Raw genomic sequence first — 72,089 nt, 5'->3', positions numbered from 1 at the left:
AAAAATGTTTGGGATACTGGTGGTATTTAAAATTAATTAAACGCGAAATATTTTATAACAACATTCATTGATCAATCATCATCATCATCATCATCAGAATCATTGTCACCATCATTTTCCATAGCGCGTGCTTTAATCTTAGCTTCGAGTTCCTTCGCCGGGTTAAAAACACCACTAGTCTGGGCGTTACAAATAAAACACCTCGTTGACTTCTTATAGTTCTGCAGCGCGCATTTCTCGCAAAAATAATGTTTACATCTACAAAAAAATAATTTACTTATTTAAAATAATAAGGAACTCACACTTAGGTACATACTGACGGGACGGAAAATGTGCCATCCGACGGTAAGTGGTCACCACCACCCATAAACATTGCCTAAGAAATATTAATCATTCCTTACCCTAAGAACTAAGATGTTATGTCCCTTATGTCTGTAGTTATACCGGCTACTCACTCTTCAAACCGAAACACAATCTATGTATTGCTATATATTATAATATTCAATAAATAAAATTGTATGTTACTTTCGACGAGCCGGTTGGCGTGTTTGGTGGATGCTTGCCTTTCACGCCGAAGGTTGTGGGTTCGATTCCTACCCAGGACAGCTATTTGTGTGCATGAACATGTCTGTTTGTCCTAAATATGGGTGTAATTAACTATATAAGTATATATTTACAGAAGAAAATTAGTATATGTAGTATATCAGTTATCTGGTTTCCATAGTACAAGCTCTGTACAAGCTTAATTTGGAATCAGATGGCCGTGTGTGAAAAATGTCCAAGGATATTATTATTATTGTATGTTTGTCTTCTAGTTACATAAACCACTCATCCGATGATGAAAATTTACATATTTATCCTAGAATATAAACATTTTATATAGGCCCTTATTATAGTAAATAGTAATAACACATAAGGCACAGACTAACCTGGTCACTATGGGATCTTTGAAGCTGTCCCTACATATAAAACATTTGAATGGTAGTTCTTCATCACTCTCTATTTCATAGTCCGATTCCCCCTCTTTATTTTTGGTTTCCTCCATCTCCAATTGCCATCCGTGCTTATAATCTGATCTGTCGTGTAAAAACTTACAGGAATCTGCAAGAAATATAAAATAAATTAAATATCGAAACTTATTATAAATTCGAAAGTAACACTGTCTGTATACTGTAAGACTGTATGCCTTTTTTTTATAGATAAGGAAGGCGGACGAGCATATGGGCCACCTGATGGTAAGTGGTCACCAAACGCCCTTAGACAATGGCATTGTAAGAAATATCAACCATCGCTTACATAGCCAATGAGCCACCAACCTTGGGAACTAAGATGTTATAACCCTTGTGCCTGTAATTACACTGGCTCACTCACCCTTTAAACCGGAACACAACAATAACAAGCACTGCTGTTTTGCGGTAGAATATCTGATGAGTGGGTGGTACCTACCCAGACGAGCTTGCACAAAGCCCTACCACCAGTATGTCTGTTACGCTTTCAAAGCTAAACTATTAAACCGATTTTGATGAAATTTGGTATGAAGCAAGTTTGAACCTCGAGGAGGGCCATAGGTTACTTTTTATACTAACACCAGCTCCTCTTCCTTAATACGTGGACGAAGCCAGTACTATTTTATAGTGGTCCTAATTATTGTGTATTTTATAAAAGTATATAGTGCATAAAATGTTATATATATAAAATGTTATATATCAGGTTTACTGGTGGTAGAGCTTTGTGTAAGCTTTGTGCAATGGTAGGTACCACCCCCTAATCAGATATTCTACCGCAAAACAGCAGTACTTGATTGTGTTCCGGTTTGAAGGGTGAGTGAGCCAGTGTAATTACAGGCACAAGGGGCATAACATCTTAGTTCCCAAGGTTGGTGGCGCATTTGTGATGTAAGCGATGGTTAACATTTCTTACAATGCTAAGTCTATGGGCGTTGGTGAGCATATGGGCCACCTGATGGTGGCCCATATGCTCGTCCGCCTTACTATTCTATAAAAAAAAAGGTTGTTAATATACCACTCGTGGTGAAGGCTCTAATTGAGAAGAGACTGGAATTTCCTAATTCTCTATTTTTTACTCATTAAAATACATAACATAGGGTTAACATTTTATTATCTGTACCAGTTGGTTAGATACAACTTGTAATAAAATTACATCTGGCCATTATAGGACAACTGTCATGGTAGCACTTTTTAAAAAATTGGAGAAATAAACAAATTAATTATATTTTTGTATTAAGATTATATCCGATAATCGGACAATAAATAATGTTACATTGACAATAGTGTCTTATTTCTGACCAGCTTAAAATAATAATTAAATAATTAATATTTATATTATTAATGCGAACGTTTATCATTTAGTTCCACAGATAATACATACCTCCAAAACCACAGTAACCAGTCTCCTTATAATCTTTGCAAATGTCAGGTTGATAGTCCCATCTGAAAGGAGCATATTAAAAGTCAATACATAAGTATTACATCGTGTATACTGTATACTTTGTTGCTATTTGTACAAAAAAATTAAACTGAAGCGTCTATCTGTGATTTTATAATAACTGCATATTTTCAATTTAACATAGTTATTAAACATAATAATGACTGCCTCATTGGTCTGGTTGATGTAAGGCCGCAGACCCGGAGGTCCTGGGTTCAATTCCCAGGTCGGGTCAGTAAAAAGTTATTGGGTTTTTCTATCAGAAAATTCTCAGTAGTAGTCCAGAGTCTGAAAGTTGGAAGTGTGTACACTCCCGTGCCTCGAAAAGCACGTAAAGCCGTTGGTGCTGCGCCTGAACTCTTTCCGGTAGTGTCGGATTGCCGTCCCATCGGATTATGAGTTAGGGAATTGAGAGTGCACCTGTGTTTGCGCACACACTTGTGCACTATAATATCCCCTGCATAGTTGGCTAATCTCTCTTGAGACTGGCCGCCGTGACCGAAATCAGTCTGGAGGCCATTATTATTATTATAGTTATTAACAAAATTTAACAAACTGGTAACAGACAAATTTAACATCGAATAACGAATATTAATAGGAGTTACTATAATATCACCTGACAGTAGATCTTAAATTGGCCGGAGCTCTGATGGGGCCTTTCCTCACAAAACCGGAACTCGCATTACCGATAGCCGTATCTTGTTTTTTATAATATCGAGCATAATTATTTATGCCTCGGTATACCTAGAACAAAAGAAAAATTATCATATAAAATATTTTTATATCTATTTATCTATCATTAGAGAGTTCGGTCCTCCTGGCTGGCCTAGGTCAGTCAAGGTACGGGCCTCGGGGTTGCCCCCTTTACCCGGGCTGCTCCTCCTCGACGGCTTTGACCGTCGCGTCATTTCATTCTGGCCCAAAGGGCCAGGGTCTCTGTGACCCAGTGGCTGTTATTTAGTCGGTTGTTGCATAATACTGTGGCTTCTCAATCCGGTGATTATTCTCGGTTATCCTATCGTTAGTCCAAATCGTCGTCGTCTTCTACATATGTATTCTATAGTTATTAAATATCTTATAAAAAAGCGAATGAATGCTACTAGATGGCGCTGTAATACATTAAATTCTATTTTTTTTTTTCATAACATAAATAAGCAATACACAATACGAAGTGTTGCTGTTTATCATAAAAAAATTTATTGGTTTTATACTCTGGGCAACATTGATTAAGTATTTTATGTCTCCAGCAGCCAACAAGGCATTGGACAAACAATCTGTGCCCTGTTAAGCTAAGAATTAAAATAATTAGCTTGATTGCCAATTATGGTTATAACTAACATATTTTTTTCAATATTATCATTGATATTTGCAATTTACTGTTTGAATTTAATTTATTATTATCGTTATCATTTTGTCATATTATTTAAATTGTTTTTTAGTATTATACCCAAGTGTTAAGTTATAATTAATCGCTAGATATTTAAAGTTTGTTTGGATTAAAGTTTGTTTGGATTTGTTTGTTTGATTTATCCGTGCAGTGACGGAGAAAGAATACATTTCACTGCCCCTCTCTTTCCCATGGGTGTCGTAAGAGGCGACTAAGGGATATCTGAGCGACCATCTGCTCACCTGGTGGTAGGATGCTAACATCCGCCTGGCTTGTTACCACCGTACGCATGGTGAAAAACTCGTGAAGTGGCTTGCAGCCGCGTTTCGAGGTCAGCCAGCGTACAGCCAGAGCCCGAGCGAGTATTGCCGCGATGGGTGTTGGTCCGGTTGGAGACGGCTGTTGAACCAATGCCGGGGGAAACTGTATTGACCTTCCGGTCAGGGAGACCCGAAGAAACGGCTGTTCCGCTGGCCGCCCGTGGCATAGTACAGGGGCCCGAGCGTGCCTAACCAGCTCGTGAGGCTGCCCCACCAGGCCACGCATAATCTCGGGGTGGACCGTCGTGCCGGTTGGTGACCGGTAGGTGGGGTCCCGGCGGCCACTTCCGGGGGGGTTCGGGGGCCCTTCCGTCCGGCGGGTCAGTGTATTTTTCCTTTTGGCAACCACTTGGGGAAACACGCCTCCACACTTTGCCCATCCCTATCGTGGCAATACATCGCTCGCTTCACGTCTCTTTTCCATTTAATTTCTCCCAAATGGCGCAACAAAAAAGAAATAACGGTCGTACAGCGGTGCTCACCCCCACCATACCCTCGCTGTTTGAGGTCGAGTTCTCTAACATCCGAGGACTCCACACTAACCTCAACGCTGTCCACCACCATCTCGAGACAGCACGGCCAGCAATGTTGTTTCTCACGGAGACACAAATACTCCGTCCTGCCGATACCAGCTACCTTAATTATCCCGGCTACACGCTTGAAGAATCCTTCAAAGCGAAAGCCGGAGTATGCTTGTTCGTCAGGACGGATGTTTGCTGTCACCGACTGCGCTGCTTGGAGGACCCCTCCTTCTCCATGTTGGTGGTACGTGTGGACCTGGTTCGTCAGAGCCGAGTCTACGTGTGCCTCTACAGATCCCACAATGGTGACTTGGAGACAAGCCGACTATTTGACCATCTTAGTCGGGTGGCAGATGCTGCGCAAGAGCAATTTCCTAACGCGGAATTGGTGTTTTTGGGGGACTTTAATGCTCACCACGAATCCTGGTTGAAATCCCTCAAAACTGACCATGCTGGAAGGACTGCTCATGCTTTTGCTCTCACACATGACTTGACCCAACTGGTTGATCAGCCCACCAGGATCCCAGACATTGATGGGCAAGCACCTTCTCTACTGGACCTTCTGCTGACTTCTCACCCGGTGGAATATCAGGTTGTGGTTCAGGCTCCTCTTGGCTCTTCGGATCACAGCCTTATTTCTACCAGAGTGCCACAGGCCAAGCTGCCGCCACTAGCGGTATGCAAACGTCGCGTTTGGCACTATAAGTCGGCGGGTTGGGACGGTATGCGCGATTACTATGCGTCGGTCCCTTGGAAGGAACGTTGCTTCAGTGGGAATGACCCGACAGCTAGTGCCGCTGCTGTTGCTGGCGAGATCATGCTGGGAATGGAATACTACATTCCTAGCTCAGATCTCGTCAGTAGGAGTACGCGTAACCGTTGGTTCACTCGTGAATGTGCCGATGCTGTATCAGCTAAGCAGGCGGCATATCGCAAGTGGATCAACGGCTGCATTAGCGGGGCATCTAACATTGACTCACTGAAAGCAAACTATAATAAAAATTCCAAGTCCTGTAGAAAGGCATACACGAGAGCGGATGCACAGCGCATTGTACAGATTGGTCATGACCTTGTTTCGCATCCTAGGGGCTCCCGTAGCTTCTGGCGTCTGACCAAGTCTGTGCAAAACAATTTCTGCCAACCTTCGCTGCCACCGCTCAGAAATCCGGACGGATCGCTAGCTCACAGTCCGCAAGAGCAAGCTGATCTCCTGGCTAAACTCTTTGCCGACAATTCCGTCATCGATGATTGTAGTGCACTGCCACCTACAATACCTGCATGTGGCCATACGATGCCTGACATTAAAATCAGGCAACGTGATGTGCGTGCGGAGCTGCAATCACTTGATGTACGGAAAGCTAGCGGTCCCGATGGAATACCAGCCATAGTGCTGAAGAAGTGCGCAGCGGAGCTGTCTCCTGTGTTAACGCGCCTGTTCCAACTTTCTCTCTCTTCGGGAAGTGTGCCGGAGGCTTGGAGAAGAGCTAATGTGCAAGCGGTTCCCAAAAAAGGGGATCGGTCTGACCCGGCAAATTATCGGCCAATAGCTATCACCTCAGTACTTTGTAAGGTGATGGAACGGATTTTAAACAACCAACTGATCCATTACCTAGAAGATCACTGTCTAATTAATGATCGTCAGTACGGTTTTCGACCAAAACGGTCCACAGGTGATCTTCTAGCGTACGTAACACACCTCTGGGGTGAAGCTATCGACAAGCATGGAGAATCGTTGGCTGTCAGCCTCGATATCTCCAAGGCTTTCGACAGGGTCTGGCACAGAAGTCTTCTCTCCAAGCTACCGGCATATGGTCTGCCTGCTCAGCTATGCACCTGGATTGCCAGCTTCCTACACAAGCGTAGCCTTCGTGTTTTAGTAGATGGTTGCGCTTCACAATTCTATGTAGTGAATGCTGGGGTCCCCCAGGGATCTGTGCTATCTCCCACACTCTTTCTTTTGCATATCAATGATATGCTCTCCCTTGGGAACATACATTGCTATGCAGATGATAGTACAGTGCATGGTGGATACCACGGACGCGCAGTGGCTGGGCGGGCGGAAACTGAGGAGAGGCGGGAGAATCTTGTCATTGAACTCGATAGGACGTTAGATCTCATCGCCAAATGGGGCTCTGATAATCTTGTTGAGTTTAATGCCAAGAAAACACAGGTATGCGCTCTCACGGCGAAAAAGTCAACATTTTCCCCTCTTCCCTCCCTCTGTGGTACTCCGCTGGTGATGCAAAGCAAAATCGCCATGCTGGGGATTGACGTTCGCTGCGACCTTAGTCCAAGGGATTACATCGAGGCTGTTATAAAAACAGCTTCACGGAAACTCGGAGTTCTGAACAAGGTGCGGCGCTTTTTCACGCCACAACAACTGTGCCTGCTGTACAAAACACAGGTACGGTCTTGCGTGGAATATTGCTCGCACCTTTGGGATGGCTCCGCTAAGTACCTACTTGAGGCCTTGGACCGGTTGCAGCGACGTGCCGTACGCATTATTGGCGACGTAAAGGTCACAAACACCCTTGAACCTTTACAATTGCGTCGTGAGATAGCAGCACTGAGCGCTTTCTATCGACTGTATCACGGCGAGTGCTCTGAGGAATTATTCTCTCTAATTCCTGCTTCCCCCTTCCTTCTTAAGTCCACGCGGGCTGGTTCTCGATGTCACCGCCTAACTGTGACATCAATTCCATCGCGAACAAAGAAATTTGGCAACTCCTTTCTTTGTCGCACTTCCAAAAAATGGAATTCCTTACCAGCTCACGTATTCCCCTCCTCTTACAACCCGGGTTCCTTCAAACGAGGCGTGAAGAGGCATCTTGCGGGCCGGCAAGGCGAAGGCGGCTAGTGCAGAACGTTTTTCCCGTCTGTACTGGCCGTCGTCGCGTTTGGACTCTACTACCACTTACCATCAGGTGGAGTAGAGTCATTTGCCCTCCCGGCGATATAAAAAAAAAAAAAAAAAAAGGAGTTACCGAGGTAGTACTACTACTTTACTGTGTTACTTGTAGAATAAAACTATATCCATTAGTTTTATTCTACTGCTGGTGGTAGGGCTTTGTGCAAGCTCGCCTGGGTAGGTGCCACCCGCTCATCAGATATTCTAACAGACCGGTATTGTTGTGTTCCGGTTTGAAGTGTGAGTGAGCCAGTGTAATTACAGGCACAAGGAACATAACATCTTAGTTCCCAACATTGGTGATAATGTAGGCAATGGTTAAAATTTCTTACAGTGCCAATGTCTATGGGTGTTGGTGACCATTAACCATCAGGTGACCCAAATGCTCGTCCAACTAGCACCTTTCAATGAAAATAAAAATTAAACTAACATTCAATATAATGTAATTTGATCTTGAACAATGTTAAACATTTTTTTAAATACAGAATAGTTTATTATAATTGATTGTTAGTGAATTGAATATATAAATCGGAGTATCAGTAGAGACATTATGTAATTCCATCTTATATTGCAATCTGTCGATGATGTCCAACCATGAGATGGCTGCCCGGTTTACTTCCCTACAGAGTGACATAACAACGAAAAGTATGCAATCACGCTCTTCTAAAATTTAATCGTCTAAATCAATGGCAGCCCTACAGTCTCACTGTCATATAAATAAAATATAAATGTTATTCTGTTATAGTTGTATTAATATGTACCTTGTCATCAGCTTGACCTTGTAATTCATCGTTTATTTTCTGTGACTTCTCAAATATAGCTTGGGCGTCTTTGTCCTTTTCAGTATCCATTTCATATGTAGCTGTTGCATTTTCTCTTTGTTGTAATACTGACAGTGTAGTTGTTGGTTTATCCTGAAATAATTGTTGATTCTGTATTCATATATCATAATATATATTTGACTGATGATGAAAAAATTCTAACAGAAGTATCCATTTAAAAGCTTTACAGCAGTGTGTTGAAAGCTTTAAGCTTATAAAGATAAATATATAATAGCCCAGCATTGGGCAATTTTCACAGGCAAGTTACTTTTAATTCTATATAAGCACATAATAAGTTCAACAATTATAATATTATAAGAATTATAGTACTGATGTTATGTATACTCACAGATATAATAAGTAATAATTGATTTTAATGATTGTATAAAAAAAATGCGAAAAAATGCTTACATTTTCCTCATCATTACTACTAGCATCGTCTAATACAACTCGCTTGTTCTTTTCCCCACCAGTTGTTTGCACATTTGGGTTCGCTTTTTGAGGTCTCTTAGTCGGTAAAACAACAGTAGGTTCATCTGAATCTGAACTGTTTTTTTCTGTAAATTTATTTAGAAACACTATTTATCTGTGTTCCATGTTTTTTTTTTCTTTTCTATCGTGTGTATTGGAGCGCAAAATATTCTGCTATGTCACGTATAAAATAAATGATTCCATGTTTTAAATTGTTAAATTACGTTTATAGAAATTTTGTCACAATTTTTTTTTACTGTACAAGATAAAAGGGCATAGGCAAAGGCGATTTATATTGTAATTTTATCAGTCAACTTTAACAATGTATGTACGTAATTGTTATTAATAGCTTTATTAAAGATTAAATTGCAATACATAGTTTACCTTCTGAACTTGACGCTTTTCTTTTTCTGCCACCTCTAGTCTTTAAGTTTCGTTTTTTGAACGTTACTACTTCAACATCTGACATATTTATACAGAATATTTATGTTATATATTGGTTTTTAATAAAAACAAAAACTATTAACTTACTATTACTGTTTGTAAATAAAATAGTTTGACTTTTAGAGGTTATATTCGGATTCACGTAATGAATTATGACATGTTCATAATTAATGTCAGTGAAAGTGATACATCGATTTTGTAACGTATCGATTTCTATTTGAAATCAGTTTATTTTACATTTCTTTTTCGTTCTATGTTGTTGAAAGCTTAGAATACAATTTTAATTAATGTCACATGAAAGCTTACAAATAAATATATTCAACAAAAATATTTTTCAATTAGTTAAATTTCAAAAACTCTTTTATATTTTTAAATTTAAAAGTATTTTTGTTTTAAAAAATGGGAATTGCTTCTAAGCAGCTATGAATAAAGACAGTCAAATTAAAAAAGACAGGGGGTATACTTGAGGTTTTTACCCTAAAACTAAATTAAAAAACATCTAATACTAATCTCCCATATCTGTTGTGTATAAATATAATAATTACGGCAATGTGATCAATTGTTCAAAAATGTTGTGTATTCATAATATAAAACATTTATTAGTTAATATTGAATATGACTCTTATTTTATTTTAAGAACTAAAGTATAAGAATAACTAAGGTATAAGAATACTTGTGAATTTATATGGGTATCTTTATCGATGATAGTTAAATTCCGTAGCGAGTATCCGAACATGACAACGCTATTAGATAGTGACAGCAAACGTCAGTAAATCTGATGTTGACGAGTTGATGTATCGTTTTCTTGGTAGGAATTTGAATTGAAATAATGTTGTTTAAGTTAAACGAAGAAATATTAATTAATAACATGACGTGTATTTTGACTTAAAAATGTATGAAAATATTTATAATATATAGAATGGTTCATAATTGTTATATTTCTACGTAAACCAGTTTTATAAATAAATATATTTGGCTTTTTTATAAATCAGATAACTTACTTTTCACTGAAATTATTATTGAGTCGAGAATGGCAATATTAATAAAAGACACGTATACTCCAAAACTGTTATAAAAGCATATTATGGGAATAGTTCTTATTTAGTGTGTAACCACAATTTTTCATACATTTACAATATTATTTCAATCAAAAAAAGTCATGACGAGTGAGCCAGACAGAAATGAGTTATGAGGAGTCTGAATAAGCTGACTCCCATTTCTCGTCTGCTTCAATAGATGCCTACAGACAGAGACGAAATAATAACATTTTTAGCTATTTTTCAGTCTCTACCCGACAAAGGAGGCTATTACAAATACCATTATGGTATACTTCCACCAAATAATTCCATACAATAGATTTATGTTATCAAAATACGATGGGTTTGACATGCCGCAAGGATAAAAAAACCCGTTAAAAATAAAGAAAAGAAAAAAAAATGTTATCAAAAACAATGTTACATTTCGTCGACAACGAAACTGCTGGTAGACAATCTAAGTTGTGGAAAACCGATCTGCAGTCTCATTATTTTAACGACAAATTCTCTAGTTTATACTATCCTTCGAAGGAGATAGTTGTTACAGAATTTTGAAGTGGCAAGGGTAAACCCCCGAAAGATTTCAGTGAAGGCTGCAGGTCGGCGTGAAAACGTATGAGTTGTGTAAGCTGGCTGTGTAGATGGAAGTACAGATTGACAACTCAAATACAGTGACATCGGCGTCGGTAATCACGCACGCAAGCACACACGCTTGGACAAACAACCACACACATGACGAAACGCGCGATCGCGTTATCACATGAACAATGGTTTTTTTTTAATATAAAGATTACATTTGTAATTCTATGTTTGTGAACCAATTTATTTTAAAGTTATATTGTAATTTCTGATTTCGTAAATAATATAATAATTGAAAATAAATTTGTATTAAATTACAGATAGTAGAACTCATTTTTGATATTATATCCCTTATGAAAAATAAAGAAAAAAAAATAATTTTAAAATAGAGTTAAAATTTAAAATATATATAATTTTATTATAAACTTGTGTAGGAACCCTTAGCAGGCGGCCATCTTGCCTCGAAGTATAGATCGGGCGAGACCGAACTGCGAAGGCCGCATCAATACAAATGACGTGAGCTTTTTTTCTTAACTTTGGAATGAAATAATTAAGTATAAACATTTTGGTATATTTAGATTGGAAATGTAATCTAGTTTATTTGAATATTGCTAAAATTTACATTAAGTTAAATGTTTTTATTGTTATTATGGAAGTATATCCTAAATCCCCATTATTTTCCAAGTGTAACCTTAATTTTTGTAGTTTATATAAAAAAAGTCTAATTTTTTCAATAAATACATGCCTTAGGTATCCAGCTCTTTATATCAATTTTTTTATTTCGATATAGCATTGCAGTTTGCAAATAGTAAGAAGCGTCCATATTTCTTAATAATAACAATATTATAGTTGCGCAAATTCTGATAAATGACGGCCATCTTGCCGCGCAAGTTTGACATTTCAGTGGTTAGGCGAAAGTTTTTATTTCAAATAGTGTTTCGTAGCATATCTACCATCGTTATTAAAGAGATAACTAACAGACAATCGTATTATACACAATTTAAATGATTCAATATAACAGTATTATTAACTTTTTTGACTCTCTCGTTTGTTTTAAAAGCCTAACTATGAGGTCGCAGATCATGATATCATGGCTTCAAATCGCGGGTCGGTTAGTTTTCTTCGAGAAGTGTCGATTGTCAGTAGTAGTCCGGAATATGAAAATGAGCAGTTTCCTTGGCCTCGGAAAGCACGGTAATCGATAAGACCGGCGCCAGCCTCTTTCAAATCGCCGTTTGACGTCCGATTGGAGTGAATGAATGGATTATACATCTGTGTGACAAAATATAATAACTATGATAAACTAGCCAATGATGATGTTGTTGTCTGATTCTAGCCAATAAGCTAGTAGCATCAATACCTAGATATGACATGCCCGTGTTACGTGTACACTGATATAGGTCATTATATCATTCTCGTGTTAGTTTGGGGGTATTTTATGGTTATTTGTCATTTCCATTTCAGACGTTGTGTATGTTCGTAGTCTTCATTTTTGTTATTAGGTAACATTGACACGTTTGACTATCAAGTATAAGAATCGTAAGATAATCTATTATCTTTTCATTACTTTTTGAGGTATTTAACACATTTCTATCAACCAGTCATCATATTACTCCTAATGATTTAAAAAAGATTGTTTAAGTACCATTTTTATTTTTCATATTGTTATCAATCAATTTTTAATTTTTATTATAACTTTGAATCAATTAGTATTTAATTTTAGTCTAATGAATCTTTTCTACTTTTTTTATGTAATGAGCGTACTTTTTTATGATCCTTTATATTGTAGCATATTATTTAAGTGTCATTCAGGAGTGGGGTATTCGATAAGCACTATATTAAGATCTTTTAAACTTTAAAGGCTTTATCTTTCTTTTCCAAAGGTATGTTTTTCGAGGTGTATATGAAACTTATTCGTTTATTTATTAATATCATCATTGACCATGAATACGAAACTTAATATTATTTACCAAAATGTACGTGGACTAAGAACAAAAACGAATTTATTTTATAAAAAAGAGATTCAGGTGGATAGTGACATAATATGTCTATCAGAGACTTGGCTACATGAGGGTATTTTTGATTTCGAAATTTTTGATTCGCGATATTCTGTAAATGGGCGGCGGTGTGTTAATTGCCATCAAATTGTTTTTTCTTCTTCCCCTATACTAATAAATAACAATGTAGCTAAGGTAATTAAGTTTCTGTGATGTTAGGATCAGTTCCTCCTACTAAATTACATATCTATTGTTGTTATTTTCCGCATTGTAACCTCAAATTTGAAGCACTTTGCGAGTTATATGAGATGGTTTCTCATGAACATATGTGTTGTCCTGGTGACAGGTTTTTGGTGCTGAGCGATTTTAACATTTCTGTGGCTGTTTGGACAAGTAACGGGAATTATATGAATATTGTAAATTGGCAAAGTGATAATCATTTGATTAATTCCTTCTGTAATTTTCTAAATTTGAGCAATACAATTCAAATATTGAATTTAAGCAATACAATTCAATTAAAAATTGTAATGGCAGGTTCCTTGACTTAATAACAGGCAACTCTGATTGTATAGTCAATCGATGTCTCTTTCCTTTGGTAGTGGAAGACGACCATCACCCTGCATTGCAGATTCAGGTCATCACGGAGACATCTCATCTCCCTTTACAATCATCGCAACGTACAATACGTTTGTTTCGACATGCTAACTATGATGCTATCAATGACGCTTTGGCTCAAGTGGGTTGGTATGATATACTTCATGAATGTGAAATTTCTCATGCAGTTGATACATTCTATAATGTCATTAATTCGATAATTTCTAATCATGTCGGCGTCAAAGTTATTAAGTATGTCGAAAACTAACTGTGTTGGTACTCGAGGGCCTTGATGAAAATCATTTCAGAAAAATTGAAATATCATCGAAAATGGAAGATATATAACAGGTTAGCTGACTACGACTCATTTAGTATATTAAGAGACCGCCAAAAATTTGAGCAAATCAGATGTTATGCTTATTATATATAAAGCTGAGTTAAAATATTATTATATAAAGCTGAGTTAAAAATACGCTGTAATAGTAATATTTTTGGTCATTTGTAAAATCTAAGAAATCATCTTGTGGTCTACCTAATAATCTATTTTTAATGAATCGTACTGCTTGCGGGGGGAGGGATGTATGCTTACTTTTTAATGATTATTTTCAATCCGTTTATGAAATGCCAGTCGCCTCTCCAACACTTAAATGTTCTTCTGGTAGCAATAGTAATTTGGATATTGGACATGTAGAACTGTCTGAAGCCACTGTTGAAAAGTATCTGCAAAGGTTGGATCTTAATAAAGAATATAGCCCTGACGAAATCCCATCTATATTTTTAAAACTTTGTTACAAATCACTTGCTTATCCAATTTTTATTCCGTTTTAAAACATCACTAGCGGTGAAATTCCGGAAATATGGAAGAGATCATACGTTGTTCCCATCTATAAATCTGGAGATAAACATAACGTTCAGAACTATATGTCACAAATAGGTACTCCTTCGCCGGCGTAGACACTCACTAAAAACGGATTTTACACAAATCCTATCCAAAATACATTTTTCTTATTATCTATCCGTGTTAAGCTGAGAAAGTCATTATAGACAGTAATTATATATATATTTTTAAATGTATAAAGAATTTGTAATCTAAAATTATATGTAAATATATTCTGTAAGTTAATCGCGTTCACCTATATTGTGATACAAAGTATGAATACATAAGCGTTCGACACCTTGTAAAAACAATCCAAGAGTGTAGCTCTATAAATATATAATTAAATAGTCAAATAGATTGTTTGTTTTGTTGAAAAGTTTAAACATTATATTCTAAGGTGTAACTAAAGACAGCCAGTGTAATTAAAGCACATGATTTTATAATTGCTGACACATGAAGCTTGATCTAGACACAATTAAAGGTTTTTTTTTGTGTATTTCAGTTAAAGTATTTTTTTAATTATATTAATTAAAAAAAACATGACAAAGAAATTAGTATCTAGACTTTACAGAGGCCGCCATGCTTCAATTCATTTTTACAAATTCTCATTAACATCTTACTGTAAAAACAATTTAAAACTTTAAAAATGATAAATTATTCAGAAACTGATCATAAATATATGTAAAAATTAAAAAAAAAACATATTATTTATTGTATACTATGATGAAGGTACAATTATTTCGATTAGCTGAACATATATATATCAATATTATAAATGCGAAATTAAGTCTGTTACGCTTTCACGGCTAAGCCCTTGGACCAATTTTGATGTAAATTAGTATGTAGTAAATAGGCTATTTTTATACATAACACCTGTGTTTTCCCCTTTAACACGGAGGAAAGCCGCGGGTGATAACTGATTTATATAACAAAAAATAATATGTCAAGAACAAAGACGCGATAAAAACCAAGCGTCAAAAAGATTTGGCACTTACGACGTTTCAAAGATTACACGTTGAAAATAGTATACTACTTTTACGAAGACAACGCTCAGTTACAAAACGTAATAAGTTATATTAAAATAAACGTAAGGATACGCCGTTTTAAATACCATTGTCACCTTGTTCTGGTTTTAAATGGTATACTACTTTTTTTTGAACAGATGAAAAACGTCGTATGTTGTATGGGAGTCTTTGCAAATATGACATTTTCACAATTTGATTAACTTTTTGAAAGTTTTTAAATAATTTGCTTTCATTTACGAGTGTTTCATTTGTAATTTAACATCCTTTTGTTACGATTTCTAAGTACTACGTTGTTTTGAAATGTTTTATATATATATTATGAGGATCTTCAACGAGGAATACACATCACAAGCTTACATTACACTATTTATATGTGTGTGTGCTCCCTAAATTATAGAAATCCACAGCATCTATCTTATATAACTAACAGCTTTTACTTTTTCATATTTTATAAAAGATAAATTATGAAAAAATAAAATAAAATTCTAAAAATACTAATGAGATAATTAGCTTTAAAATAATATATATATTTATTTACTTTGGAAACAATGGGTATCATAACTATATTAAAAAAAAACAAATATTAATAAAATTTAACCAACAATGTTCGCAATATTATTTTAAGACAAATATTAAAAAATTATTAAAATATGATGAACATTATTTAACAATTTTCTAAAATAATTCTACCATTAAGCAATGTTCGTTTTGTGTTCTGGATTGAAAGCGAAAGTGACGTTGCCAAAACCATAAATCTTTTTTTTTCTATTAGTAAGGTAATTGATATTGAATTAAATGTAAAGCGTAATACCGATTGGGAATGTAAATTTGAGAAAAACCCGGCAAGAAAGTTGTTACTTACAAATAACATACCTTACACTTTTTATTATCTATATTTATTGAGTAATAAGTATTTATTAATGTTTTTTTTTAAATGTATGTAGTCAAGGCTTAGAATCTGTGGTTGGAGTCGATTTTTTGTATTTTTTTTTTGTCAGACCTCGTGGAAAGTGACGATACAGCTTCCTTCCTCTTGAAGATATCCACATTGCAGGTGGTGTTGGCAGAATATTCCAGACCTTAGCGGTGCATATCATGACCAAGGAAGCAAAGTCCTGTGCATCAACTGTATGTTGATGCAGAGGCCTCGAGGTTCTTTTGTAAATAAGTGAAGGTTAGAACAAAGTTAATTAGTCCCTTACACTTTCCGAAATATATACTTTAGAATAGACAGATAATCGTGGAAGTGTTCTAAATTATTTATAATCCCAGTAATTATGGGTATTTTTTACCATTTATACCATCATTATCTTATGATTTTGATTTGGTTTGTTATGTTATGTTATTTTTCAAACTAAAAGTGATCTTATACATTTTATATAAATATATAATATATATATATATATTTTTAAATCCGTCGGGCGTTTTAGTTTTAAGGGCCATCTGATCCCAAATTAAGCTTGTACAGAGCTTGTACTATGGAAACCAGAAAACTGATATACTACATATACTATTTTTTTTTTATTTGTAAATGCATACTTATATAGATAATTACACCCAGACTCAGGACAAACAGACATGTTCATGCACACAAATATCTGTCCTGGGTGGGAATCGAACCCACACCTTCGGCGTGAAAGGCAAGTATCCACCAACCACGCCAACCGGCTCGTCATTTCTCGTTATTTACTATCACTTCTTCCTGAGTGTTAATTAATTTTAATTTTATAACATTTTAGATAAATAATTAAGTTGATCACGTAAACGATTACCTTTTGCATTATTAATATTTTAAAAATACATACATATACATCACTGTAGGCGTAGAGCTATTCCGTAATAAGCTCGATTCTTGGACCAGAACACGATCGTCAATTGTCAGAAAGTGATGTGCGATGAATACACTGTAATAATTATACAAATTAAAGGACACACGGATCAAAATAGCGTGTCACAGTAAGTCGGTCTTCAATATTTCACGAGTGAGATATGATGTGAGATGTATGGTATGTAAATATTTGCAACCGATAAAAAATCTAATATCTAAGGAATCCACTACACCAAAGGAAGGCCAACAGTCAATGCATGACACCAGCACTTTGTGATTAACTCCTTGCTCGGCAGCGAGTTATCTCCACCGACTATATCCAACGGGGAATGTCCCTGGGCCCGCCAGCCGGTACACTCGTAGCAGGAGACAATGTCTCCTGCTGGCTGGCTAGCTGGCTATACATATTTCAGGAATACACGACAGTGATGATAGACTTTTATTTCTAGTTTACGGTCCGACACACACACCCTTTAAAAACAAGTACAGCTTACAAAACCAAATATAACCCAAGACACGGTCATTTTGATGGAGAACTTGAAATTTCATTATAATAAAAAAAAAAAACGGGATCTCTACAGAGACAGTTAACGAACTATCAAATATATTACCTAAGTAGAATATAATAGATTTATCTTTAAAAAATAAAATAATATATATATTTTTTTTTTATATTCGCCAGGAGGGCAAATGACTCTACTCCACCTGATGGTAAGTGGTAGTAGAGTCCAAACGCGACGACGGCCAGTACAGACGGGAAAAACGAAATATACATGGAATCTTGCTTAATCTTTTGTATTATATGAAAACAATATCTAAACTATGTATATGAATACCTATATGAATTATTTTCATAAGCTCGTAACTGCAATGGAAACATTATAATATATATAAATAGTATCTCACGCAATAAATAAGCGGATTGATAGTTAAGTTTTGTTTTGATCATATGTTTTTCGTTACGAGACAAACAACAGATAACTCGTTGCTCGTTTGAGTGATATCCGATGATTATATTAATAAATATATTTTTTTATAATCTATCCTTGATAAAAATATATCTCTATTTATAATATAATAAAATTTAAGTATATATCCACTTCAAATTTACTTTCCAACGTTTCAAGTTGAAGAAAGGGCCCCAGCTGGATGACGAATGGGTGACGACGATCTTACTCAGAAAGACATTAAATTTTAGATGTTGTATATGTGTGTATATAATGCATTAGAATTCAATCATAACAAAAACTTAAATGCCACGGACACAAAATGATGTAAGGATTTTTATATATATAAAAAATAGCTTGGCAGACATGGTACCTGATCGTAAGAATCATCTCCCATATGTATTGGTGCCGTAATTAATTTAAACCAAAGATCACCAATGCGCCACTAAAAGATGGTATGTCTTGTGCGTGAATTTCAGTGGCTCACTCATCCTTCCGGAATACAATAATACTGAGTATTGTTGTGGCGATAGAATATTTAACAAGCTGGTGGTACTTATCCAGACAAGCAAAGTTGACTTAAGATAGATATATGTCACATCTCTTTACAATTAGACAGTAACAGCCTGTGAATGTCCCACTGCTGGGCTAAGGCCTCCTCTCCCTTTTTGAGGATAAGGTTTGGAACTTATTCCACCACGCTGCTCCAATGCGGGTTGGTGGAATACACATGTGGCAGAATTTCAGTGAAATTTGACACATGCAGGTTTCCTCACGATGTTTTCCTTCACCGTCAAGCACGAGATGAATTATAAACACAAATTACACTTTACACTTACCGAGATAGAAAGAGTCGACAAAGTTAAACAAAAAGACGCAAGAAATCTGCCTGAAAAAAAAAAAACTTTAAACTTAATATTAAATATTGATTACAAAGTGGTGTGACGTATATAGATAACCGCATTACATATGTACTCGTATTTATGTATACGCTAAGCTCAGGAACATTACCAGCTGTAAAGGGGAAAAGCATTTCGTGTCAGGTTACCGTTCATTAAAAAAGTTTAACGGGCATATGAGCCACCCGGTGGTCAACTCATAGACATTGGTGAATATTGACCATTCGTTACATCGCCAATGCGCGACCAGGTCATTAGGATGTTTTGTTCCTTATGTAGTTACCTTGCTGGCTTCAAGACGGAATACAACTAAGTATTACTGCTTGGCCAGGATATGTGATAATTTGGAACCTACCCAGACGGGTTTGCACAAAGCCCTTCCACCAAGTAAAGTTAAAGTAAGTCTCATCGCTGGATATGCATGCAGATTCCTTCCACAGTAAGTTTTTGCTTAATATAGTAACCTATGAAAACCCAGTGGAACTACCTCAACCACAACAAATAATCTTTAGTAATATTATAAATGCGAAATTAAATTTGTTAGGTATGCGCTAATTGAGAGATCGAACGTCAGATGACGTCAGCTTAAGATTTCGAGCGTCATATGACGTCAGCGTAAGATTTGTTATTGTAAATCCGTTAATGTGTTCGTGTAATCGGTATATGAAGTACCATTATTTTTTTGTTACGCTTTCACTTCCAAAATGAAAACCGTCACGACATTTTTTTTTGCATACATCTTACTTCCCAAGGTTGGTGGCGCATTGGCGATGTAAGCGATTGTTAACATTTCTTACAATGGCAATGTCTATGGGCGTTGGTGACCACATACTATCAGGTGGCCCATATTCTCGTCCCATCCACCTAGTCAGGAGGACAGAAAAGGAGATAGGGTACCTAATACCTTGTCACGCGGGCGATGCTGTAGGCGGATCCTAGTACAAAATAAAAAAGATTAAATGCCGATAGTTGCCATCAACTTTAAGAAGAAACTGTTTTGGTCTGTATTTAACATTGAGCATCTGCATATGATAACTGCATAGAAAATATCGTATATTTGGTAAAAGTTAATCTGGTAATAGTGACTCAGACCAATGGGTCACCATGAGCACAATTAACTTGGAAGAAATAAAAAAAAATAGTGGATTTAAAAAAAAAAACTTACATTTTTTTATTATAATATAAGATTTGTCTTGCGTGTGTTTATTAATTCTTTTGTGTTTTTTTATATTTATAAAGCGTAAGAAGGGACAAAAATATGTTTGTTTAATATATTATCGTATGTAAATAATCCTATTCTTACTAATGTTGAAACGTCATTGTAAACAAAATTCTTAGAAGCGATTGACAATATTTATTATCTGTGAAATATGCTGTGTAGAAAACGGGATAAAGGCATCAATGTGTGATTAAACGGAAGTGCCATGTGTGCAAGTCAACGGGACAAAATATATCAAACACTCTAGTATATATAGTATATATACAAGAAATAATTTGAAAGTCTTTAGATTTTTATTTGTTAAATAAAAAAAAATAGATAATAAAAAATAAATTTAAAATTTTTAGGATAAATATTGTTGTCATTTCTATCTTCTCTTATTCTATGATTGAAAAAAGTAGTTGCTATCCCTTTCTATCAACTACAGTTTACGGAAGTATCGTAAAATAAAAGTTATTGCGCGGGAAAATAACTGTCATTTGACATTTAACAGCGCGCCAAGATAGACCTTTCGTTTTTTTTTAAGTATTTCAGCAAGGATCCAAGTTTCTGTGACGATAGTTTGTGACTAAAAAGTTCTTGTATCTAAATAGTAACATATTGTTAGTGCCCGTGCTTCTACGTGTCGAGAAAGTTCGCTAGTAAGTATTCTATAGTGCAATGGATGCAAGACCTTTGGAACAGGTTTTTTAGTGTTCATATCGGCTTTCATGTTCAATTCGCGTAATAAATACATATATTAACTGCAAAGTTATAAATAAATACTTGTGCTAAAAAAATATTTATCTTTGAAATTAATTAATTCTGCAATTTATTCAGTTAAAATAAAATGAAGAAATACAAAAAAAGGCCTTTGCTTAAACAAAGTTAGACATACATTAAAAAAAATTTATTTTCGTTCAAAATTTGATGACATAACATTTTCTCATAACAATATAAAAATTATAACCTTATTATATTTTAAGACGAAAATTTATCTTTTTTTTTGTATTGCGATTTATAATCTGCAAAATATAAAAAAAAACTTAGTCCAATTTTAATATTTTCTTAGGCAATTGTGATAACATATGACCCAAGCTATCCTACTTGTATGTAAGTACATATGTGTGAATGATTCTTGCATATTCTTAAGATGAATACCATCTTTATTTGTCATATAGAGTACTAATTAATATTATAAATGTAATTCTAAAAGACCCTAAGCTTTGTATATCTCAAGTATTTATAACATATATGGTTATGAACGATAAGTCTTGAATATATATTCTTTCTATATATGAGTTGTCTTTATATATACATAATATATGAAAATTCTATTAATTCAATTATTTATCGGAATTTAGTTAAATTGTTTGTTTTATAGTAATCATATGTTTTAAAAGTTTAAATTTTATAATGTATTACTCAAGTACACTAACAGCCTTTGAATGTCCCACTGCTGGGCTAAGGACTCTTCTCCCTTTTTGAGGAGAGCGGTTGTGGAGCTTATTCCACAACGGTGCTCCAATGCGCATTAGTGGAATACATATGTGGCAGAATTTCAGTGAAATTAGACACATGCAGGTTTCCTCACGATGTTTTCTTTCACCGTCAAACACGAGATGAATTATAATCACAAATTAGGCACATGAAAAACAGTGGTGTTTGACCGGGTTTGAACTCACGATCCTCGGTTAAGATTCACGCGTTCTTACCACTGGGCCATCTCACAAGATTTTATAAATGCCGATCATATAACTTTAATTGAAACTGGTTCAAATCGCTATATAATTTTATTAATAAAAATATTAACCACATAACACGCGGACTGAAAAATATCTCTTTCAATACATGTTTGTTTTGATTTTTCTTAAGTTTTATTACTATTTAAATAAATTTTATATTTTGTTTCGTAATATGTACATACATACATATACACATATATTTGCAAAACATATTTTTGATATTAATTGTTTACTTTTTCGTAGTTGCTATGTTAATTTATTGAGTACCACTACGTAACATTTATTTTTATTTATTTAATTAATTTTAGTCATTACTTAATGTGCTCGGTGTGATCTATAATTGGAGGAGTATATTTTAAAACTTATTCCATGATGTAATGGTGGTAGAGCTTTGTGCAAGCTCGTCTGGGTAGGTACCACCCACTCATCAGATATTCTACCGCAAAACAGCAATACTTGATATTGTTGTGTTCTGGTTTTAAGGGTGAGTGAGCCAGTGTAATTACAGGCACGAGGGACATAATCGTTAACATTTCTTACAATGCCAATGTCTATGGGCGTTGGTGACCACTTTCTATCAGGTGGCCCATATGCTCGTCCGCCTTGTATAGGTATATACAATAAAAAAAGATGTATTGTGTATTGTTTGTTGGAGATGCTTAATAAATAAAAATAAATAAACAACCGCTAAGAATTACATATATGTATATATGTGTCTTTTTCTTTCCAATGTCAAATCAATAATGACAGAAAGAGAGAAATCTGTATAATTAATCAGCCGCTAGGCAACGTTTATAAGCAAGTCGTATATGAATAATAGAATCCTTACTAATATAAATGCGAAAGTGTGTTTGTCTGTTTATTTGCTTGTTACGATATCACGTCTCAACTCAATCGATCATTATTAAATTTTGTAAACCCTTTATCAGAGATACAGAATATTGGTTACCAACTTGCCTCACGCGTGGGCGAAGACGCAGGTGGAAACTAGTGTCAAATGTTGGTATATTTACGGGTTACATACTACCATTTACAGTCGGTATGTTATAATGATTCCGCAGTAATACGACATTGCGTATGACGGAAATAGCCGCATTCTATGCTATCCTTTCTAACTTTTAGGATTCCGTGGTTTTATTAAAAGATCGTGTTGGTGTTTGTTAGCTTATACGGAATCGCGGGACGAAAAAAAGGGGTTTTCCGTTAAGAAAATTCTTAGTAGAATTGAGTATTGATTCTGGCAGAACTCGTCTGCTGCAACGGCCATCGGTCCTACTACATACGTGACCAGCCCACTGCCACTTCAGCCTGCTAATGCAAGCTATGTCGGTGACTCCGGGGCAGACAAGTTTTAGAGTGGCGACCGTGTATCGGCAAACGCAGCGTAGGGCGCCGTCCAGCCAGGTGAACCGATGACCTTAAGAAGGTGGTGGGCACCGACTGGATGCGGAAGACGGAGGACAGGGAGCTTTGGCGCACATTGGGAGAGGCCTATGTTCAGCAGTGGACGATGATTGGCTGTTGATTGATTGATTGATCTGGCAGTGTTTGCCTATTATATATTCCCGCCTCGCATCTAATCATAATAAAATTTATGACATTAAAAATTGAAGAAATACCTCGAGCATCTTTTCGTAGATGAGAGATGTAGATTCTTTTAACACGCTACAAATTTAATTACTCTTTTAAATTAAATGATTATCTGTTTTAAAAAAAAAAACAAAACATACTTCAAATAAAATTCGACCTGGAAAAATAATCCATCTCGTCTGTTTTTACCCTTAGGGGTAAGTATTTCTTCTTTAAATTTAAATAGGACGAAACGGGGTACCAGTCCAAATGTATAAATAATATTTATAATTATAATAATATATATATTTTTAATTTGCACGATTCGAACATTGTTTTCATACATATATGTATGTAATACGTCATTGGAAAAGAAAAAATGCTTAAGAGTTTAAACTTGATTGCGTTTAGAATTCGAACAATCTGCATCAAAGCCATCGACCCAGCCAATCAGAGCAGAGGCCCTTTAGCATTGTGAAAAATTCAGAAATAATTCCTTCATTAATATCTAAAGTGACATTTTATCGTTAATTTCAAAACACAAGTCGTTGAAGTGTCAATTTTTTTAACAAAAACCCTTTGCGTAAGCCACATTAATAAAACGAACAGGCAGCTCATTTATATATTTTGAAAATATAGATGATAATAAAAACGCATCGCATTAAAAACTGCATGCGAATAAAACCTAATTTCCCAAAACTACCATTTTGGCGCATAAGTCCTTACTATCCTTTAAATAGTTTTTTTTTTCTCTTACGATAAAACCTACCGCAACAGTGACGTCGATTTGTCGAGATAGACGTATTTATATTAAATTATCCGGGTGATTTTGTTATCTGTGTCTTTAAACTTTAACCCCTAATGGAAGGTCCATTTGAGAGTATATTTTATTGCTGGTCAAAGGCCTTGACGATCGAGGAATCGGAAGTATGTATTTATTATATACTGACGATATATTATATATATATATATATACTGAGGTTATATTCGCACAAAGCGGGCTTGGATCTTAGGACCTTTGTAAGATTGACGCTATATACTGGATAATTTAAAAACAAAGAAGGAAATATATACATAAAGAATTACACATATGTCCTTATATCACCTTAAAATTAACATATCAATTGTGACATACAAGAAAATAAAAAGAAAATTTTATATGCAATAAAAGATAGATAAACAAGGCGGGTCTATTTCGCTAATAGGGATAACCAGACGTTTGATCTTGAAGTTTAAGACCATCAGTCGAGGTTCCAGTGGCTCACGTGGGACGGCTGACAGAAGAAGAGTAGACGGGCAATTTAGTTTATATTATATTATCATCTATAATTACAAAGACATTAAGTAAATTGGACAAATTATTTACTTGATAAGATTAAGCGCAGTACCCATTACTTGTTTTCCGTGATCTTGAAGTGTAATACATCCCCTGGGAATGAGCTAGTGGACTCGTTCCATCGAACCCATAGGTGGCTGAATACCAACCAACCATTCTTCTTATAGGCAAGCGTGCTACATCTTAGACCCTGTCGATGCTTAACATCAGGCAAGTCAACGGTCATACGCTGGCCTATTAATAGTAAAAAACCAACCTAAATATCACCATAACTCCGAGATTCTAATGAGAATTTCTTGCCAAAAGTCTTCTAACTAATTACTAACTAATTTGACGAGCTGGTTGGCGTGGTTGGTAGATACTTGTCTTTCGCGCCGCAGGTCGTAAGTTCGATTCCCATCCAGGACAGATATTTGGGTGTATAAATATGTCTATTTGTCTTGAGTCTGAGTGTAATTATCTATATAAGTATGTATTTATAAAAGAAAAGTAGTATATGTAGTATATCAGTTGTCTGGTTTCCATAGTACGAGCTCTGCTTAGTTTGGGATCAGATGGCCGTGTGTGAATAATGTTCAAGGATATTATTAAAATTATTAAAAAAGGACTAATATTATAAATGCGATAGTATCACTATCACGTCTTAACTACTTAACTGGTAGTCATGAAATTTTGCATAAATTTTATCAGGGGCCCAGAAACGGACAATCTAAAGCCACGGGAAAATCCCTCAACTTTCAGTCAATAATGAACCAACCTATGATCAATTGATAAGCAGTACTATAAGCTAGAAACTAAAAAAAAAATATAATAGCATGAATAAAACTTAAGTTACACGCACAAAAATTGTACATGTTTTTGTACAACTTTTTCTTTTCTATTTACTGACGCAATCCATGTTTCTGATGTAACGTGACACTTTCTGATGTATATGACTTTTCCTGTTTCTTATTTATATGTTTCTTATAATTATTATTGATGTAAATGTATGTAATGGTGTATCACACTGTACTAGCCTATTATCGAAATTTTTATTGCTTAATTTTGTGAATATACCGATGCTGTAAGCTATATAAGTAAATAAATATGTCTTACATTGGAAAATGACAACTATTCGTACCAACATAGGGCTTACAATTAGGTTCAATAAGAGCACTGGAGACCTCCTCTATGCCTGAAGTACTTACATTATAGGTTAAAACTAGTCAACAAGTGCAGCTACTATTGTAGATTTTCCCGGGTAATGTAGAAAATCTCAAAGTCCGTACTCAGAAGTTTAAGGCCATTAAGCATACTAATTTTTCATTAAAAATAAATATATTACACCGACAACAGTGACGCGATAGGGACACTGGTGAAGACGGCACAAATGGCGTACACCAAGAAGATATAACTATGGGGGGGGGGGGGTGTTTGACAGGTGTCACGTATGATTAAAGTAACCTATCCTTCCTTAAGGTTCAAGCTCTCTACCAAAAAATTTATTACACTCAGTTCAGTGGTTTAGCCGTAAAACGATAACGGACAGATAGACTTTCGCCTTTATAATATTAGTATAGATGTTGTTTACTTCGATACAACCAAGTGACAAACATTGTATATAATGTATACAATACATAATGTATATAAGACGAGTAAAAAATATATTTGTAAAACCAGGTTTCCGTTTCCGCAAAATCGATTCATCCTTCCTCGAAGGCGTTCGCTTTTATAATAAAATTCCTCAAATACTATCAGCTGTGCTAATAAGAAAACTTTAATTGAACTTTAAACAGCTGTGCAGAAAACTTTAATTAATAATGCGTATTACTCGATAAACGATTATATAGATGATAAAAAAGTATGGCGTTAGTATTCCTTGATTTCCATGCGGGATAAATAATAATTATGATAAAAAAGGGGTAACTACTGAGATTCTTGCCAGTTATTCTAGTAGAATCTTTATTAAGAACCGGTGTTAGTTTTAAGATCGCAAGCCCATTTGAATATAGTAATGGCTTCAAACCCGGGCAAGCACCACTGAATTTTCATGTGCTTAATTTGTGATTATAATTCATCTCGTGCTTGACGGTGAAGGAAAATATCGTGAGGAAACCTGCATGTATCTAATTTCATTGAAATGATGCCACGTGTGTATTCTACCAATCCGCATTGGAGCAGCGTGCTGGAATAAGCTCCAAACCTTCTACTCACAAGGGAGAGGAGGCCTTAGCCCACCAGTGGGACATTAACAGGCTGTTACTGTTATGTTTTTATTTGATTCATACAATTTTTTTTAAAATAAGATATATTTCATACATTGCGATTTTGATTTATATATTAATTTGTTTTAGATACAATATGGAGATTGAGAGCGCTAATTGTAAGCACCGTGTGTCCGAATGTACGGACTTAGAACAACTCTCAGTTGAACGACCTTTGAAAGTTGGAAGGTATGTAACTTTACATAAAAACAATATATGATAAGAATGGATGTATGATGATGAAAATGAGGATGGCAATTTCAATGACTGTTGCGATTCTCAATGAAAGCTTGTCAGCTGCCTAATAAGTATATAGATATTGGCACTGTAAGAAATATTTTCCATCCAACACATTGTCAATGCTACACCAACTTTGAAAACTACCTCACCCTTCAAACTGAAACGCAATAGTACTGACTATTACTGTTTGGCGGTATTATGTGACGTGTGTGTGGTAGTTACCCAGATGGGCTTACTAAAGACCTGTTAAAGTTATTTTGTGACTTAAGTTCTTTAAAACTTCAAGTTTTATTTGAAACGTTTTGATGTGTAAGGCTTAAAACGCTAATTATGTTTCATTTCTTAAATCCCGAAACAGGAGGATGTTTAATGTTTAACTTGTGTATCTATATATCGGTCTGTGATATCGTACCTCTTAAAGGCATCAACCGAGTTTGATGTAATTTACAAACAAAATAATAAACCTAAATAATGATTTTATCATTATGATTTTCTTTTACAGAGAGATCGATGGATTAGAAAATCTAGTCTCCGAGTTACACAGAGTGTTCTCGCAAGACCATGTCAATATACAGGAGGTTCAGAAATTGATGTCTGGTTATAAGTCGAATCCGAAACATTGGAGGAAGTATTCAAAGTTTGATCGTTTTCGGTAAGTTATTTATTTAACACACGGTGCTATGTTTTAAATAGATTGATTTATTTTTTTAATTTATGTCGTAGAAAAATCGTCAGGTAACCTGCATAAACACCCAACATATAAACCAAACATTTTAATATACCAACATAACCTAACTTTATCGAAAATTAACAGTTAATATTACAATTAACAATAATAATAATAATATCCTGGGACATTATTCACACGCGGCCATCTGATCCTAAACTAAGCAGAGCTTGTACTATGGAAACCAGACAACTGATATACTACATTTACTACTTTAATTTTGTAAATACATACTTATATAGATAATTACACCCAGACTCAGGACAAACAGACATGTTCATGCACACAAATGTCTATCCTGAGTGGGAATCGAACCCACAACCTTCTGCGTTTAAGGCAAGTCTCTACCAACCTCGCCAACCGGCCCGTTAATTTATTACTCGTTAATTACTTATTTAATTTCTTAATTACTTTTATCGTACCTTACGAGTCTGATTAACCTTATATATCAATTTTTATTCCAATAAAGCGTGTTTTTATAAACTTTAATGTTAATAATTTTGATAACACACTTTAATGACACTTTTGGAGTAATTGTTCGAAGACATATTGACACTCAAAAACGGTTGCTACCTCAGAAAGTGATGATTTCATCATTTTAACAATAACAATGTACATCTTAATGTTTTATTTATATTTTTAAATAAGATAATTTTATCATAAACTTTGTCATTATGATTGTTGCTAACCAGAAATCGTAACTAATGTTATGAATACGATAAATATTGTTTGCTTGTTACGCTTTCACATTAAATATTCGACCGAAAATTATTAAATTTTACGAAGACGTTATCATGGGTACATAGAGGCACCATTTTGACCGCGGAAATTAGTTGCATATGAAATTGTTTGTATGTTGTTATATCTGTTTTGTGATTAACTTGACTGCCTCGATGACCTAGTGGCTAATTATTAGGCCACTGACTTGGAGGTCCTGGGTTCAATTTCCAGGTCGGGCCGATAAAAAGTTATTGGCTTTTTCTATATGAAAATTCTCAGTAGCAGCCCGGGATCTGGAAGTTGGATGTGGGTACACTACCGTGCCTCGGAAAACACGTAAAGCCGTTGGTCCTGCGACTGAACTCTTTTCGGTCGTGTCGGATTGTCGTCCCATCGGATTATGAAAGCTAGGGAATAGAGAGTGCACCTTTGTTTGCGCACACACTTGTGCACTATAATATTTCCTGCGCAGTTGGCTAATATCTCTTGAGATTAGCCGCCGTGGCCGAAATCGGTCTGGAGGACCTTATTTGAGATTAATAGGCTTTGATATTATATCACGAAGAAGGTTTTATATACTTGTTATAACTCGCCATTAGATGGCGCTGTGGCACACGAACTTATATACCATTTAAACGCCCTGAAAATTGATACTTACCCACCCATCAGACAGGCTACCGCCTAACAGCAATATTATTTTTGTGTCCTAGTCGGAAGGGCTTGCGCAAGTTGTTGCCGATGTGAGGTCAATATTTCTTACGACGCTAATGTCTATGAGCGGTGGTGACCATTAACCATCATATGACCCATCTGCACGCGATCGTTCCTATTTTAAAATAAACAAAAATAACATTTTGTGTCTGTCAGCCTGTATTAACATGCTTATCTCCGAAACGGATTTTTCTCGCGGTTCTGATCAACGTTTCCGTTTATTTGAAATCGAATGACAGTTAGAAAAGCTATCATAGTTAAAAGATTATTTTAAATTCGTCTTCTATACACATAGTAAAGCATTAGAAACGATAACAGATCGCAAAAATGCGTTTTCTTATTATTTATTTGGTCCATAAAAATTACAATTACAATAATTATATGTGTTTTTTACAATTGCGTCTTCTCTATGTAGACATAACATATATATGTATATAGTACAAAAGAAACACGTAATAACTACAGTAATCAGATTAACTAATAATCTATATTTTTAAACACTATTTTACTCTTTAATATATCGTAATAAATGCAAGTTTAACGCGAACGAAGTTCGGTCATCGGCTAGTTTATAAAAAACATAAAGAACATTCTAGATAATTTTGTTGTTTGTTCGATTGGTAGTTGACCCTTATTGACAACAATTTACAAGCTTTTAAATCACTTCTCCTTTATTATGACCGTTTCAATATCTTATTCATTTATTTTATTTTTTGCACAAATCGATTGCGATCTGAAAATTTAGTCGTGTTCGTTCAGCGGATTAAATATGGCAATACTTTACTTTTAATTTCCATTAATTACAATTCCCGCGTTTACGTTTTAGGACTGTGGAATGGTAGGTATCACTCATAACATTCTACCGCAAAACAGCAATCCTTAGTATTATAGTGTTTCAGTTTAAAGTTTAAGTCAAAATTTCAGGCACAAAGGATATAACAATTTAGTTCCTAAGGTTGGTGGCGTATTGGTGATGTCAAGAATGTTTAATATTTCTTACATCGCCAATACTATGGGCGATGGTGACCAACTTAATACCGGCATTTGCTCATCCGCCTACCAATACCATAAAAAAAAACATTTTAGTTTCCAAGGTTGGTGGCCGCATTGGCAATGTTCCGTAACAACCTGTGAATGTCTCACTGCTGGGCTAAAGGCCTCCTCTCCTCTTTTTGAGGAGAAGGTTTGGAGCTTATTCCACCACGCCGCTCCAATGCGGGTTGGTGGAATACATGTGGCAGAATTTCAGTGAAATTAGACACATGCAGGTTTCCACGCGATGTTTTCCTTCACCGTAAAGCACAAGATGAATTATAATCACAAATTAAGCACATGAAAATTCAGTGGTGCTTGTCCGGGTTTGAACCCACGATCATCGGTTAAGATTCACACGTTCTTACCATTGGGCCATCTCGGCATTGGCAATGTATGTGATGGTAAATACCAATATGCAATATCTTTTAGAAGAGGAGGCATAAGTCCAGCAGTAATTACAGTCCGTTATTTTGTGATAGAATATCGCCATTGAAATTATTGTTTATTAATAAAACACTTCTCTGTGTTAACATCAATATCATTTTTGACCACATGTATAATATACGCAGTTCTTTGTGAGTGTGGGTTCGAATCCTGACAAGCACTGTTGATTATCATGTGATTGAATTGTGTCTATAAATCATCACTTGGTTGGCGGTGAAGGAAAACATCGTGAGGAAACCTGCATGTTGGACGAATATCTATCACATGGGTTTCCAGCAATCTCTGTTGGAGCAGCGTGGTGGAATAAGCTTCTAATGGAGAGGCCCAGCAGTGAGATATTTACAGGCACCTATTTTTTATATTTTAATAACACGTGTTAACACTTTATGAAATGAAAAACAGTCCACTTAATTTATAATAGATAGCGTAACGTGGTTCCAGGAATTCTTAAAACGAATGTGCTCCTACGGCGCGTCCTACCCACTTTGTACAAAAATAATCGGAAGTCAGTTTATGAACTAATAAATTATGGTTTACAACGTAATTTAATAATATGATGATTAACGAAATTATTAATAATGAATTATAGTTATAATAAGATATATGTGAATAAATCACCGAGATGAATATGATTGGGAGTAGTTATTATACGCCACAACAGCTGGGCGCCTATGGTACTTGTTAACAAACGCTTTAGAGCGTATCTTTTGTCATCAGATAGAAAAATAATCATTATTTATTCCAAATACTTGGAAACTAATTTTCTTAATCGACAACTTTGACGTTATTAAAGCTTACTTTCCTTATATAATATATATGTTTAAATAATAAAAAAAAATGATTATATCTGTATTAAAAAACTCAAGATACATGCGTCATACACGAACTAAATTTTTTATCTAATCTCTGTGAATTTCGCCAAAACATCTTCTTGTTATATGCAAACATTTAGCGTATGTTTATTATATGCGTAATAATTATATATAATACGTTTGAAAAATAACAAAGGGGCTAAATGATATCATACGTGTAACTTTTCCATGCTCAGCCGAATACCAGTGCTGTTATGTAAGAACTCACTTCATAACTCACCCGTGAAATGTTGACAACCGACTTATGTATGGTGATATACTAATTTGAGTGTATTCTTTGAAATGTTATAATTATAACGGCCAATGTCGCATATCACTTTCTGACATTTCACGAACGTTTTCTGCGGTGAGTTTCGAATTTGTTCTTACAGAATAACCATACAGTTTATAAGATTGCATTGATAATAAATTTGTCAATCTTTCTCGTAACATATTATGACAGAGCGAATAGAGTGCACCTGTGTTAGAGCACACACTTGTGCACTATAATATATCTTCATGTTGGCTGGTCTGCCGTGAGAATTGCAACTGGTCCTGAAATCATGATATCCGGGAAGACAGTGTGACGGTATTCAGATAGGTTGCGCGATTCTTTTATAGATTAGGAAGGCGGACGAGCATATGGGCCACCTGATGGTAAGTGGTCACCAACGCCCATAGACATTGGCATTGTAAGAAATGTTAACCATCGCTTACATCACCAATGCGCCACCAACCTTGGGAACTAAGATTTTATGTCTCTTGTGCCTGTAATTACACTGGCTCACTCACCCTTCAAAGCGGAACACAACAATACCAAGAACTGCTGTTTTGCGGTAGAATATCTGATGAGTGGGTGGTACTTACCCAGACGAGCTTGCACAAAGCCCTACCACCATTGACAAAAAAGGTATTCTTAAAACCGTTTCTAAACAATAGGATGTTAAAATAATAAAAAAAAAATGATCTTAATTTACAGTTACACTCGTAATCTAGTGGATGCTGGGAATGGAGCCTTCAATATAATGATACTGTGCTGGGGGCCAGGCCACGCGTCCGCCATACACGACCATGCGGACTCCCATTGTTTTATGAAATTGCTCAGCGGTAATTTAGAAGAAGTAAGGTACGAATAGCCATGTTTTAATTTATGAGCTCCACATTACAACTTCTATTATTAAATGAATAAAAAAAAACATGTTAGTTTGTTCACGCACTAATAAATCTTTAAAAAAAAAAAAAAATTACCACTGGTTCTAATTATAGTTAACAATATACAAAATCAACTATTATTTTTCCTAAATTTACATAATGCATTTACGCTTTTTATCATCTTTATAATCTTTACCAAGTGAAACGCTTTATTTATCAAATGTTTTCTTTATGATATAAAATTTAATATCACTATCATAAACAATTACGTGTTTTTTTAGATACGATTGGCCGAAAAACATCGAACCGGAAGTTATCAAAAGGATAAAGAAGAGACAATCAAGACGTTGCTGCTCCGAAAGTGATGATATAAATGAAAAATTAACACAATTAGATATAACCTGTGACGAGACATGTCCGAATTACCGCCAAAGTGATTGTCAAGATAAACAAAATGGCGATTTAGAAAATGGCGACTATGATCCTAAAAGTATGGAGGAAATCGGTCGAACTCGTTTAGAAGTTGACGATGTGTGTTACATAAATGGTTTGTATATAGTTTTTACATATGTACTATATGGTCTGATAATTGGAAGTACAAACAAAAACAAGTCATGTTTGAAATTTTCGTTTTGAACTCTAGAATGTTCGATTGTGTATTGTCTGTAAGTATATAAATATGTGTGTATATAATATCTATGTATGTGAGCTTGCCAATTTTCTTTTAACTTATATTTTTGAGAACTAGAAGAAAATTAGTAATCATAATGTCATCAAACACTTTTCTCATACGTATAACTGCTATTAATTTTAAAAAGGCGTTATCTTTCAGTTTTAGATATTTAATTTATATTAATTTCTAGCCTATTTACATCCTGCTATTTTTATTTCATAAGACAAATAGGAACCCAAGTGACGGTATCAAGATGACGTACCATTATATCCATTTAGTACCACTAATACATATATGTATCAAATATATTTTTTATATGTGGAACCCATAGGAGCGTTGAAAATTTAATGTGATATTTTATTCTTAATATAGGCAGACAGTTGATATTCCACCTAGCGATTGTTTTTAAGATAATCTCAATGTTTTTATAAAGAACAAGTCTATAAATGTTTTACTGTTGCACGGGACAAAAATCTTTTCCCCCTTCAGGAGGCTGGTATAATAGACCACGTTGCTCCATTTCGGATTGACGGATAAATACAGGTTTCCTTACGATGTTAACCTTTAGTAAGCACGAGATAAACACAAAATAATCTTTTTTTTTATAGAATAGGAAGGCCGACGAGCATATGGGCCACCTGATGGTAAGTGGTCACCAAACGCCCTTAGACATTGGCATTGTAAGAAATGTCAACCATCGCTTACATAGCCAATGCGCCACCAACCTCGTGAACTAAGATGTTATGTCCCTTGTGCCTGTAATTACACTGGCTTACTCACCCTTCAAACCGTTCCGGTTTGAAGGGTGAGTAAGCCAACAATAACAAGTGCTGTTGTTTTGCGGTAGAATATCTGATGAATGGGTGGTGCCTACCCAGACGAGCTTGCACAAAGCCCTACCACCAGTACAATAAAAATGACACATGAAACTGGTGCTTGCTAAATAATCGAATGTGATTATCTCTGTAACGTATTCATTCCAGATGCCCTCGGCCTCCACAGAATGGAGAACCCATCTCACGTGGATGGTGCTGTTTCTCTGCACCTGTACTGCCCTCCCTTCGACAGTTGTCGTGTTTTCGATTCCCGTACAGGAAAAGCAACAAACGTCAAAGTTACTTTCTGGTCGATGTATGGGAAGAAAATTCGAAGGGTATGTTTGCATGTTATATCTAATTTTAAGTATTGCTCTCGAATATTATTCAAGGGAAGGATTTCCTCTGACTAATTGAAATATATATCTCAAAAATACTTGGTGGTACGGCCTAATACCACTTCATTCACAACATTCCTGACTTTAATGTACTCCGCTGACTAATACGCCTTTAAAAAAAAGGCGAATTAGTCAGTGTCGTTATAAGCGCAAGGAACTTAACTTCTTAGCATCCAGGGTTGATGGAACATTGGCGATATAATAAATTGTTAATATTTCTAACAGCGTGAATGTTATATACCAGATGTATGAAAACTACACGAGATTTGACACACTAGCTTCTTCCATTATTGTCATTATGTACATATTTATATTCATGGTTCATCCTTACCAATTTTGGAGATGTCGCCCATTTTGAGGGATTGGCGAATTTCGCGGGACATATTATAGTGCAAATGTGTGCGCAAAAACAAGTACCGGAAAGAGATCAGGGTTAGGACTAACGACTTATGGAGACAGTTTTGTATACATATATTTTTTTAATTTTACAGGTCATCGAAGCAAATCCCGTTGACAGCCAAGAATGAATGAACCATTCACAATTATTTTATTTGCAATAGAATTATCTACAAAATGGGAAATTAATTAATAAAAAAAAAAAAAAAATTTGTCGTCATGTACGTGTAACGCTTCCACTGTAAGGAGTCAGTTTGTCATATTTAAAATATAAAGTAATAAATTTTCATACATTTCATCTTTTTACTATTTAACTGTAATGACTAAATCAATAGGACGTTGGTTTCTTAGAGAGCATTTTTCACATCATCAGATATTAATTAGCGTCTATTAATTTTAAATATCAAAGAATTGTTATTAGCAAACAATATTATCTTCTACTTGTCATTCAAAATATAGGGCAGGTCATTTATATAAATAAGGAAGAGAAATGAACCAAGAATAGATCCTTGTGGGACCCCGTATTTAAATCAGAAAATGATGTGTGACTTTGATTATAAGTACTAGTTAAGTTAACCGTTAGTCGTTTTTACCATATTTCACGAGTGAGAAATGAAGTGAGCTCTTACATTGCTATTTATATAGCATATAGGAAAGCGGTTTCAATATAGATTAAGTAGATTAAGATTTAAATGAGTTGTAAAATAATTCCGTATGTGTGAAAAATTTGACTACAAAAGTAGTATATTTATAACATTAAAAAAATATTATTTTATAAAATGTTTTTTTAACTTTTTCAAAATAGAATCCTTATATAAGTATATAAATGTGTTAACTAATCTATCTGAGCTAATATTATAATGCTAAAGACTTTGATTGTTTAATTCGATCACACTAGACTGTCGCCCATTTACTGAGAAAGGATATGGACTATATATCACCTACGACCCACGGGTCCGGGGAACGCTTAACGCAGGTGACGTAATATGCATCGACTTTTTTAATTAAGTTGTCTATAAATGTGTTCATATATTATTATTATATATTAAAAATATATTTTTATACAAGAATGTTTTTTTTTATATCATCATTCGTTTGCATTTTGTTATCGGTCGAATAATGAGCGATTCATAGTGAGCTTTTGGACTTTTTTACCAAGTCTTCTAATGAAAACATATTTTGCATTTTTTTTTATTTATTAATATCGAAAAATAAACAAAGCTTCAACAAATACGCCTTTTGCCATGTTAAAGAAAAAAAATGGCTAAATCCCTTAAGTGCAAAGCACATATATTGCCATAAGTATATACTTTGGTTTGATTTGGTTAATTTTGTGGCGTAATGACAAAATTATTGACTTAATTATTATATAGCATTATAATTTGAAAAAAAAAACCGCACACTTTTTTTAATGCTTTATTATTCAAGACAATTCAAAAATAAATACTATATACATAATAGGTGTCAGAAATCTTAAAAAAAGAAAATCGGGATCAAATTAAATACATTGCTTAATTAATTAAGCACTTTTGATATAAAAAAATAAATAAGTGACCGAATTATAATTAAAAGTACCCGAGATATTAAGATTCTGTCCCTTATAAGAATATTTGACTTGTTTAAAACATGTCAAACCCAATTTGCGTGATCTCCTTCCCTTTACTCATCTTGATGAGCCTGTCAACTTTTTCCCAGGGCAGGAATACCCTCAGTCCGTCTCTCTGAGCCGTGGTTTGGACAGTTTCTCTTACGCAATTAGCGTTACACATGAAGTCGCAGGTTTGAGTGCGTGCGTTAAAGTGTAAGCCTTCAGCACAAATGCCTAAGACTTGTTGATTGCCTTCGCAACGCCAGAATTTGTCGCAGTCTGTTTCATGAGCCCAGTGTGGTACGTGACATTCATCTTTGCATTTATCTGATTCTGGTTGAGTGCCTCCACCTTCACCATCACCTCCTCCGCCTCCACCACCTCCGGCTCCACCATCGCCTCCATCACCGCCATCTCCACCTCCTCCGCCACCTCCGCCTCCTCCTCCTCCGCCACCACCTCCTCCACCTCCGCCTCCTCCTCCGCCACCTCCGCCTCCCCCTCCACCTCCACTGCCAGCTTCGCATCCAGCCTCTTCTGGCCATGTGCAAGTCTAAAAGATACTTATGTTATAATATCATACAGAATACTATAATATAAAGATTAAAAAGCTCCCTTTAGAGCCTACTTAATTACAGAATGATTTGATTTGTTTTTAAAATATAAATAATAATATCATTATAATGTAATATTTAGTTTAAGCAAAGGCTTCTTCTATACACATTTTTGAAATAAACACAATTATAGCTATATGAGTGATAAAAAATATATTTAGAAATTAACGTACCTGAAGAGTTGGGCTGAAATGCGTTCCTAAAGCACATCTTGTTTCTACTTTTTCACCATGAACACAGTAGTAGAACTTGGAGCAGTCGTTTTCGTGAGGCAATAACTTATGAATATCGAAGTCAGCGGGACAACCATTTGGGAGTGTCTCACCCCCTCCGCCTCCACCGCCACCGCCTCCACCTCCACCGCCACCGCCTCCGCCTCCTCCTCCTCCACCTCCACCACCTCCAGCTCCACCATCGCCTCCATCACCGCCGTCTCCGTCTCCACTGCCTCCACCTTCACCATCACCTCCTCCACCTCCACCACCTCCGGCTCCACCATCGCCTCCATCACTGCCATCTCCACCTCCACTACCACCGCCTCCTCCTCCACCACCTCCGCCTCCGCCACCTCCGGCTCCACCATCGCCATCTCCGCTACCACCTCCTCCACCACCTCCAGCTCCACCATCTCCACCAGCGCCTCCATCACCACCATTACCGCCATCGCCTTCTCCGCTTCCACCTCCTCCACCTCCACCTCCACTTCCTTCACAACCGACATTTTCTGGCCAATCGCAAACCTGAAAAACAAAATTATTCATAGATTACGTCGTCGAGGATGAATTGTTAGTTCATTTATTTATATATTTTAATGGTTGTGTGCTCACTTAGTCAGTGCTAGCAAAATATTTAAGAATAACATTTAGTGATGAAAGTACCTGAAGAGCTGGGTTGAAATGCGTTCCTGGGGCACAGCTTGTCTCTACTTTTTGGCCATGTACGCAGTAGTAGAACTTGGCGCAGTCGTATTCATGTGGCAATAGTTGGTGAATACTGAAGTCAGCGGGACAACCATTGGGAAGTGTTTCAACGCCTTCACCTCCTCCTCCTCCACCACCTCCACCTCCGCCTCCACCTCCACCATCGCCGCCTCCACCTCCACCATCGCCACCTCCACCTCCACCTCCACCTCCTCCTCCACCACCTCCACCTCCGCCTCCACCATCACCGCCTCCGCCTCCATCACCGCCTCCTCCTCCTTCTCCTCCTCCTCCACCTCCGCCTCCACTTCCTTCACAACCGACATTTTCTGGCCAATCGCAAACCTGTAAAATAAAATTAGTAATCGATATCGTTTTCGATGATGTACATATATGCGTTCATTAATTTATTTATGTATTTCACTGTATTTGTAAGTATATGGTGATGAAGATATAAGCTTCATATAATGTAGAACAACTATCTATCATGTAGAAATTTAATTTTAATAAAATTAGGCTGTACACTTGAGTTACCACTAAGCAGACTTCAATTAGTTATTAAAAATAATATCATTTGTAAAGCCTTATCAGTAAGCTCTGTTTCTGAATATATATATGACAAAAATTCACGGATTAAATTATTGATAGATCCCGTGTAGGAACTAAATAAAAGTAATAATATTTTTATTTATTTCTTCACCAAAAGTTTACAAATTAACATATAACATTTAAATGTCAGCTAAATAATGTGTTCTACAAGACACCAGGCCTCCTCTCCCGTTTGTATGAACAAAGAACAAAAATAAAAGTATTAGCTTACGTACGTACAAATCTTGAGTTGTATCATATAATAATGTGGTTGAGTGGCGAATTGGAAATGCCATAAGTACCTTTAATACGGCTCTCTGAGCTCTTTTTAGCTTAGTTAAGTGCACTTGTGCAACACCTCCCGAAGTACATATGCAATAACTTATTAGTGATTCTCCCAGTGCTTTGTATGTTCTAATAAGTAAGGAAAAATTAGCCACTGTGCGTAGGTTTTTGAAAACAAAAAATAGTTTTCTAATACGATTAGAGATGAGAGAAATTCATCAATCATGATACCAAGATACTTGATGGTTTTGACGCGGCTTAAAGAGGGGCAGTTGCAATTAAATGGAGTGTCAGAATGAAGATTACAAGAAAATGTGTGTGTATTTAAGGTGAATGAACTGTTTGGGCTAAAAAGATCGTTTATGGAAAAACATATATTTAGTTTTATTTATATTAAGGGATAATAATGAATTTTCTAACCATGCAGTAACCTTGGATAAGCCTTTTTCAGCAGTTTTGACATTTTCTTTTGACATTTTCCCAAGATGATCCATGAAATATTAGGACGGTGTCGTCAGCAAACATCATTAATTCGCCATTATTTAAGGGGATTTTACAGAGATCATTAATATATGTTAGAAATAGCGTTGGGCCCAAGGTACTGCCCTGAGGAATTACAGGACATAGAATCACTCACTATTCCATTCACTGTAACAATCTAACTACGATTATTTAGATAATCTTTGAACCAATTAAGTGCCACTCCACGGATACCTAGCTTTTCAAGGCGACATAATAAAATGGGCACTGAAACTGTGTCGAACGCTTTCTGTAGGTCTAAGAACACCCCAATACACCTCTCTCTCGTATCAAGATGGTTAAATATTTTTGAAGTTAGTTCCAACACTGCATCCTCAGTAGAAGTTTGAGGCATAAATTCATATTGATTGCTGGCCAGCAGATTTTTTGACTCAAGATATTTTGTTAAACGCTTGTTTACTAATTTTGCAATGATTTTTGACAAGGTTGAGAGCAATGATATTGGTCTATAATTGGAGGGGGCATTAGTAACGCCTGTTTTAAAGATACAATTGCTTTTTTACACAAGTCGGGGAAAACACCATTTGTGAAGCTAATATTACATAAATGTACAATAGGCTCAGTAAAAATATCTTTCAGTTTTTTGAAATAATCATAAGTTATATATTTTTTTTTTTTTATAGAATAGGAAGGCGGACGAGCATATGGGCCACCTGATGGTAAGTGGTCACCAACGCTCTTAGACATTAGCATTGTAAGAAATGTCAACCATCGCTTACATATCCAATGCGCCACCAACCTTGGGAACTAAGATTTTATGTCCCTTGTGCCTGTAATTACACTGGCTCACTCACCCTTCAAACCGGAACACAACAATACCAAGTATTGCTGTTTTGCGGTAGAATATCTGATGAGTGGGTGGTACCTACCCAGACGAGCTTGCACAAAGCCCTACCACCAGTGAAACAAAATATTGATCATTATACATACATATTGATCCAGCCAGATAAACATCTAGACTTTTGGTCCGAAATTACTGAACTAACTTCATATACATCCGTCAAGAAAAGTGACATTGATTGGGATATTATTATCACTGTTTGTTTGAACATTAATTGCTAATTCATTCTCAGTTTTTGTTTAGTTTATTAAGTGTATTGTTTGCCAAGTTATATCCTATAGAAGTAAAATAGTTATTTACTTCATTAAGCGAGTCTGTATAATTATTCTTAATTTTAAGCAGATCAGATGATGTTTTTGTTTTAATATATGTATGTATATGTATATGTAATTGAGAGAGTATTTAAAAATAAATATTGAGGTTCTTAGCGGTTCTTGTCAGTACAATTCAGATTCTGAACTGATAGTAACGCTTGACGATTCAAAAATACTTGTCTACTTGAAAAAAAATATTTTGATTTCATTTGATTTGATTTTACTAAACCTTTTTAAGGATGACTTTGCAATAATAATGTTCGAAATGTAGATACTATCGAGAACAACGGGAAATAAATTTTACTTTAGTCTAATACTATATAACATTAATCATGAACGTACCTGAAGAGCTGGGTTGAAATGCGTTCCTGGGGCACAGCTTGTCTCTACTTTTTGGCCATGTACGCAGTAGTAGAACTTGGCGCAGTCGTATTCATGTGGCAATAGTTGGTGGATACTGAAGTCAGCGGGACAACCATTGGGAAGTGTTTCAACTCCTTCACCACCTCCACCTTCACCGCCTCCGCCTCCACCACCTCCGCCACCACCGCCTCCACCGCCACCGCCACCGCCTCCTCCGCCTCCGCCTCCTCCGCCTCCGCCTCCTCCGCCTCCGCCTCCTCCGCCTCCGCCTCCTCCGCCTCCGCCTCCTCCGCCTCCGCCTCCAGCACCTCCATCTCCACCATCTCCAACATCGCCACCTCCACCACCTCCACCGTCTCCGCCTCCTCCACCGTCACCACCACTTCCATCACCTGCGCAATCTACATTTTCTGGCCAATCGCACACCTGTGAAATAATACTTATCATATTTTTTGGTCTTGGGAAGGTCTCACCGTATTTGTACAGTAAGGATGTCTGTACAGTAACAGCCTGTTAATGTCCCACTGCTGGGCTAAGGCCATCTCTCCCTTATGAAGATAAGGTTTGGAGCTTATTCCACCCGCTGCTCTAATGCGGATTTGTAGAATACACATGTGGCATAATTTCAATGAAATTAGACACATGCCGATTTCCTCACGATGTTTTCCTTCACCGTAAAGCACGAGATGAATTATAAACTTGGGCTTGAACCCACAATCATCGCTTAAGATTCACGCCTTCTAACCACTAGGCCATCTCGGCTCTGATGTCTGTACAGTCTTCTTGAATACCAAGCCTTTATGGGAATCGGATTTAAAATAATGAATTGGCGAAAATCGAAAGTTAAAAATAAAGACTGAATAAAAACGATTGCTAATTAGAGAATAATATACGTAGATGGGCAGTTAAAAGATATATACTTGAATCTTATAATTGAAGTATGTGCCTGGCGCGCATTGCCTCAAAACTTTCTCTCCAAAGACGCAATAGTAAAACTTGTCACAGTCCGTCTCATGAGGCAACAGCTTGTGGACATCAAATTCAGCTGGACAACCATTAGGTAATGTTATTCCAGGACTTGAAGTTGTCGATGGACTTGTTGTTGTAGTTTGTGCTGCAGTCGTTGTCGTTGGTGCTGCAGTAATTGTCGTTGGTGCTGTAGTAGTTGTGGTTGGTGCTGCAGTGGTTGTGGTTGATGCAGCAGTTGATGTGGTTGGTGCTGCAGTAGTTGTGGTTGGTGCTGCAGTCGATGTCGTTGTGGTTGGTGCTGCAGTAGTTGTGGTTGGTGCTGCAGTCGATGTCGTTGTGGTTGGTGCTGCAGTAGTTGTGGTTGGTGCTGCAGTCGATGTCGTTGTGGTTGGTGCTGCAGTAGTTGTGGTTGGTGCTACAGTTGTTGTTGTTCCAACTGTTGGATTTGAAGTTGTCGGTGTTCCTGGTAGTGTACAGTTTGCCTGTGCGGGATGGACGCAAACCTAAAAATAAAATATTAAAAGAATTATTAATAACAGTAGTTTAGAAAAAGTCGTTATCGCATAATACTTGCAGAATATCCTTACTGGTTTTTTAACTTGGCACACTTTGTATCAAACAGTATCAACGTGTAGTGAGAATGTTTTTTTGGAACAGAGAAATGCGCAAAACACCAAATAGTTAGAGCGGCAAATTTCAACGATACTCGTGAGACGTTGTCATTTGTTTGTTACTGTGGATTTTTGCTCATATTTTTTAATGAATTTCTGTCAAACACAATTACTACTAATCTACTTAAAACATAACCACTCTAGACGTTGTTAGAGTAAGACATTTCTCGTTCAGAACTTCCTTGCTAACGCGCCATCGCTCAAGAATTGTCATCATTTTTTTTTATTTTCTCGAAATTTCCATCTCATTCTGACAGCGCACGGAATAATTTATAATCGTTAATACTATAGAAGAAATTGATAATAACAAGGAAATCCGAGAAAACAGGAAGGTATGCAATAAGCCTTGATTAATCAATGTCTCTTAATCCATCATGATATGTATTAATCCAGCCGTTATCGTTAATGTCTAACGTAAATCAGAAATACATTGTGAACAAATGAATACAAAAGCTTTTCGGCAGTTTTATTTTGAAGTATTTCACTCCTTATTGATGGCTAACTACTGAGTTTCTTGCCGGTTCTTATCTATAATGACTGCCTCGTTGGTCTAATGGCTTGATGTAAGGCCGGAGGTCCTAGGTTCAATTCCCAGGTCGGGCCAATAAAAAGTTATTGGTTTTTCTGTCAGAAAATTCTCAGTAGCATCCCGGAGTCTGGAAGTTGGAAGTGTGTACACTCCCGTGCCTCGGAAAGCACGTAAAGCCGTTGGTCCAGCGCTTGAACTCTTTCCGGACGTGTCGGATTGCCGTCCCATCGGATTATGAGAGTAAGAGGGAAGTAACAGGGAAGAGAGAGTACACCTGTGTGCACAAACATTTGTGCACTATAATATCTCCTGCGCAGTTGGCTAATCTCTCTTGAAATTGGCCGCCGTGGCTGAAATCGGCCTGGATGACATTATTATTTTTGTTATAATCTATAAGACATTCCGGGTTAGTATTATATTAGATTCATCAAGGCTCTTAAAGTTATACCAAATAGTATTATACGAGACCATATAATTCACACTCGTCATGCAAATAGTCTAAATTGGAAGCAGGTAAAACTTCAAAGCAGAGCTAATTTTATAATAGTATTATGGATTCCAACATTTTCCGAAACGAGATGTATTTTGGTATATATATATATATATTGGTTTAGCTTTTTTTCAATCGGACATTACTAGGGCCCAATTCTACTAATTTATAACGATAGCGATACGTTCCCGAATCAATTCCAGTTTAACTTTGATTTTGCCAAATAATAGTTTACTTCAGCAAACGTATAAGTTATGGTATATAAAATCAAAGAACAGATAAATGGATAAACGGCAACGATAACGCTTCAATTCGATTATGATAAAGTGACAATTTGTTAGCAGAATTTACTCACTGTACTCTTTTATTTATAAGAACAGCTAATATTAGTCAACTGTCGTTCAGGTTAAAAAAATACCAAGACATTACAAGAGTAGGCAAAACTGAGCGATTCTTTTCAAACATTGCCCAAAACAGTTCTCTCGGGATATTTTAATTACTACAATGCTATGAGCAAATCGTTTTTGTATAAACTTTTATTCAACTTGAAATGTTTGTAAGTTAGGTTAAATATTACAAGCTAAATTAGAACCATTCTCTTATACTACGGAATTGAAATTTTACATGTTGCTTTCGAAGGCTATCTATTTTTATGGTAAGCGTGACTTGACTCTGAACCCAGGATCGGATCCAGACCAAGAAACTCTTTATTATTTTATTAGATTTATCATCCATGACTTACCTGTTTCTCATACGAGAATTCCGTTCCAGGAGCGCAGTCCCTTGGTGTTTCATATCTAAGTCCATATTCACAGTAGTAAAACTTGGTGCAGTCGTATTCATGGGGTAATAAATGATGAAATTCAGTTGGGGGGCACCTTTCATCAGGTATTTCTTTGTGAGCGTCTACGTCATCGTTATCCTGGGGTCTGCCGTAGACGAGAGCTACGACACCCAGAATTAAAAAGCCAACTGTAAAAATAAAAAAAAAGTAAATACTAACTAATATTTTAAATGCGAAAATGAATTTGTTTATTCGTTTGTTCACACCTTAACTATTCAATCGATCGTCTTGAAATTTTGCATACACATTTAATATTTAGGGTACCGATACTTATACCCCCTAACTCGCGAACGGAAACTTGTAATAAAATAATCACAAACATTTTGTGTTCATTAAAATGCAATTATAATAAATAAATGTAAGTGAAATAAATATACATAATTTCCGTTTGCGATACACAGATTTGATACATGAAATATTATTTATCAGAACACATCGGATCATTAAAATGTTTTATCTGTGTATCAATCAAAGGTGATTAATATGACAATCGTACAAAAATCAACTTGTCGGTTCCTTTGTTTGTTATCTTAATCGTACCGGTAGCAAATTACAGTCCGAATAAAATAAAGAATGAAAATTACAATGTATTACTATCAAGAAAATTTTGTACTGCTGTTTTTATATGAACCTAGCGACCGCTATAGATAATAATAATAATATCCTGGGACATTATTCACACACGGCCATCTGATCCTAAACTAAGCAGAGCTCGTACTATGGAAACCAGACAACTGATATACTACATATACTACTTTTATTTTGTAAATACAAACAAGACAAACATACATGTTCATGCACACAAATGTCTGTCCTGGGTGAGAATCGAACCCACAACCTTCGGTGTGAAAGGCAAGTATCTACCATTCACGGCCCGTCAATAAAAATAAGAGTTAGATTTTCCTATTGTTCGGTATAAAACAAAACGAAAAGTTCGGTATGAGGTGGTCACTATCTTTTCAATGGATAATAAATCCGTTGTGCTATTTCAAAAAAAGATTCTAAAGATGATAATGCATTTATGATGCATACAGCATCCTTAAATTGATTTAATTAATTATATTCTCAACGTATAAACAATAATATAATTTATTAAATGATAAACTAATATTACGTATTTGTAAAATTAGTATATTAAGGTACAGTAACAGTAAGTAAATAAGCCTGTGAATGTCCCACTGCTGGGCTAAGGCCTCCTCTCCCTGTTTGAGGAGAAGGTTGGGAGCTTATTTCACCGCGCTGCTCCAGTGCGGGTTAGTAGAATACACATGGAGCAGAATTTCAGTGAAATTAGACACATTCAGGTTTCCTCACGATCCTTTTATATGAATAGTCAATTATTATTAAAAAAAACTATGTATGATGACGTCACAATTGCGTGTTAAATCTACAAAAAATCAAATTTTGTTATTGTAAATTGATCAATATCATAATATATGTGACCGTTTGTTCTTTTAAAAAAAATGTAGATAATATTGATAAACAACATACAAGATCATCGTTACATTATTAGATAAAGAAACATTATATAATAACGCGTTAACAAGTATAATAAAATGGAATATTAATTAGTATACTTGGTAGTATATAATGGTGGTATATATAGGTGTGGGTGCTACCTACCCAAGGTAGGTTGTAGGTGCTGTACTTAGTATTGTTGTTGTTGTTTGTAGGGCGAGTAAGCCAGTGTAACTACGTGCATAAGGGACATAACATTTTTGTTCCCAAGGTATATGGTGCATTGGCGGTGTAAGGGATGGTCGATATTTCTACAGTAACAGCCTGTGAATGTCCCACTGCTGGGCTAAGGCCTCCTCTCCCTTTTTGAGGAGAAGGTTTGGAGCTTATTCCACCACGCTGCTCCAATGCGGGTTGGTGGAATACACATGTGGCAGGATTTCAGTGAAATTAGGCACATGCAGGTTTCCTCGCGATGTTTTCGTAGTATGTTATCATGTTGCATTGTGTAGGAGATATTGTTTAATATGTAAAAGTCGGAGAAATACGGGTCGGTTCGGATGCTTTTGAAGCATACAATACACAAACCATATTAAATTAATATGTACATACAATTTAAATATATGTAAGTCTCAAAAATGTCTACCAAAAAATCTACAGGAACATATATCTTATATATTCACATAACCCAACTTTATTGATAAAATGGGTGCAAAAAATAACAACAACTGTAGTTTAGTTTAATTATTACAAGGTAATAATCCTTATCATAATAAATAACATATTCATTTAAAATGTTTAATATACATATATATTGATAGAATAGGAAGGCGGACGAACATATGGACCACCTCATGGTAAGTGGTCACCAACGCCCATAGACATTGTAAGAAATTTTAACCATCGCTTACATCGCCAATACACCACCAACATTGGGAACTAAGATATTATGTCCCTTGTGCCTGTAATTACACTGGCTCACTCATCCTTCAAAACGGAACACAACAATACCAAGTACTGCTGTTTAGCGTTAGAATATCTGATGAGTGGGTGGTACCTACCCAGACGAGCTTGCACAAAGAACTACCACCAGTATAAAGAGATATTGCCTTTTACGCTTTGCAATTCGAAACAGTACCTTCAGATATATAACAACATATGTATTTAAATAAACGTGTGAAAAATATACGAGGCCTTAACTCACTCATTCCTATAAATCTTAGCCAAGCATAAAAAAACCGCTGAGTTTCTTTATTTCTTTTCCGAACCGGTAGAAGTTTCTAATTTGACTATCAATAAGTAAGTAATGCTTCTATATTGATTAAAGTAATTTGATTTTGATTTGATTTCTTGATTAAAGGTACATATCAAATCGATTCTTAGTTTTGCGTGAAAAAAAATATTATAGTATTAGTATGATAGTCTACAATCTATGATTTAATTTCCTAAATCTATTTAATGTCCTCCAGACCGATTTCGGCCACGGCGGCCAATCTCAAGAGAGATTAGCCAACTACGCAGGAGATACTATAGTGCACAAGTGTGTGCGCAAACACAGGTGCACTCTCTATTCCCTAAGTCTCATAATCCGATGGGACGGCAATCCGACACGACCGGAAAGAGTTCAGGCGCAGGACCAACGTCTTAACGTGCTTTCCAAGGCACGAGAGTGAACACACTTTCAACTTCCAGACTCTTGCTACTGAGATTCTTTTTCTGACAGAAATACCCAATAACTTTTTACTGGCCCGACCTGAGAATTGAACCCAGGACCTCCGGGTCTGCGGCCTTACATCAAGCCACTAGACCAACGAGGCAGTCAAAATTATATCATTTATTCAGTCATTATATTATTTATAAAATAAAAAAAATAAAAGAACTAATCTAGATGAATGAATTAGTATAAATCAAATAACTATAATGATATCAGCATTACTATAAAGCTAGCTGGCTAGTTGCAATATGTATTAAAGATGAACAGAATTTAAAACTATATAATATTTAAACGTCGATAACTTTTTTCACTGACATCTGATTTCAATAAAACAAAAGCTAAATCTAGCTCAAAGTTGAGCTTAATCTATCTGTGAAAACCGCAACGAAAAACATTCTATAGTTTTGGAGATTATCGTGTACATACAGACAGACGGACCCAAATAAAAAAAAGGGTTTCGGATTATATTATGAAGATTTCTACTGCTTTATTATATGTATATATAAATTATTACATACCTTTCATAGCGTCCGTTATGACGCCTTATTTATACACACACCCTTGTGTTAGATCAGTCAAAAATATACTGTGTTAAATTGAATCTGAACTTATTATATATATTAACAAAATGATATTAGATTTTAATAATAAGATAGCTACTTACAATCAAATCTTATCAAATATTAGTATGATAAATTTAAAATTAATAATTGAATTGCTATTAAAATTTATCTATAATTTTTTGGATTAAATTCTCTTTCATTTCAAGATAAAAAAAAATTAATTATTTATTTTAAATGTACTCAATTAATTAAATCCTTTATTATATGTAAATTAAAATCGTTTGCTTTGATTTAATTTTGCATGTGTCAAATTTCACTGAAATTCTACCACGTGTGCATTCCACCAACCCTGCGTGGTGGAATAAGCTCAAAACCTTCTCCTCAAAAAGGGAGAGGAGGCCGTAGCCCAGCAGTGGAACATTCACAGGCTATTACTGTAAAGTTTATAGTTTGTACCTTAAAGTTATATTATAATAAATTTTGAACCGTTATGTTACAGGATGAAAATAGATGCAAATCTACCACCGGTTCGGAGTTTAGATTCTACGTAAAAACCGGCCAGAAGCTCAGTAGTTGCCATTTCTCAGTATCTCCTAATAAATAAATAGTTTTCCGTTTGTGTATTCATTTTGCTGATTGCGGAAGTTGATTGATAGCTATCATTTTTTTTATTACAACGTTAGTTTAACGTGTCGCCTATCATAGCAATTTAGGCCTGCAATTTATTTGATAATATCTAGGAATCTAATCTATTAATCTATTCATGAAACTATTTTGCGTGTGATTTGAAAATAAATTGATAATATTGACTCATATATCTCATACTCATACTGGTGGTAGGGCTTTGTGCAAGCTCGTCTGGGTAGGTACCACACACTCATCAGATATTCTACCGCAAAACAGCAGTACTTGGTATTGTTGTGTTCCGGTTTGAAGGGTGAGTGAGCCAGTGTAATTACAGGCACAAAGGACATAAGATCTTAGTTCCCAAGGTTGGTGGCGCATTGGTGTTGTAAGCGATGGTTAACATTTCTTTCAATGCCAATGACTATGGGCGTTGGTGACCACTTACCATCAGGTAGCCCATATGCACGTCCACATTCCTATTCTATAAAAAAAATTCGTTATCTATACATTAAGCTTGCAACTTTGCTATTTTTTTAATTTGTCTATCCAAGTCTAATCCAGAAAATACAGATAACCAAAAATTTAAATTTACGTATTCTTGTTCTTGTTTAATAACAAAAACTCTAATTAACATTTCGCGATACCACACACCATTAACAATAAGAAAACATAGAATTATTAAAATGGCGGCAAATTAAAATCCGGCGCTCTTGTTGGGACACTCTTTATATATATATATTTATAATACAACAATATTCGATTTAACTTATTATACTCACTGTAATGTAACTTTTATTATTCCTTAATAAATATTATTCAAAATCTCGACCAATGATATTGCGTCAATTTAATATCAAGGTTGTTTTTTTATTTATGTGTAAGGTGATATCTCCTGATTAACCATGGCGAATGGTGAGATCAGCCAACTGGGCAGGAAATTTTATAGTGTACAAGTGTGTGCGTACACAGGTACACTTTAGGTGCCCCTCACTCTCACAATTCTGTACAGAGTGGCGCTGAGGGTATCGAGTGAAACTCACGAAGACCAGACAATAACTGCGTTTAATTCAAATTATATAAAATTGTTACATTCTTACTGTTATATAATTATACCTACACATCACAATCCGATGGGACGGCAAACCGACACAACCGGAAAGAATTCAGTCGCAGGCTTTAAGTGCTATCCGAGGCACGGGATTGTAAGCAGTGCGAACTGTCAGACTTCTGAGTGACTGAGAATTTTTCGACCTACTTGACTTTTCTTTAATCGACCCGGGAAACCGTATTCATGTACATTAGGTATATAAAAGCTAGACGACTTAAAAATACAATCATTTAAAAAAATCAAAATAGCGCCATCTATTGACATATATTACAACTCACGAATTAATCAAAATTTTAAACACGGTTGTACATGTAACGTCTGCCCTGACTAGAGCGAAATTGTCTTTCAGCGCCCTCTGGTTGACGTTTTCACTTCACATAAATTGAATTTCAGTTAATGTTACATAAATATTAATTACATTTATAAAAACCAAACAACGCTTATTTACCCCTGGAAATTGTTTTTGTCTTTTTCGCGCTTCTTACTACCTGACCCTAGAGCGATCTCTCCTCTCGCTCTAACCTAGGAATGTGTACATAGATTCCGAAATGCTATATTATAAAAAAAAAACTATTATTATTTGACAAAATATGGTAAAAGAAACCGTTAGTAAGATATTTTTCAAAATATAAATTAAAAATAACATCTAAACGCTATCTTCAAAGAAACCCTTAAACAAACGTGTAGTTTAAGTTAACTTAAAGCCGATAGATGACGCTGATTATCACAATATAAATTCTTGCAAAAATTAGTTTTTTTTTTATTCAGATAAAAATATTTAATACGAAATAACATGTTAAACGAGTAATTTTAATTAAAAAAATACCCGATGGATTGTAAAGGGAAAACCAGCTATCTATGTTTTATCTATATAAGATAAATATAAAATAATCTTTATTGTTCAACGTGATTTAAAATATTATTTCTGTGTTGTACAATAATAATATTTAATCACATTTAACTATGACTTATAAATTGAAACATTTTTCAACTTTATTGTAATAGCTATTCGTCAACAGATGGCTCTGGCGGTAGTGAATTAATTTAATCGCTTTATAAAAAATAATAATAATTGCATTTAATTTTTTATAAGCAATCATTAAAGCTGACAATGTCAATTCCCTAGAAAGTCTAGTACCCTAAAATGGACAGTGCTCCATGATATCCAATACCACATTATCAAGTGATGTATTACAAAATCAAAAACAGCTACTTATATGCCGAAGTTCTTTGATAACAATTAATATGTATAAATTTCGCCTTAATTTATATATAATATATAAAAATTTAATTTAATTTTTGTATTAATATTGTCAGTCTTACAACACTTCCAACATCAAGCAATTTAGAACACACAGATAAAACACGAACGAATATTTTACAGTAACAGCCTGTTAATGTCCCACTGCTGGGCTAAGGCCTCCTCTCCCTTTTGAGGAGAAGATTGTGGAGCTCATTCCACCACGCTGCTCCAATGCGGGTTGGTAGAATACACATGTGGCAGAATTTCAATGAAATTAGGCACATGCAGGTTTCCTCACGATGTTTTCCTTCACCGTTAAGCACGAGATGAATTATAATCACAAATTAAGCACATGAAAATACTGTGGTGCTTACCCGGGTTTGAACCCACGATCATCGGATAAGATTCACGCGTTCTAACCACTGGGCCATCTCGGCTTCGAATATTTTAGTGCAAATGAAAAAGTTTTAAAGCTAGCAAAATGATTATAAGTCCTAGTCTTCAGTTGAGTACCAAAATGCTATAATCCATATATTGATTATGAAAAAAATACCACTTAAATATTATATGGTTTGAGTACCATTATCTCATCATCAACATTACTTGGTAATGTGGTTTTACGGAAGAGAATAGGCACGATGAACATATCTTAGTTCCCAAGGTTGGTGGTGCATTGGTTTAAAGAACGGTGAATATTTACAGTGCCCATGCGTATCGGCGGTGATGACCACTTACCATCGGTTGGCTCATTTACTTATCGTACCTATATTATAAAAAAAAATAGTATATAAAAGTAGGGCCTTGTGCAAGCTCGTCTGGGTAGGTACCACGTATGTAGGTATTCTAACACAAAACAGCCGTACTTGGTATTGTTGTGTTCCGGTTTGAAGGGTGAGTGAGCCAGTGTAATTACAGGCACATAACATCTCTGTTCCTGAGGTTGGAAAGTTAGCGATGTAAGCGAAAGTTAATATTTCTTACAATGCCAATGTCTACGAGCATTGGTGACCACTTACCATCAGGTGGCCCATATTCGCCCACCTACCAATACTATAAAAAAAAAACTTAAGAAGTCTATTTACATTCAAGCCTTTATATATATAGAAAGCCATATAAGCCATTAAATATATAGAAATAAAAATTAAAAATAGTTTCCGTAAAAATCGTGACCGCGTGCAAAAGTGGCAAGAATGCTAGCAGCATTTCACCTTTGAATCGCACTTTCAATCCTCTTTACGAACCAGCCCTCCTGCCAAAAGGACAAAGATATTAACGACGAGCCTGTGGGCGTGGTTGGTGGATGATCGCTTTCACGCCGAAGGTTGTGGGTTCGATTCCCACCCAGGACAGATATTTGTGTGCATAACCATGTCTGTTTGTCCTGAGTCTGGGTGTAATTATCTATATAAGTATGTATTTACAAAAAGATAAATAGTATATATAGTATATCAATTGTCTGGTTTCTATAGTACAAGCTTAATTTGGGACCAGATGGCCGTGTGTGAAAAATGTCCCAGGATATTATTATATTATTATTAAAAATATCACGAGAGTACAAATATCAGCATAATATGTATGAATTATTTGTTTATACTAAGAGCCGAGATCCCCCCACAGGCAAAAGACTGTCGAAAGACATAATACTTTATTTATTTATTTGTACACAAATACACGCTATATATATAATAGCACGCTTACACAAATAGCTTTTGCAAATGAATTTATAAAACAATAATAACATATATAATATGAATGTCAATTATGTACATCTTCCAGATTCATAGATCACATAAGTAAATAATTTAAAATCGTCAAAATTAAACTATAAATTAATGTCATTGTTATAATAAAAATCAGTAAAAATATATAGATAGAGAATTCATAATCATAAGATAGAGAAGTCATAATCATAATAGCAATTAGTAAAAATAATAATAAAAACTAATCATGCATTTTATAATAATTAAATAACTTATTTCCAAAGATTTATACTTGACTCTTAACGGGGTTGCGGGTTCAAACTCTGGTATCTGTTTTCATGAGCTTAATTTGTGTTATTAGTTCATCTTACTCGACGACGAAAACATTACAAATACGTTTCTCAATCGACGAAATCGCATTGGAGCTTTAAGGTACACACGGTACGGTACGGTACGGCTTACATTATTTTAATACCATGAATTACAGTGTCCATTTCCGTTACATAAAAAATATAAAAGCAAATAATAAATTATTTTAATATTCCAGGTTAAACACTACAATTTAATCAGTCTATAAAAAGTTATAATAATTTAAAATTTCACGTACGTATGTTGTTCACTTTTGAAGTGTGTCTATTATTTCAAAATAACTTCCTGTTTTAAAGTTAAAATGACTATTTGCGAGTAACCAAAAATAAATCAATTATTTTATTATATTATAATTTAAATATGTATCATTCAAATAGGTATTATGTATTGATCACAGGACCTCGGGTTCTGTGGCCTTATAAACAATTTACTACATAAACGAGACAGTTGGACAGTTATTTTCTGATCATAAATTTATAATTTTGACAAGCGTTTCACTATAATTTTCTAGACGCTATCGTGCGTGTTCTTTTTAATATAACTACTACCGTAAAAGATAGGAAATTATTGTCATATCAGTCACTAATGGAAAACACAATGATGATTATTATCATATTATTGAAATTAATTGCCTTACATTTATAATATCACAGTATATGAAGAATAAGGACGATATTGCGAGACGGTCATCCTCAAAACGACGACGAAAAAGGTACAATTTCACAGCGTATCCCATGCAGTGGTTACGATAACGCACAGATACGGTGACTATGAAGGAGATTCTAGACCAGCTTAGGAATCCAGAATGCTGTTAAGATCAATTGACTGCATAAAACCATAATTGCAAAATGCTTGTACTAAAACCATGCAGGCACATCAAACTACCGAACTCTTACTAATAGAAAGATACATTTCGCAACGCGCCTGCAAGCCCTCGGTAGTTGCCGGTGTCCATGGGCGGTGGTAGTCACTTTCCATCAGGTGAGCCTCCTGCCCGTTTGCCCGCTCTTATATAAGAGGAAAAATTAATAATCCCCTAAAATGCTTCGATTTTGTCGCCTTGTTATTTGTTTAATTGTCAAGCTAAGGAACAAATTTATTTCTTGTTAATATTTATGAAATAGATAACATACAAGAAATTTACGGCCTACGGAATATAAGCGTTGCTTAACAGCTGGTTAGTTGGTAGTATGATTTCTCTCTTTCTGTCATCATTGATTTGACATGCGAAGGAAGAAGACAACATTTTTTAATAAATTACCCGCTAAATAAAATTTATAAGTAAGGCATTTTAAGGGTGCATTTATATAAACCATTTCATAAAATTTTTCTTTATTATATTTTTACATTCAATAGTAAACTATGTTATAATAGACATTTTTATAATATACAAAATTAAAACAAAAAACAAAATACATTAAAAATTTATAGCAAAAATACAAGATTGTCCTGTGGCATTGTACATACGCCGTGGAGTACCGGCTTAGAATAGTACTCCCCCAATCTCATCCCGTGGGTGTCGTAAGAGGCGACTGAGGGACGGGGAAAAGGGGGGATGAGCAGCAGCGTCCCCCCTCCCATAAACATCTTACCCCCTACTGCGCTCGCCAACGCGCCTGCCCAGCGCGGCGAGTATGGGCAAACCCCTCCCTTAATGGCAGATGCGCCCAAAAAAAGGCCCCCAGTTACCGGCAAGCCCGCTAGGCCCGACCAAGGTAGCGGTCGCGGTATCGGCAGGGCAGGGGGTGCTAAGAATCACCGGTTCACGGCAGGCTACCGTATAAAACGACTGAAAATGGCAACGTATAATGGACGCTCGATGAGGCTGGACCATCACCTCGCCGAATTAGAAGTAGAGTTAAGTCATATAAACTGGCATATACTGGGGTTATCTGAAGTCCGAAGACAGGGGGAGGACACGATAACTCTAGAGTCCGGTAACTTACTCTACTTCCGCGAAGGTGATAACCTCTCCCAGGGTGGTGTCGGTTTTCTAGTCAAAAAGGATCTCATTAGCAGCATTGTGGAAATCAGTAGTGTGTCGAACCGGGTAGCGTACCTTGTCCTAAAACTTTCCGACAGGTACTCCCTGAAGGTTGTACAGGTATATGCGCCAACTTCGACATACTCTGATGATGTGGTCGAAGCGATGTACGAGGACATCGCAAAGGCCCTCAACGACACCTCGAGGGCCCACTACAATGTTGTTATGGGAGACTTTAATGCTAAAGTGGGAGTACAAGATAGCGGTGAATCGAAAGTCGGACCTTACGGCTTGGGCTGCAGAAATCACAGGGGGCAAATGCTGGTAAACTTTCTCGAGGCGCAGGGGCTTTTTTTGATGAATTCTTTCTTTCAAAAGAAGCCTCAGAGGAGGTGGACCTGGCGAAGCCCCGATAACGTGACAAGGAACGAGATAGACTTTATCATTTCGAATAAAAGGCACATATTTAGAGATGTTTCAGTGATCAACAAGTTTAATACCGGAAGTGATCACCGCTTGGTTCGAGGCACTCTAAATATCAACTTAAAAGCCGAAAGATCGAGAATGATGAGGTCTACTCTCCGACCTACCATGCTCCAAGCTGCTCAAGGCTCCGAAAAGTTCCAAATGGAACTTCAAAATCAATTCACCGCGTTGGAAACCATAAGCAGCATTGATGAGAGAACCGACACGCTGGTCAAAATACTGCAAAACACATCCCGCAAGTGTTTTCCGCCACAGAGAAGAGACAACGCACCAAAACTCTCTGCTGAGACACTCGAGCTCTTGAGAAAACGACGAGAACTACCATCGTTTTTGTCAGATAAGGCCTTAAACCGAACAATAAAAACACTGACGCGACGCGATCTCCGACGCTCCAATACCCGTGCCATCAAGGCTGCGATTGAGCAAAATCGGGGATCGAAAGTGTTCGCTCGCAAGTTTGGGAGGCCGCGTCTGACAAAACTTAAAACTGAAAATGGTGGGGTCGTTACCTCTAGGCCTGAGATTATCGGAGAAGTAGAGAGGTTTTATGGGCAGTTGTTCTCTTCAAGATCGGATAAACCCGTGGGAATCAGTATTGATGACCAGCGCGCCCCTCTTATGCGCCATTACTCCGAGGAGCTCCCGGTCGTTGACCAAGGAGAGATTAGGGCGGCTCTAGAACAGCTTAAAAACAACAAAGCTCCGGGAGATGACGGAATCACAACAGAGTTGCTTAAGGCAGGCGGGACTCCGGTCCTGAAAGAGCTAGCAAGCCTCTTTAATTCCGTCATCCAACATGGCAAGACCCCGGAAACGTGGAGCGGGAGTGAGGTGGTACTGTTTTTCAAGAAAGGTGATAAAACCCTCTTGAAAAACTACAGACCAATTTCCCTCCTGAGTCACGTGTATAAGCTGTTCTCAAGAGTCGTCACGAACCGTCTCGCCAGACGACTTGACGAGTTCCAGCCCCCAGAGCAAGCCGGCTTTCGATCAGGCTACAGCACCGTGGACCACATCCATACTGTTCGGCAGATTGTGCAGAAGACCGAAGAGTACAATCAGCCGCTGTGTATGGCATTTGTGGACTACGAGAAAGCCTTCGACTCCATCGAAACCTGGGCAGTGCTCGACTCATTGCAGAGATGTCATATCGATTGGAGATATATCGAGGTACTGAGATGTCTGTACAACGCCGCTACAATGACTGTCCACATCCAGGACTGTAAGACGAAGGCGATCCAACTGCGCAGAGGGGTGAGACAGGGGGATGTAATATCCTCGAAACTGTTCACCAACGCGTTGGAAGACGTTTTCAAAACGCTGGATTGGACTAGGTATGGAGTCAATGTAAACGGCGAGTACATCTCACACCTTCGATTTGCCGACGATATCGTCATCATAGCAGAGTCGCTGGAACAACTCACCGAAATGCTGCGTAGCCTAGGCGAGTCTTCCCGGTGTGTCGGTCTCGGTATGAACTTGGACAAGACCAAGGTCATGTTCAATAGGCATGTCGTGCCGGGACCGATATACGTCGAGGGGAAACCTCTCGAAGTTGTTAGTGAATATACCTACCTAGGACAGATAATACAAGTCGGTAGGAACAACTTCGAGAAGGAAGCCGATCGAAGAATTCGCTTGGGATGGGCAGCATATGGCAACCTTCGTCAAGTCCTCAAGTCGTCTATACCGCAATGTTTGAAGACGAAAGTCTTCAACCAATGCGTCTTACCTGCCATGACATACGGTGCCGAAACGTGGACACTAACTGCGGGACTAGTCCACAAATTCAAAGTCGCTCAGCGTGCTATGGAGCGAGCTATGCTCGGAGTATCTTTGAAGGATAAGATCAGAAATGAGATTATCCGGAAAAGAACCGGAGTCACCGACATAGCTTGCAAAATTAGCAGGCTGAAGTGGCAGTGGGCTGGTCACGTATGTCGTAGGACCGATGGCCGTTGGAGCAGACGAGTCCTAGAGTGGAGACCGCGAATCGGCAAGCGCAGCGTAGGGCGCCCTCCAGCCAGGTGGACCGACGACCTTAAGAAGGTGGCGGGCACCAACTGGATGCGGAAGGCGGAGGACAGGGAGCTTTGGCGCACCTTGGGAGAGGCCTATGTTCAGCAGTGGACAACGATTGGCTGTTGATTGATTGATTGATTGTACATACATATATATGTTATAGGTCTTTTTGGAATAAAGTATATTTTTTATTTGCTTTGTTTACCGAAAACTATTTAACATTGATTGATAATAAGTAAGTATAAATATACATTATTCCAAAAAGTCTTTCATTTAAATTGACATTTTACAACTTTAAATTTGATGTAAAGCTAACCGTCGGTATTACACCGGAGAAAACGGTCGTGAAATGTCAGAAAGTGATATGCGACATTGACCATTATAATCATAACATTTCAAGAACACACGCACCAAAATTGTATATCACCATAAGTCGGTGTCAACATTTCACGGGTGAGTAATAAAGAATAGCACTGCTGATTATAGAATGATGAATGATGTCCTCCTGACTAATTTCACTACGCAGGACATTACAGTCTAGTAACAGCCTGTTAATATCCCACTGCTGGGCTAAGGCCTCCTCTCCCTTTTGAGGAGAAGGTTTGGAGCTTATTCCACCACGCTGCTCCAGTGCGGATTGGTAGAATACACATGTGGCAGAATTTCAATGAAATCAGACACATGCAGGTTTCCTCACGATGTTTTCCTTCACCGTCAAGCACGAGATGAATTATAAACACAAACTAAGCACGTGAAAATTCAGTGTTACTTGCTCGGGTTTAAACCCACGATCATCGGTTAAGATTCACGCGTTCTAACCACTAGGCCATCTCGTGTACACGTGCAATTACTATTCCCTCACTCTCACCTGATAGGACAAGTTCAGGCGTAGGATCAACGACATTAAGTACTCTTCAAGGCACGGGAGTGTACTTTCAACTTCCAGCCTCCGGGCTACTACTGAACATTTTTCGTCAGCAACGCAACCTTTTTATGACAGACCAGGACTTTGAACATAGGACCTCAGGATCTACAACCTTCTATAGCTACTAGACTAACGCCAATCAAAAACATTTTATAAAATCGCGAATCAAATTAAATATACGGTTAGCGACGGCTTGGATTGTAAATTCTACCATAAGCCATTGTATAAACAATTAATGCTCCGTTTTTTTTTATGTGGAACATACATCGCGAATCGGTTTTAACAATTAATATAATCCTTTAAAATTATTAAAAATTAAAACCTTTGTTATATGAATACTGAAATATTTTAGCATTTCACGTTTCACACATAAAAATACTCAACATACATTTGGCAGGAAACCATTTCACACTACACATTTTCGTTGCATACAAAAATGACATAGATATTTTACATTCATTTAAAAAAAAATACTCAACACGCTTTTATGTTTAAATATACTTATCATTAATATTCAGAAGATACCCCCCCTCCCCTAAATTATGAATCCAAGGACGTAAACAAACGTTAACAGATGTAAACAAATAGTCTATTGTGATTCAAGACGGGCCGGAGGCTGAGTAGCGGAATAATATTTTAATCCGATCCGCGACAGATGTTTAAATACGAATCTCATTATAATCTAAGGGTAAATGTTGCTATTGAAGACTTTCGTTTTATATTTATTATATATTTCAATTTTAAAATGTAAATTGTCGTATTTTGTTTTAATCTTATTATATATAAAAATTTAAATACAATTTTAATATGACTTGGATCTTAAATAATATCATTAAAATCAGTTTTTTAAACAGATTGTAAATGATGATTTTGGGTTATATCTCCAAAACCAATATTGATTGAAAAAAAAATATTGATTGACTGTACAGGCATTATATATATATATATATTACAGGAATGTGACACTGTAGCTAGAGCAGTCCGGGGTCGCGTACCCGTAGTGATTCCAATTCCCTCTTCCAATTCCCTCCATAGTATAGTAATTCCAATTCCCTCTCCTTGATACGCTGTTTCCCAGCGTCACGCCAAAGAAGAAGGAAAACTAATATTAAACCCGGAGCGGTGCCTCCGTTTAGGCGTAAGCCGTCATTCCTGCGGATCCTGCTGGGGAGGAGGAGAAGGTGGCATGGGTACTGGGCAAGCCCGTGTTGCCATAAAGTCGCCTGGCCCAGGCGTAGCAGCATCCACGGAGAGGACACTTCGCTCACCTGTCTTGCAGGTGGAAAACAACACGGAGAGTGGCAGTCACCGGTTATAAGTCAGCACGAATAGGCGTAAGTGCGGACGCCAGGGGCCACTCTCGACAGTAGGAGGATTCATCGTAGATCCATTGATCAGCTACCGCCTGCTTTAAGTCGGGCAGCCCCCGATCAATAAGGTACTGATCCGCCTCAGCGTTAACTTGTTCCGCCTGGGTGAACGGAACACTTACAGCTAGACGTTGACGCTGAGACATTAACCATTAGCTCGTCTGGGTAGGTACCACCCACTCATCAGATATTCTACCGCAAAACAGCAATACTTGATATTGTTGTGTTCCGGTTTGAAGGGTGAGTGAGCCAGTGTAATTACAGGCACAAGGGACATAAAATCTTAGTTCCCAAGGTTGGTGGCGCATTGGATATGTAAGCGATGGTTGACATTTCTTACAATGCCAATGTCTAAGAGCGTTGGTGACCACTTACCATCAGGTGGCCCATATGCTCGTCCGCCTTCCTATTCTATAAAAAAAAAAAAAAAAACCACCTGCTCAAAGAAACAAAAATCTCAAAACCCACACCAACGCTGCTTCCATGCGCTTTGCGACATGGAATGTCCGAACGATGAGGACAGGCTTCCCGAACACCTACGGAAGCTCCGATTGCGCCCAAGAACTGCGCAAAACTTACAGTATCGACGTGGAGCTTAAAAGGCTCAATATCGATATTGTAGCCTTACAAGAGACCAGAACTGAAGACGAAGGGTCTTTGCGTGAAGCTAACTACACTTTTTACTGGAAGGGCAAGAGTTATTTGGAAACACGAGATCATGGTGTAGGTTTCGCGGTTCGAAACCATCTCATCAACGCCAAAAACACACCTGTAGGCGTTTCCGAGCGGATTATGGTCTTGCGTCTAAACACAAAAAGCGGCTTTATCACGCCAATTTCCGCTTACGCACCGACGCTTAGTTCAAAACCTGAGACCAAATATCAATTCTACGGCCAGCTCGATGAGACAGTGCGCAGGGTAAATCCAACTGACAGACTGCATATTTTGGGTGACTTTAATGCCCGCGTCGGTCAGGGCACATCAGCCTGGCCTGAATGCCTCGGTGCACACGGCATAGGCAAGCTTAACGACAACGGACAACGACTGTTGGAGTTTTGCTCAAGGCACCAGCTGTGTGTTACCAACACCTTTTTTAAAGGCAAAATGATGCGGAAAGTCTCGTGGATGCATCCTCGATCTAAACACTGGCACCAATTAGACCTTGCTCTTACAAGAAGGAGGGATCTACGGGAAACGCTCCACACGCGAGCGTTTCACAGTGCCGATTGCGACACCGATCACAGCCTCGTTGCTACTAAAGTCCGACTTGTCCCTAGGAGAGACCATTCTTCCAAGCCACTCGGTCGAAAAAAGAAAAATATTTTCAAGACTCGTGACATGGAAGTAGTGGATTCATTTGGGGAACTCGTCCGCGAAGAAGTTGCAACTTGGGATAGTACGGCATCAGCGCGAGTCGAATAGGAAAATTCAAGTCTCTTTTCACTGACACTGCAGGCAAGGTTTTGGCTATCAAAAGGCAAAATCTTACGACTGGCTTCAAGAAATCAAGGGAAGTAAGTGCTCCTCGAGCACTTACTTCCCTTGATTGACTCGAAACGCCAAGCCGCTTTAAATTTTCGCCTTAACCCTTGCGATGCGACGCGTAAAGATCTCACGAAGGCAAAAGCCTCACTCCAGCGTAGTACGCGCTTCTTTGCAAATGCGTATTGGACAGAGCTCTGCCAAAGCATCCAAGTGTGCGCAAACGCGGGGGATATTGGCGGAGTATATGCGGGCATCAAAAGAGCTCTTGGATCTACTCCAAAAAAGACGGCACCTCTCAAGGAAACCGACGGTTCTGTTATAACAGACAGCATCCGTCAGATGGCAAGATGGGTAGAATACTACATGGGGCTCTACTCGTGCCCAGTGGATATTCAGCCAGAAGCAGTGGAGCTTGTCCCGAATCTGGCAACTTAGCACAAGCTAGACGTTGCACCCACAGTAGATGAACTTTATTTGGCTGTCAAGAAGCTCAAATGCGGAAAGAGCCCCGGAAAAGACGATGTTGTCACCGAAGTCATCAAGCTTGAGTGCCTCTTGCCCATCCTTCATAACCACCTGGCTAAGTGCTGGGAAGAAAACTACGTCCCTCAGGATATACGAGATGCTAACATCGTCACTCTTTATAAAGGCAAAGGCGATCGTGGCGACTGCAACTGTTACCGCGGAATATCTCTTCTTAGCATCGTCAGTAAAGCCTTTGCCAGGGCCATTTTAGGCAAACTACAAAGGCTCGCCGATCGCGTATACCCTGAGGCACAATGAGGTTTTAGGTCCCAACGGTCAACTGTCGACATGATATTTTCACTCAGACAGCTACAAGAAAAGTGTAGGGAGCAACATACCCCCCTAGTCATTCCATTTGTAGACCTAAACAAGGCTTTTGACTCCGTGAGCAGAGAGGGGTTGTACTCGGTTCTTGTCAGAATTGGATGCCCCCAAAACTCCTAAGGATAGTGCAATCGTTCCACGAAGGTATGAAAGTCACCGTCCTGCACAATGGCAACATATCCACTCCATTCGACGTACGCCGTGGTGTTCGTCAAGGTTGTGCACTGACCCCCACCTTGTTCGGAATATTCTTCTCGGTGCTTCTGAAGGTTGCTTTTGGAGATGAACAGCAAGGCGTCCACTTACACACGCGAACCGATGGTAGGCTGTACAACATCTCAATGCTCAAGTCCAAACGCCACAGGGAGGACCTATTTGTAGATAGTCTCCTCTTCGCTGACGACGCTGCCTTCGTTGCTCATGACCAAGCTCAACTCCAGAGTCTAATGGACAAATTTGCCAGAACGTGCGACCTCTTTTCAATGTCCATAAACTGCAAGAAGACCGTTATTTTAGCGCAAGGATGTTTAGAGCAACCAGTCATCTTGCTTAACGGCGCACCTTTACAGGTGGTTAACAAATTTTACTACCTTGGGTCGCATTTGTCGAGCAATCTCTTGCTTGATACAGAGATCGACTTCCGCATCGGCAAAGCAGCCTCTACGTTCTGGGAGGCTCTGTACAAGGGCTTGGGATAACAAACACCTTACGGTAAAAACGAAAATGCTTGTTTAGCAATCATGTGTCCTAAGCACACTCTTGTATGGAGCAGAAACGTGGACAACGTACGCAAAACAAGAACGCCGACTAAACACATTTCACTTGCGCTGTCTTCGGAACATTCTGGGCATCACATGGCAGGATCGCGTGACAAACGAGTCTGTTCTAGGCGAGGCACAGCTGCCTAGCATCATGGCCATTCTCAAAAAAAAAACGGTTACGGTGGCTGGGACATGTGCATCGAATGGAGCAGACTCGTCTTCCAAGGAAAATACTACTGGGAGAGGTTGTGGATGCAAAGAGGTCTGTTGGGCGGCCTATTCTCCGTTACAAAGATTGCGCTAAGCGTGATATGGTTGCGTTTAACATCCCTAGCAATCGATGGGAGGAACTGGCAGAGGACCGTGCCAAGTGGCGACGCCTTATTCACGAAGGTCAATCAAAGCATGACGATGACTGGTTTAAAATACTAAAAGAATATATATATATATATATATATATTAGTTATATAAGTTAATTTTAATTAGTTGTACCTTCTTTATAAAATAATGAAGCACTTTCCTTTTAAAAAAAATAATTTTTTTATATTATTTATCTAAATTATAAACGCTGTTGGATAGTTCAAATAAATAAATAACAATATATAATAATAATACTATCATGGGACATTTTTCACACACGGCCATCTGATCCCAAATTAAGCTTGTACAGAGCTTGTACTAAAGAAACCAGACAACTGATATACTACATATACTATTTTTCTTTTATAAATACATACTTATATAAATAATTACACCCAGACTCAGGACAAACAGAGATGTTCATGCACACAATATCTGTCCTAGGTGGGAATCGAACCTACAACCTTCGGCGTGAAAGGCAAGCATCTACCAACCACGCCAACCGGCTCGTCAAGACAATATATGTATAATGTAAATAACAACGTGCATTCGTTTGACCTACCAGTCCAGATGTTTAGCAAAGTTTTGTATTTTATTTAAGCTAGATGTATATAATATATAAATTAAATAAATCAATATCGCGTATCAAAATATGTAGAATATATTTTTATTACAATGAAAGAATAAAAAACGAATGATCCATTGTATTGATGTGTTATTTATGCAAAATTGTATATGAAAAAAAAGAGTTGCTACTGAGTTTCGAAAAAGCCGAGATGGCCCAGTGGTAAGAAGTCTTGAATCTTAACCGATGCACATGGGTTAAATCCCGAGCAAGCACCACTGCATTTTCATGTTCTTAATTTGTTATTATAATTCATCTCGTGCTTGTCGGTGAAGGAAAACATCGTGAGGAAACCTGCATGTGTCGAATTTCACTGAAATTCTGTCACATATGTATTCCATCAACCCGCATTGGAACAGCGTGGTGGAATAAGCTCCAAACCTTCTCCCCAAAAGGGAGAGGAGGCCTTAGCAGTGGGACATTCACAGGCTGTTATTGTACTGAGTTTCGACGGTTCTACTCGGTAGAATCCAAATTCAGTAACGTTGGTTGCCCTTGACAATTCATATGTACTTGTAAAAGTTTTTTTGAATAAAAATATTTTGATTTGATTTGATTTTAAATGTATTTCTGGGTTAATTTTTTTTTACCGATAAAATTGCGACATTAATTGCTATTAATGTACACTTCCCTCCAGATGTGGACGGCGATAAGCTGAAAATAATAATGATAACCGATACACCGATCCAAGTAGAAAACTTTGCTGCAATTAAAACGATGCATCAAAGTACTTCTTTGTTAATCGTTCGATAATTTCCAGATACAAGCACTATTATTATACAGAAACACTTGTTTATCAAAATCATATCCGATTGGAATAATTTTATAACGTTTGAACCGTTATCATTGATATAATCACAAATTTGAACAAATATCTATAAGCGCAATCAATGTTGGTCCGCGCGATGCAAGCAATTATCCTATTTACGTTTTGTAGCGTCTCATTACGCGTATTTGCATTAAATCTACGTGCTACAAATATGACAATGAAATGAATGTGTCAGACATGGGCGCACTTGCCTTAGAATGAGACATATTTCTGTTCTAAAGGGGCTGAATTTCAGTGTTGTTTTAATTTTAAGATTTATAGATATAAATTTATAAAACAATAATAATACAATACAAAAAAAAATTAGATTTTTTTTTTAATTGAATTAAGAATAAAATAAATATTTTCAGGTATCTTCTTCAAACAAAGTCTACCAATCAGATATTCTACCGCTAAACAGCAATATTAACAATTAAAACAGCAGTATTGGTGGGTTCCGGTTTGAAGGATAAATGAATGTAACTATAGTCATAAGGGATATAACATCTTCGTTTCCAAGATTGGTGGGCATTGGCTATGTAAGGAATGGCTAATATTTCTTACATCTAAAGTGAAAGTCTAAAGTCTATGGGCGGTGGTGACCACTTAACATCAGGTGGCCTATTTGCCCGTCCGCCTATAACATCTCGCATTGTAATATTAGTATGTACATGGTGTAAATAAGTTGATAAGTTATATACAGCATATTTATTATTTAACTTTATTGCTATTCTGTAAGAACGAGAGTCGTATCTCACTCGTAAAATGTTGTAAATCGACATACGTTGATACGCTATTTTGATGCGTGTGTCCTTTAAATGTTATAATTATTACGGTCAATGTTGAATATTACTTCCTGATATTTCACGACCGTTTTCTGCGGTGACTGAGAGTTCTTAAATAATGGGAGCACTATGGGATTGTGAAATTTATATAGTAAACATTTTTGTTCATTTTATCGTAGCAATTTTTAAGTTTCGCTTTAATTAAATCCTAATCTCCAAAATGGTGACACAAAAGTTTATACTTGAATAAAGTATTTGATTTTGTAAAATAACTAATCTTTATATTATTATATGTTGAATCATCTAATGAATTTAGTAATTAATAAATATCATCTTTATTTGTATGTTGTTATCATTAAAGAATATTTATTAAATAATTGACAAAACATTTTGACAGCTAAAATGGCGGGATATCTTATTGTTTGACAATAGGTTTTGTTAGCCAAAATGGCGGGCTAATGTTTAAAGCAATCCGTGACGACTTCTTATAAATATAAATTACGTATTTTATATACAAATTGAGAATGAAATAATTGCATCCATATGAATATAATCTTAAAAATACATATAAATAAAAGTATATATAATTCTAATTTCTTTATTAGATATTTATAAAGCGATTATAGATTTTGGTCGCATACAAGACTAATACGAATTAAAATTAAATTTTTCAATTGACGACACACAAAAATATCGTGAATCGCTCTTAAGCGATCTCTTCGACATTTTTCGACTATTATTATGCGCAAATGATATTCGACAAATATCTTTGATAGTTGTCGCTTTGTCCGGTAAACTTATGGTAGCGAATTTCCGAACTGACATTTAATTTTTGACAGTTAAAACAAGTTCAACACAAACAAATCGCACTGGACACATTGCGTCGCTTTATAAGAAAACAGAAATAAATCGAGAAAAAAATATTTATTTTTTACAGACCGTCATGATTTTTTTTTTGCGAAAAGCGAGCACTTTTTCGGTTCTACCCTTATTTACAAACACACATTATTTATATTCGCTCCACAATCGACGATGTTCACGCTAAATGGAATTTAAAAGCTTCAACAATTCACATCGCTGCCTTTTGAAATGTTTTATGCGGGAAATTTTTTTGCAAAAAAAATAATACTGTACTAATATTATAAATGAAAGTAACTCTGTGTGTTACCCTTTCACGGCTAGAATAATGAACCGATTTTGATGAAATTTGGTACGAAGCAAGCTTGAACCCCGAGGTATGAACCCCTTACCTACCACTGGTGACCGTTAGACCGACCGTTTATTTCGACCGTTTATTTCGACTTTTACAATATGTAAATAACATATTGTAAAAGTCGAAATACATAACAATAGTCGTAATCGCTAATACAACACTTAACATTTAATCGAAAGTGTAATAACAATATTGAAATTTTCAACAGTAAATTAATTAATTAGTAAACAAATTAAAAAATGAATTTCTTGATTGCTGTAAACGTATTGTAACATCAAAATTTGTGATCGAGTTCTCTTAGTTTTTAACTGTAAGTACGTTGTTTAATAGTTTTCTTTTATATAGAGTAGGAAAGCGGACGAGCATATGGACCACCCGATGGTAAGTGTAAGATGGTAACCATCGCTTACATCACCAATGCACCACCAACCTTGGGAACTTAAATAGTGTAATAACTTTCTTGACAACTGGGTTTTCAATTTTCTTTTCAATGTTGCTATTTGCTATTGTTACTTTGTATATAAGTGATATCTATTTGTGAAGTGTGGCTACTGTGTGTACTGTGTGTATATTTAGGGTCACATAGCTCTTACCTGATGTATAATTATACCTTAAGTTTTAAATGTGCCAACCTGTTTTGTCTACCATATTTAGTAAATCAATAAATCTGTTATTTTGTGATTTTTGTATTTAACTGGCCGATTGGCTTGGTTGGTAGATACTTGCCTTTCACGCAAGGTTGTGGGTTCGACTCCCACCCATGACAGACATTTGTGTGCATGAACATGTCTGTTTGTCCTGGGTCTGTGTGTAATTATCTATATAAGTATGTATTTACAAAAGAAAAGTAGTATATGTAGTACATCAGTTGTCTGGTTTCCATAGTACAAGCTCTGCTTAGTTTGGGATCAGATGGCCGTGTGTGAATAATGTCCCAGGAATAAAGAAAAAGAAAGATGAATCATCAACATTGAATACCGTCACGTTGATCATCTATAATTAATTAAAATACGCAATTTTTATCACATATATAAAATGCAGTTATTTGTGTATGTGGGTTCAAACCCGAGCACGTCCAACTGAATTTTCATGTGCGTAATTTGTGTTTATAATTCATCTCGTGAAATAAATCATTGGAACCTGTACCAATCAGCATAAAAAATAACATCATGATTAAAGTGAATTAACCTGCTCTTGTCCCACTGCTGGGCTCGAATCGAATGATTTTTTAAATTATTATATCGATTTGATTGTAATCACTGCATACCACCGTCCCGAGTACCTCCGGCCCTCCGCAATTAGAGCGTGACTGGGAGTGAGGGAGTGATAGTATCGTGCAGATTGCTGACTGCTCCGAGATATGATTTTAAAGTTGTATAGTCACCGTTAATACGATAATTGTTCTTGTGTTTTTTCATATATTATTGTTTATGATGTTTGTTGCGATAGGATGGGGAGGGGATGAATAAATAGGTAAGAATTATATATAAAAGACACGTACACGGTTACCTTTCTGAAGGTACCTTTTTTTAAATAAAATAGGAAGGCGGACGAGCGTATGGGCCTGATGGTAAGTGGTCGCCAACGTCCGTAAACATTGGCATTGTAAGAAATGTTAACCATCGCTTAAATAGCCAATGCACCACCAACCTTGGGAACTAAGATGTTATGCCCCTTGTGCCTGTACTAATTTGCAAATATAATATAATAATTGTAAGTTTAAGAATTTAAGTAATCGATAAATTGAGAAATGAAACAAAGGGATCTCCACTGCTCACGTAATTGCTAATTGATATGATCACCTTTTTTTCTGTATTAGTATATGCTGTTACCGGTGACGCAGTAGACCAGTAGCTACTGCGTCACCGGGCGTTGGGGGGAGTACTAGACTCCGCCTTAAAATTTGAGCCCCCTTGGGTTCCGAGTGACGTCCATACGAGGGTGACATGATCACCGTTTATTTTGTTTCACACTTTACATCCAGCAGCGAAAATCTTGACAGCGCGATTCAGGAATGTGATATATTCAATCAGCGCCATCTATCGCTACCGAGTTGTAACATACGTTACATTGTTCGTTTCCAAAATTTAATAAAATATCTTGAGACAGATATTTATCGCCAGTAGCAACAATAGCTGGAGATTTCTGCTGGTCACACCACATTAAGGTGTGTATATTTTTATCTTTCTATTTGATTCTAATATCTATTGGACTATCAAAAGATAATATCTATACGTAGATTGCTATCGATTTCTCTATTCCTGGTTGTTATTATATATTAGCCGTTAGCGATACATAGGTAATTATTTATTACATAACGAATTGACGTAATATAACTTGTCACACAAATAAAATTATAGTTTTTTTTATACAACATTATACTTATCAATGGGCCATGTGAGGGTTAGTTGTCACCACTGGTCCATAGACATTAGCGCTGTAAGAAAAAATCCTTGCATTACCAATGCGCCGCTGCCTTGGGAACTCAGATGTTATCTCTTGTGCCTGTAGTTACACTGGGTCACAAGCCACCGGAATACAACAATACTCAGCTGTGATGAGTTGGTGGTACTCAGGCGAGCTTCCACAAGGCCCTACCACCAATTGACTATTTCAATTGGTGGTAGGGCCTTTATTAGTTAACAGGCTTTTGTATGTTTATTTTACAGGTTAAACATGAAACTAGCGCTTGTTCGGAATAAGGATTTTATACAGCAGTTAAAATATTACTAAAAATTAGGCATATATTTGTGATCAGGCTAAGACAAAATTACCTATTTCTGATCTGTTTGTAAAAGTACGAAAAAAAGCAGATTAACGGCCTGTATATGGCCTCTTTTTTTTAAGAAAGAAATTGTGGAGTGTTCAATGATAACCTTAGAAGACGAAAATCTTTACCAATGATTCCTACTTCAAACCCGGGCAAGCACCATTGATTTCTTATGTGTATAATTATATTCATCTCGTGATCGGACGAAAATTCGCCATATGTATATACACCAGTCCGTATTAAAGCAGCGTGGTGGAATAAGCACCGAACATAAAAAAGAAAAATTACAAAAAAAATGATAAACATAAAAAGGAGAAAAGGCTTTAGGCTACCTATACTACTTACTACTTACTGCTACTACTTACTACTTTATAAACAAACAGACACACACACATTTCATATTAATTAAAAAATAGCAGCAATAATTTGTTTATTACGGAAAATAAAGCTCTTAATCAAGAGATCTAATCAATTGAATAAAAGATTCATTGATAAGAAGCGATAATGATGCCAAATCATATGTAGTCATATAATCTGATCTGGATAACTCTCGGTTTGTTATTAATATTTATTTTAAAAATAATTGATGTTTGCGACGCAATATTCTGACCATCTCCACGACGGGACGTATGCCGTGACGGGGAACGGTTTACCGCTCTGTTATTAGGTCCTTACACATGAAATTAGCATTTTGTCGTACTGACCACTTTGATTTGAAATAGGAGATATTTACAAGGAAAAAAAATTCAACTCCGATGCGGCAGTCCAAACCGCCTTCAAAGAGTTTATCGATTCTCGCCCCCATGGCTTTTTTAGTAAAGGGATCAATGAACTACCTATGAGATGGCAAAAGTGCATAGATAACAACGGTGCATACTTTGATTAATTAAATGTATTTTACAAAAAAAAATTACTTTATATTCCTCCCGTACAAAACGTTAATTTTATATGTAAGGACCTAATATATATCTGACGGCGAGCTTGTCGAATCGACGCGTTTGTCCGGAAGTAGACAATATTTACAGAGTGTTTGCATACTTTTTGTTGTTATGTCACTTTGAGGGAACGTCAAACAGGCGGCCATATTGTAGTTGGACGTCATCAACGGATCGCCGTTAATTTTAATTACGTTCGAGTCCCTTTTTTGAGGAGAAGGTTTGGAGCTTATTCCACCACACTGCTCCAATGCGGGTTGGTGGAATACACGTGGTAGAATTTAAGTGAAATTAAACACATGCTGGTTTTCTCACGATGTTTTCCTTCATCGTTCAGAACGAGATGAATTAAAATTACAAATTAATCACATGAAAATTCAGTGGTACTTGCCCGGGTTTGACCCACGCGTTCTTACCATTTCGGCTGTATTAAATTACACTCATTTTAATTAGATTATTTGACGGATGTCTTACGACGGCTACATTTATTTAAATCGTTTTATTTTTATATACATACATAAAACTTATTGACAGTAGTTAATTAAGTTAGGAATTACAAGTAAAACGTCTCCAAATTTATTAATATTGATATAAAAATACTATCGCGATAATTCCGAAGATATTGACGGTTTTTTCACACGTCAGGTTTCTCTCGAAGAATATTGTCGTATATTAAAAGCAAATATATCGTAAGCCATATTCAGGTTGGTAGTAATATGAGGATTTGTTTTGATACCGTAATCTCTCGGACTCCACACCAGGGACTCCGAGTATCTTGTTTATTTCTAGCTTACAAATCTACTTATTTATTTATTTATTCGACACTCATAATAACAGTCAATACTATTAATTAAACATAATAATAATAACATAAAAACAAATAAAGAGGTGCTACAGCAAGGTACGGGATTGTAAATTGCCAAATTTCAGAACTTCAGCCTCCGGGGTGTTTGGTGATGGCTATTCTATTGGTGATATGGCTTTGAGTCTGAGTAGATACCACGCATACATTCATCATACATT

The 72,089-nt window shown here is 36.6% G+C and overlaps 3 protein-coding genes across 3 annotated transcripts in view; 1 reads left to right on the top strand and 2 right to left on the bottom strand.

The window, feature by feature from the left end:
- Positions 1 to 9,440, bottom strand: part of LOC126779298 (E3 ubiquitin-protein ligase RNF113A) — a 9,947-nt gene extending 507 nt beyond the window's left edge. The window contains exons 1-7 of the mRNA XM_050503293.1: positions 9,258 to 9,440; positions 8,814 to 8,959; positions 8,343 to 8,495; positions 3,062 to 3,189; positions 2,389 to 2,450; positions 930 to 1,101; positions 1 to 258 (exon numbers count right to left, since the gene is read on the bottom strand). The exon at positions 1 to 258 is cut by the window's left edge and continues 507 nt beyond it. Of these exons, the coding sequence (XP_050359250.1) occupies positions 72 to 258; positions 930 to 1,101; positions 2,389 to 2,450; positions 3,062 to 3,189; positions 8,343 to 8,495; positions 8,814 to 8,959; positions 9,258 to 9,342 (933 nt within the window). The 5' untranslated portion in view covers positions 9,343 to 9,440 and the 3' untranslated portion in view covers positions 1 to 71. The remainder of the gene's footprint in view (positions 259 to 929; positions 1,102 to 2,388; positions 2,451 to 3,061; positions 3,190 to 8,342; positions 8,496 to 8,813; positions 8,960 to 9,257) is intronic.
- An 11,361-nt stretch (positions 9,441 to 20,801) lies between these two features.
- LOC126779299 (cysteine dioxygenase 1) lies at positions 20,802 to 36,407 on the top strand. Its single transcript, XM_050503294.1, has 7 exons — positions 20,802 to 20,957; positions 27,279 to 27,377; positions 27,931 to 28,080; positions 32,896 to 33,042; positions 33,350 to 33,615; positions 34,725 to 34,894; positions 35,446 to 36,407. The coding sequence occupies exons 2-7, from the start codon at positions 27,286 to 27,288 to the stop codon at positions 35,479 to 35,481; spliced, it is 861 nt and encodes a 286-aa protein (XP_050359251.1). The 5' UTR covers positions 20,802 to 20,957; positions 27,279 to 27,285; the 3' UTR covers positions 35,482 to 36,407.
- A 562-nt stretch (positions 36,408 to 36,969) lies between these two features.
- On the bottom strand, positions 36,970 to 49,221 carry LOC126779007 (uncharacterized PE-PGRS family protein PE_PGRS54-like). The gene is made up of 8 exons (XM_050502758.1): positions 49,164 to 49,221; positions 44,805 to 45,034; positions 42,324 to 42,875; positions 41,712 to 41,829; positions 41,383 to 41,576; positions 38,431 to 38,817; positions 37,726 to 38,292; positions 36,970 to 37,491 (listed from the first exon to the last, which is right to left on the bottom strand). The coding sequence occupies exons 1-8, from the start codon at positions 49,219 to 49,221 to the stop codon at positions 36,970 to 36,972; spliced, it is 2,628 nt and encodes an 875-aa protein (XP_050358715.1).
- Between the last annotated feature and the right edge of the window lie 22,868 nt (positions 49,222 to 72,089).

The sequence above is a fragment of the Nymphalis io genome, chromosome 28 (assembly GCF_905147045.1).
Source record: "Nymphalis io chromosome 28, ilAglIoxx1.1, whole genome shotgun sequence".
In the NCBI taxonomy this organism is placed as follows: domain Eukaryota; kingdom Metazoa; phylum Arthropoda; class Insecta; order Lepidoptera; family Nymphalidae; genus Nymphalis; species Nymphalis io.
This window is presented reverse-complemented; position numbering and strand designations above follow the sequence as displayed.

Excerpts from the sequence above, each read along its gene's own strand:
- LOC126779299 (XM_050503294.1), top strand. The coding sequence starts at position 27,286 with ATGGAGATTGAGAGCGCTAATTGTAAGCACCGTGTGTCCGAATGTACG. Across the intron at positions 28,081-32,895 it reads TCAAAGTTTGATCGTTTTCG|TTACACTCGTAATCTAGTGG; the intron begins GTAAGTTATTTA and ends CTTAATTTACAG. Across the intron at positions 34,895-35,445 it reads ATGGGAAGAAAATTCGAAGG|GTCATCGAAGCAAATCCCGT; the intron begins GTATGTTTGCAT and ends TTAATTTTACAG.
- LOC126779007 (XM_050502758.1), bottom strand. The coding sequence starts at position 49,221 with ATGGCAACTACTGAGCTTCTGGCCGGTTTTTACGTAGAATCTAAACTC. Across the intron at positions 38,293-38,430 it reads ATTTCAACCCAGCTCTTCAG|GTTTGCGATTGGCCAGAAAA; the intron begins GTACTTTCATCA and ends TTTGTTTTTCAG. Across the intron at positions 37,492-37,725 it reads ATTTCAGCCCAACTCTTCAG|ACTTGCACATGGCCAGAAGA; the intron begins GTACGTTAATTT and ends AGTATCTTTTAG.